Source organism: Magallana gigas, chromosome 6, assembly GCF_963853765.1.
Source record: "Magallana gigas chromosome 6, xbMagGiga1.1, whole genome shotgun sequence".
In the NCBI taxonomy this organism is placed as follows: domain Eukaryota; kingdom Metazoa; phylum Mollusca; class Bivalvia; order Ostreida; family Ostreidae; genus Magallana; species Magallana gigas.
Genome location: NC_088858.1, coordinates 42,162,001 through 42,234,089, shown reverse-complemented (window position 1 = coordinate 42,234,089; position 72,089 = coordinate 42,162,001). Strand labels below are relative to the sequence as shown.

At 32.4% G+C, this 72,089-nt stretch overlaps 2 protein-coding genes, 1 long non-coding RNA gene and 3 other non-coding genes across 7 annotated transcripts; 3 read left to right on the top strand and 3 right to left on the bottom strand.

The window, feature by feature from the left end:
* Positions 1-5,103: 5,103 nt before the first annotated feature.
* On the bottom strand, positions 5,104-19,386 carry LOC105337615 (von Willebrand factor A domain-containing protein 7). 2 transcript variants are annotated; one of them, XM_066087663.1, is made up of 20 exons: positions 19,116-19,386; positions 18,609-18,731; positions 17,226-17,396; positions 16,777-16,855; positions 14,524-14,795; positions 13,725-13,961; positions 13,144-13,263; positions 12,270-12,434; positions 11,963-12,078; positions 11,463-11,510; positions 10,972-11,125; positions 10,670-10,743; positions 10,389-10,542; positions 10,130-10,299; positions 9,919-10,030; positions 6,841-7,039; positions 6,663-6,732; positions 6,278-6,501; positions 6,046-6,187; positions 5,104-5,954 (listed from the first exon to the last, which is right to left on the bottom strand). In XM_066087663.1, exons 1-20 carry the CDS (start codon positions 19,351-19,353, stop codon positions 5,691-5,693), a joined length of 3,132 nt encoding a protein of 1,043 aa, XP_065943735.1. In that variant the 5' UTR covers positions 19,354-19,386; the 3' UTR covers positions 5,104-5,690. The 2 variants fall into 2 exon arrangements, with proteins under 2 accessions (XP_065943735.1, XP_065943737.1); XM_066087665.1 differs by lacking the exons at positions 5,104-5,954; positions 6,046-6,187; positions 6,663-6,732 and having other exon boundaries at positions 6,322-6,501.
* Trnas-aga (transfer RNA serine (anticodon AGA)) lies at positions 8,416-8,497 on the top strand. The gene has a single exon. It is a non-coding gene; the product is annotated as a tRNA-Ser (tRNA).
* On the top strand, positions 9,165-9,246 carry Trnas-aga (transfer RNA serine (anticodon AGA)). The gene has a single exon. It is a non-coding gene; the product is annotated as a tRNA-Ser (tRNA).
* Positions 19,387-29,086: 9,700 nt separating the features above from the next.
* On the bottom strand, positions 29,087-43,175 carry LOC105338508 (von Willebrand factor A domain-containing protein 7). The gene is made up of 20 exons (XM_066087666.1): positions 42,876-43,175; positions 42,377-42,499; positions 41,154-41,324; positions 40,493-40,571; positions 38,456-38,718; positions 37,558-37,785; positions 36,785-36,904; positions 36,394-36,558; positions 36,086-36,201; positions 34,188-34,235; positions 33,808-33,961; positions 33,523-33,596; positions 33,250-33,403; positions 32,989-33,158; positions 32,764-32,875; positions 31,429-31,627; positions 31,256-31,325; positions 30,940-31,163; positions 30,712-30,850; positions 29,087-30,590 (listed from the first exon to the last, which is right to left on the bottom strand). The coding sequence occupies exons 1-20, from the start codon at positions 43,111-43,113 to the stop codon at positions 30,327-30,329; spliced, it is 3,111 nt and encodes a 1,036-aa protein (XP_065943738.1). The 5' UTR covers positions 43,114-43,175; the 3' UTR covers positions 29,087-30,326.
* Trnas-aga (transfer RNA serine (anticodon AGA)) lies at positions 32,041-32,122 on the top strand. Its single transcript has one exon. It is a non-coding gene; the product is annotated as a tRNA-Ser (tRNA).
* A 1,509-nt stretch (positions 43,176-44,684) lies between the features above and the next one.
* LOC109620028 (uncharacterized) lies at positions 44,685-48,768 on the bottom strand. The gene is made up of 4 exons (XR_010714822.1): positions 48,589-48,768; positions 45,581-48,369; positions 45,266-45,342; positions 44,685-45,069 (listed from the first exon to the last, which is right to left on the bottom strand). It is a non-coding gene; the product is annotated as an uncharacterized lncRNA (long non-coding RNA).
* Positions 48,769-72,089: the final 23,321 nt, after the last annotated feature.

The following is a 72,089-nucleotide window of genomic DNA, read 5'->3' as shown; positions in this document are numbered from 1 at the left end:
AAGACACATTGAGTTTATTTAATTATTCGAAATCAATGAAACTTTTACTCAGCTTACTCAAAGTCTTCACCTGCCAATGTTACTCGTTGTTTCGATTCCTTTATATAGTTTAATTGTCAATATTCAATCTGGAATACGGCGGCCAGCATCGGCCAGTCGTCCGACTCACCCAGAGTCTGAGTTTGGAACCAATACCGGCCATATCCGTCTCGTTAGACACATGTCTGTTTAATTGTTAATATATTATAATTTGACCATCATTGAGACTTGTCGAATAAATTCCGAATACTGCATCAATTTGCTTTTATTTCTCTGGAGTTGTATTTTGATGGACCTTCTGGAATACGGCTTACCTACCCTTTGTTTTTACATTACGGCTCACAGGGCGCTTCAATCCTCATTGAACCCTCTACGCCAACATTCCTCAACCCGTTCGTACTGCACACGACGGGTACAGCTCCAGATTAATTCCCAAGCACCGTGGAAATCTACGCGGTCACACTACCAAGGAAATATTAATTACTTTCGGGTTTGACTAATTTACGCTTTATAAACCGCATAACGATTTATAAATTTGTGAAAGCTCTTTTAAACCAGTGAGTTTTATTTAGAAATAAACAGCAAGTTAAAAAGATTACCCGGATATGAACTTGGTTGGTCACGTGATTAAATCCTGTGAAGCCCGAGGTTCATATCCCGGTGAACTTTTTAATAGTGCTGTTTATTATTAATAATTTAATTCTGATTGGCACGCGGCATTTGATTGAATATAACAATTAAGTTAAATTTTTATAACCTGGTTTGCACGTTACCAGACGCGTCTCATTGCACCAACGTCAAAAACGTACTAATCCACTTGATGTTACGTATTAATTTTAAACTGATAAATATCATTTTTAAAACTAAAATGCATGAAAGAACTATATATGATATGAGTTAAATTTGGCCCCCATAATTCGCCATTTTTAAAAATGTTTCTGGTACAATAAAATGTTTTATTATATTTTAGAAGAGTTGATGTTAATGATATTTTTTGCCTATTTATTTGATTTCTTTGCACCCATTGGCAGTATATGACGTCAGAAGTGACGCTATTTCTACAATTTAATCAAAACCATTCAAAAATTGCCATTTTTCTTATCTTTTTATGAATGGGAAATATACAGCGCATGCTTGAACAAGGAAAACGTTTTTGTCACTTATTAGCCTTGGTTAGATGCATCTCTGATTAAAATAGTTTGTTTGTTCAATCATGCGCTCTATGTTTTTTGAAAGAAAAACTGCTAGAAAACAAGCTGTTTTATGCTAAAAATGCAAAAATGGCGGGAAAAGGTTGTCTTTACGTCTTTACGATGTCGTATTTCTAAATTGTTGGCAGTTGAATCAAAATGAACATTATGTTAAAACATCACATATATATCTGTACAAAGAAAAAAAGGAATTGCAGTTAAATGATGATGTTCATTTTAGGGGGCCATTTCAGGCCCACATCATATAAAGTCCTTTGTACAGTTGATTACAGAAAATCAAATCATGAGGAATGAACTCAATGTTAACACAAGTTATACTCGTATAACCTGGGTTGGAACAATATACGCTTTTCATTAAATCCGCCTCGCGGATTATAAAGCGTAAACAGCCCAAATCCAGGTATAACTCGTATGACCTGGGTAGCCATTAAGTTCATTTCCTAAACTTTTACGTATGAAAAAGGCAAATTCTTCAGAAGTGATTAACGAGATTTTATTTGTACAATAATCCAAGCGACAAGTGATAAGCGCGTGCTATGATCATTTTGACGCCATGAAAAAGTTCATTCAAGCATTGAACGTTTTCGCTATTCAAGTTCATATAAGGAAAGTTCATATAGGCTAAGGAAACATATTTGCAAATGTAAATATATATAAGAAGTGGTAGCTCTCCAGTTCAATTTTATTTTTTTAGAAATGAAGACAACTTCCCTTAACGACAAATGGTTGTAAAAAAATAATTTTCAAACAAAGTTCGCATCCAAATACATGTAAATTGTAATGCATGTTCACATTGCCTTATATACCGATAAAAGTACCAGTAACTAGACTTGTCAGTTCAAGTTCACCAAAAAAACCTTAGCCTTTTTAGAAAGATTTCTCATTTGCTATTTTTGGGTACGCTTGATGCGTTGCACATTCCATCACAGGGGGAGATGGCGGTTTTATTTTCGGTTTTCGTGGTGATGCTGGGGGTGTCTTTGGCTTGTTTTATGGTGGCGACGAATTTGTGGCATTGTTTTTACCTATACGCTGCTACGGTACACCAGAGGCCCTTGGTTCAAGTTCCGGTCGAGACTTTACTTTTCACCACCTGTTACATTTGGCGTGCCAATGGGCGCTATTGTGAAGATATATTATCCAGCATAGAAACAAATGGCAAAATCCATTGATGAAGGCTCACAAACATGTATTTTTATTGCCGATGATAAATAATCATTTTAGCTAAGGTGACCTAAAATAAAAACGAAACGCTTATACAAGTTCACTAACATAATAATTTCTTTTACTTACAATTATGAAAATGAATATTTAATGATCATTTGCCGACTGTTTCCAAAGATTCCGTAAGGAATACCTAGCTATGAATAACTGCAAAAAAAGAATACAAGTATGTCCCGCAGACGAACACACTCGTTGTCATTTGTATTGTCCTAGTTAAATGAAAAATGCGTGTCAAAGTAATTATACTAACATCCATACATGCGTACCGGTATTGTATAGCAATTTTCCCCCCATGGTAGACGAAATATACCTATAAATTGAGTTTTACCTACTGTTCATTACCTGATTTTCATATCAAGGGGGGGGGGGGGGGGTGTTGGGGTGTTCTCCATAATAGTTCACTTTTTTGTTTTTTAAATGTAGATTTCAGATAGTTTGCTGCGACGAAAAGTTGTTGGGAAGGGACAACCCCCTTCCCCTTGATACTACGTGCCTGACTGTTTGAAATAATTACTTGAAGTATACTGAAATTGATCTTATTCAAAACTTTTTTCATCTTCGCTAGCCAAGGGTTTCTGATCCGCACTGCTCCTCACGAACCATTCGCATATCGTGCTATCAAAAGTCGGAATTATTTTCCTCGATTCTGATTTGGGTTTACCAAAAACAGTTCGACCAATCAAAATTACAAAACATATCCGATTTAATCGTACTGTTTATTCACAAGTGTCTCTAACACGAATATAAAACCCTTATTTTCTAGTCTTTCTATTTGAGCCTTTATAATGCATGTATCATTCAATGGTAGATTGAGGATTTACCTCCCCCAGTCTTACACCCTTTGAATGAATTCGATCTTTATGTAGCATTTCATATTATTCCTATTTATTCAATACACTGTCTGGGTATTAAACGTTCTTCCAACTTGTCAATATCAATGTCTATTGAGTCTGCCATTACTGCACCAGGTACGTTAAAGTACACATCTTTCATTATTTGGCTGATTTGAAAATAAGATAGATCACGTGACGAACAAAATCCCGACTTTTGATAGCATGATATGCCAAGGGTTCGTGAAGAGCGGTGCGGATCAGAAACCCTTGGCTAGCTGTACTTATTGAAACATACCGCCATTTTGTCCAGTGTTCGTGTGACAGAATCAAGTGACTTTTCAACTAACATTGATTATCCCCAGGAAGTCACTGCAACTGATCATGAATGATAAAATTTTCTACTTACTGTCCTTGATTTTACAGCTCAAAATTAATTTGCGAAGAACTCCGTTAACTAATTGACAGCTTTTGGTTTAAATGGAAAAACCCACAAATCGTATTGTTTATGTGTTTTCGTTTTAAGATCTCTTGTATTATATTTATCGGAATTGATTCTGGTTTTAGTAATGACGATTTGCAAACAAGGAAGGTCAGAGGTTTCGATGAATATATTGTAGAATGCAGAATTAATGCATACATGTATATTAAGGTTCAATCTAAATATACTGTTTTTTAAAATGTGAATAGCAATGAAATACTATCAACTTACTTGAACATTTCCACTACGATGTGATTTTCATAAATTTACAATTCTTCTAATGATCATGCAGGAAATACTTATTACCGATAGTAATTTTTTATCATAGAATATTCCCTTTTCTGAGTTGCATACATTTCGGTTTATTTTCTCATAGTAACACACGCACAGCTATTCAGCAATTTATGCAAACAGGAGGACAGACTTCAAAGTCCCGACCTTTTTATGCCAACGAACTTATTTGTTCACGATCGTTTACAGGAATGTTATAATTTTTAAAGTTCAATTTTTCTTTCAAAGAGACAGTCAAAGAGTAGACAGGACTTTTGATACTATTTTTAGTTTGTGTTCTGACTGTAAAATGGGTGGTTTTAAATCAGTGGATGAACTCTGATTACTTGGCAGTTAAAGTTAAACACTGACAAAAGGCTGTGACCCTGACAGGCTTTTTGAGATCAAAAGAAAACCTTGATAGTTTTTTTTTGCTTTTTTGAACACATTAACATTAAGATGTCCCCTACAACATATATTATTTTCATTACTACTTATCTTGCAAGGGAGATATTTTGATAGAAATTGATCCCCATTTAGTTTTGGACATTATGATTCTTTTGACAATTTCAATTTTCTGCAATAATTATCTTATTTGACAAAATTTATTTGCAAATTGTATTCATTACCTTTAAGAACGGAAAAAAAAATTAAAATTATTTACACTATTGGCTTTTTTAGCATAGCCATATCATAACTTAATCAAAATATTGCTAAATTCAGCATTTCAAATTTTGAAATTTTGGAATCTTTTATTTTAAATTTGAACAAATGTCATGACATACAGAAAATTCTCAATGAAATTTAAAAAAAAATCATATACCAACCTTAGCAGATGCATCTGCTTTATAATTTATAAATTTTTCATGGCAACTTTCCACAAGATTGTTGCAATTTTCAGTTTTATTTCTCACATCAATTTGTTTAAATCAAGTTATGTTTGATGTCCTACATTTTTATGCAATATGAACCACATATGACCAACAGATTTACCACATAAATGCATTTTAATTAATTTACAAAACTGGATTTATCTATGTAAAAAAGCATTTAATGTCTTGGATGTATATTTGTGTTGTGTGAGTCAGCAATATATGCATTTGAAATTTTTTATATCAAGTTTATGTACACTTTTTAACGATGGCTATGCTATGAATGTGTATAATAATAGACCTTGCAGAAGTTGTTTTGGTCAATTAAGCCAGTTTCAAGGAAAATACATGTATGATTTACAAATTTTGTTAAAAAACAAGCGACATAAAATGATTTCGCGTTTGCTTCATTTACAATCGATTCATAACATGCGGGTTGAATAAACCCAATTATTCGGGGACGAATTTTCGACACATTCCCATGACGCACTTTTTTTGGTATTTCCACTCGGAAATTCTTTTCATTTGCTTAGAATATTTCAAACTTTGAAAGGAGATCGATTCTGCTGGTGTAAATAGGCAGAAGTTTATGATTTTCTCAGATAATTGGTTTGAATGGAAAATTGCAATACTTTAAAAGCCAAAAAATCAAACCATGAAGTTTTAATTAGCTTTGAATGATTTTTAGAAAGGAAATTCATTCAAAGTCGCACACGTTACTTAATTGAATGTTTTTGGACCCCGATTTCATTGATATAAATTGTTAATGAACGCGGCCAAAAAAGCTCTCTGCAGGTGCACTGGAAACAATGGGTTCTCGCAACATAAATGCTTGAAAATGAGCCGTTTTATTTTCATCCGGCTTTTCAACTCGTGAGATGTCAATTTGTGTATCTGTGTCATCTTTGACCTTTGAAGACTTCAGAGATGAGTGACGAATTTTCAGAAGCACGCCCGTTGTAAGAATAACAATTCCTGCTAAAACTCCTCCAATAGCTGCGCCCAAAACTGTCAACTTTAATACAGTCTGAAAGTAAGCAATTATAAAATGATTACATATCCATACTTCTTTTTATATGATGTAAATTCAAGTTAGTCATTTTTTATGAAGAAGCTACCTCCTTTTCGTCAATAGGCTCAGACGAATCGGTGATGATGTTATTAGATGAATCTTCAGGAAAAAGTTGAAACCTACACTGAGCAATGAAACCATCATTATCAGTTGCAGTGAGTACTATCGACCGAGTACAACAGTCCCCTCTGTAACAGAATTAACAAACAGAAATTATAAATTATGTTTTCTCATTTTTTCCTGAACTTAATGCTTAAATGCGAAAAAATATAACATACTGTAGTGTAACGTCCAAAGGACCGTAAAAACTCCAAAGTGGGCCATGTGTCAAATTCACAGAAGAAATTGACACATCTAAACTCGCAATTCTTATTCCAGAGAAATTTACTTGAGCACTTCCTTGCCAGGGAATGTCAAAACAGTTGCTGCCATTACCCCTCTGATTTTGACAAGTATCGCCCAATGATGTCAGGTTGCAAGTAGGTCGCATAGCGGATGACACCTTCAATATAAATATTTTAATTTTAGAAAAGTGTGTATTTCAGCAAATTTGGATATTAAAAATAACTTTGCAAGAATATATATATATATATATATATATATATATAGAGAGAGAGAGAGAGAGAGAGAGAGAGAGAGAGAGAGAGAGAGAGAGAGATTTACTGTAAGCTTTTGGGTTAACTTTTGAAGTACAATATGTGTCTCCTCGTCTTTCAGTGATGCTGTTACAGTTCTGAAAAAAACACAATAGAATGCATTACTGGGGCTGAAATATTTATTCCTTATCTTATCCTGCATCAACAGTTGTGATCATGATCTGCAAACATTTAGGTATATTTACACGATTGTTGATTGCTGAGTTCCCCGGATGAACACTAGTTTATTTTCGGACTCTCCTGGTGAAATATGGAAGTGTATAGATCGATTATCAACGATATAACCCTTGTCGTCGGAAACATCCAGAGTCAAAGATCTATTATTTCCTCCGTGGTTTGTAATGTTGTATTCAAGTTGTTCTATGTTTGAAAGTGACAGATCACCTGTAATATGAAAATGAAGTAAAAAGTCTGAGATTCACCATACCAGGGAATAAATTTATGTTAGCTCCCCTAAGACAAGCACTTATTTCAAACTTTTTGACTTTCGATGGTTTAATTTAGTAAGAAATAACCTCTTAAACCAACGATCATGAATTAACAAAGGACAAGTAATTTAAAGTGTTTTCTCTAAACTCAGATTTTGTTGTTTACAATACATTAATCAAGTGTTTATCAAGTCATTAATACCAGGTATCAGTTTTCATAATAATCACTTTCAAGAAAGACGACCTTTCAGGAAGTAGTAGCGAATAAAAAGGAATATGTTTGATGATGATACTCAATTCAGGGTTATTCAGCTTAATATCAAATCCACACTTATCAAAGCAGTGAATTTACTTAAGATCAATATCCGATGACAAAAGAGTCAATGTAGGTTGTAAAACTTTAAATAAAGGGACACTATGTTAGTAACACATCATGATCATTATGTTATCACCTTTTTACCCTGTTGCTCTTTAGGAAGATTAATAAAGGATAAAACAAATATTGAAAAAAACAACTTCGTAATCATCGACAAATTTATTTAATAAATAATTATTTTTCTCGTCAGAATCAGGCCTTTGTTAGGCAAAAACCTCCCCTCAAAAAATAAACTTAGTTACATTCGTTAACTAAGCCTGATTTAAATATATCTTATGCTATGTCATTGATTACATCTGTTATGTCAATATTTCTCAAAGGTTTGTTTTAAAGAATCTCAAATTCCCGATTATCTTTGTATTTCCTGCATTTGAAATATTTTCCTTCACCAAATAATTACTTATAGCGTTATAAAAACTTTAGGCTTGTTCTAATTGGCGATTTTAGGCCATCCAGCCTCTCAAAAATTAATATGTAGATGAGCATTGCACCGATTTCATTATCCTGTCATTTTTCCGCCATGTACATTCGTATCCATATACATACAAATCCCACAAATTCAATATAACCGCTGGCCTCGAATATAATGAAAATAAAAGTAACATGTTGATCCATCATTCTTTGGCCCACAAGGGACTTGTTTTTTGTTGTTGTTTTTTTTTTGATTAATGAAAGTCTAACAATGTAAACGAATTTCAATAAAATAACAAATAAAAAAATTAAAAATACCAAATTTCACTGAACTGAAAATCGACACACTTCGGCTTCTTTTTGGTAGTCATTACTTATTGTATAAATAGTCCGTTGTTTATCTAATTTTATTTGAGTAAAGTTAATTGCAGGTTAATTAATAACTGATCAAACCAATGCATTTAACTTAATGTGAAGGTCACTTCCTAAGATACTTAAGATATTATACATAATTTTTCTGTAGTGCGTTTATAATATGAAAAAAAGTTGTCGTGGCCGAGTGGTTAAGGCGATGGACTAGAAATCCATTGGGGTCTCCCCGCGCAGGTTCGAATCCTGCCGACAACGTAATTTTTTTGGAGGAGTGTAATAGTGCTCCATCAAAATCATTAGATACATATTTCTACAGTCTAATACCCAATTGCAAATATTTTACAATAAATCTGAAAAGGTCCTGAATTTATATTAGCCTGTTGTCAATTAAGCAAAATTGAAAAAAAAAACGTTAAAAAAAATAAATGCTCAGGATAAAATTACTTTCCTTAGATATTCTGAAAATCGACACACTTCGGCTGCTTTTTGGTAGTCATTACTTCTTGTATAGATAATCCGTTGTTTGTATAATTTTATTTGAGTAACGTTAATTGCAAGTTAATTAATAACTGATCAAACCAATGCATTTAACTTAATTTGAAGGTCACGTCCTAAGATTCTTAAGATATTTTACATAATTTTTCTGTCAGTTAATCTTATGAATGTACTGAAAATTAGATTAACATGTTAATTGCATGCGCGTAAATGCTAACGTATGACACACATGTTAACGTTGGATTCCATTTTTTCAGTATTTTTTTTTTATCGACGTTGACAAACGAAAACTGTTTTTCAAAAAATCGTCAGCATTGCAATGAGTTTATTCATTAATTATATTATTCCGACAGTAACGACCACTGGTTTATATTAATGTTAGAAATTTAAATATATTCAGACTAGTGCGTTTATATTCTGAATATAAGTTGTCGTGGCCGAGTGGTTAAGGCGATGGACTAGAAATCCATTGGGGTCTCCCCGCGCAGGTTCGAATCCTGCCGACAACGTAATTTTTTTGGGGAGAAAGTGTAATAGTGCTCCATCAAAATCATTAGATACATATTTCTACAGTCTAATACCCAAATTGCAAATATTTTACAATAAATCTGAAAAGGTCCTGAATTTTTTTTAGCCTGTTGCTATTCAAGTAAAATTGAAAAAAAAGTTAAAAAAATAAATGGTCAGGAAAAAATTACTTTCCTTAAATATTCTGATAATTAATCTGTCAGTCAGAATAAGCTACTCAGAAGTATTGGCCTTATTTAGGCAACCCCTTTCCAAGAAAAATATAAAAATTCAACTTTGGTAAAATTAACCTGTTTGCAATGTACAACTTGCAGTTCATGCCACTCCCAATGCAATCAACTTTACGGTGGAATCATTCAAAATCAACTTCCCAAAAGTGTTTAAAATATTCCCTTTAATCTACAAAGCCGATGTTTAGTAGTCCCTCTATAAAAATTATAATAGTTTAAAAAGTTTTTATTTCACAAAGCCCCTACCTAACGCCGCGTTTACCACGGAACTCGTCCATATTAGACACATGGGTACAAATTAACCTAAAAATACAGTTAAAAATACCACAGAACGACGACCCATCGCAATGGACGAAGGGCAATCATTTGAAACAGTGCATCAAATGAAATTTTAAAGGGTTTATACCAAAGAATAAAATTTACCAATAAAAAGCTTCATTTTAAGAGTAACATCAACTGGATTAATTGTATGTTTACAAGAACGAATAAATTGTTGACTTGTTGAGTCTTGTCCGTGTATTTGAACTCCAGCTATCTGAAATAAAAATCTCTATATTATTCTTCTTTCCATTATCAAAAACTTGTAATTCTCAGAAAAGTATTGTATAAATTTGATTTCTTGATTTGAAATAACCTGTTTAAATATTTTGGTTTTTGCAAAATACTGCAAGTTCGGGGTAACACTTAGAAGATTTGCTACAGTTGTAGTAACGGCATTTCCTTTCTCATCCACGAGCACAATAGAAGATATTGAAGAATTCGCTGGGAGATTCTCAAGAAGAACAACAATGACGTATTCTTCGCCTACAAATAATGTGTTTATAATCAGATATGAAATTTCATACCTGACGAAATAGGCACATGTACACGTGCGTGCAATTAGCAGAACTCACCTGAAACTGGATTACCATTAAGAGGGTAAAAGAAGCCTTCAAATGAAATCTCTCTTAAAGATGAGGAAATGTCAAAGGAACTATTGGCTGTTATGTTAATTGTCAATGGATTGCTTACAATATTTTCCAGAGTCCATAGGCCCTTTGAAGGAGACTTTACAAAAAACATCTTTATATCAGAAGCATTCCGAAAGTATGATAATTATAAAAGCATTACAATAGCATCAGTTTGAATGTTTGCATAAACACATGTACTCGCATAGAATTATCTTTGAACAAACCTCAATTAAAAATATGATCAAGTAGTCTGAATATTGTAAGGATACATCCTGCGCCCCTGAGTCAACCAGCGAACCTGTTATGTTTGCAAATTTTATGTAAACGAACATGACATGAAATAGTTCAATTCAGTAATATTTTAAAGATATCAAAATACCAGGTAAGAGAAATATCCTATAAACTGCTTGTATAATTTTATTTAAAGCAAGTTTTAATTAATATTCTAAAAATATGGTAAAATGTTGAAAATGCTATTATTAGATAATGTAGCACAGCATTTGTGGTGTATAAGAATAATCCATACCGTTTGGATTTCTTAAATGAATTTCACTGGAGTTCGATGTACCATTAATTTCAATTCGCATAGAATCTACCGAATTATCCACCTCAATATTCGTAAGCTGATTTGTGTTTGTAGAACTCCATTTGATGATAGAGATGGACGATGGCAGGTTATTCTATTTGATAAAAACAAATTCTAGCATTCGTAATCAATTTGAAAGCTTTTGATATTTAAAATAACCCTTTATTAATAATGAAGTTATTGCAAATTTTCTAACAAGTGCCTTTTTTTTCTTCATCCCCCGGAGCGATCTTATTTATATTTGTTAATAATCAGAAAATTATAAATTGATACGTAAATTTGATATGATTACATTAAAATTCATTAATTATTAGAAAGTCATAGCTAAATATATTAAATAATTTAGAATTATCATTTTGTAATACACTGTCTTTCAAAGATAAACTTCATGTTTCCTTCATTTTTTTTTTATTAAAAAACCAACATATTACCTGACTTATTGCTTGAGATGAATTGCTTTGGATGAATGATAATTCACTCTGAAACACGGTTAAAGTCATGATTAAACTTCGTTTGGTCGATAGAGACACTCAAACTACGACCTGTCACAGTGATAGTTTAAAGATATAAATAAAATTACTATAATTGAATCATTAAGGTAGAGATAATGAATTTGAGTGACAAAAAAGACAACACGATTTCATTTTTCAACTCTTTTATTCAGCTTGACGAAATCAATTTTTAATAAATTTTTAAAAATATTTATCTAATACATTTCATTTTAATTGTCCTATTTGCAGATATCAATTATCATAATTTTTGTAAAATAAATAATGGTTCTATATTAATTTTAATTTTGATATTATCCTAGTAATGAATTAAATACATTTAAATAATGCATCTGAAATTTAAGCTTCATTCTAAACTTCATTATAATAACGTAATCTATACTTATTATTTTCTAAAGGAGAAAAAAAGAAAATAAGATTACCATTAAGTCTTCTTGGACCTTATCTGCAAGGTCTTGAGATGATGAAAATCTTTCCACGTCCCCACCCGTGGCTTGAGCTATACTATCATAGACGCTTGACTGGCGTTTGTATCTACCTGTTTCAAATAATACACTAAAATTATATCCGTTGTTTGTTAAAAAGGCCACATCAAATTTATAGTTCTCTCTTGCTTTCTCTAATAAACAATTAAATAATTTAAATAGTTTAAACGCGTTATTTGCTTATATTCATATTGATAATTGTCATAATATATTTGGAATTTTATAAAATAAAGAAATGAGACACCTATTTCACGTTTTCGACGGCTTCCGCATTCGTTCCTCAGACGAAATTTTGGTGTAATAGTTTTTCTCTGTAGAATCTCGATGACTTCCGTCTCTCTAGATTCATCCTTAGCAGGTGCGTCCGTATAAATGTATATGGTCGAGTTGAAATTAGAGAGTGTTGCACCTAGACGTAGTGACAGAAATTGAATGAAAGATAATTTAAATATTTTGTTATTTCAAATTAGTTCATACATAGTTGATTGTTTTGGGGCAATAAATAGGTATTTTTTTTTTTAAAAGAAAAAACAAATTTTAAGTTGTAAACGGTCTGCATAAGATAAAATTCAATTTATCCACTCATCACCCAAGTTACAAAATGTACTTCTGTAATTAGCTACTCATTTACTAATTTGAATTGTAAAGTATTTTAAAAAATCTAACATCACGTTTTGTTGCGAGATTTTTTCTAGTTGTAAACAAGATACATATTTTAATATTCGCCATCCTGTTAGTGTGAGTATGTTCACATGCGCCAATCTACGACAAAATGCAATCAAAAGTTTATCTCTGTTTTTCTTTGCATTTCACTGCCTAGAATATTCGTTTATATCATCTAATAGTTCATATCATTTTTTTTTTTTACAACGCTTCCTTTTAAAAAGCATATTGTTAAGACAAAGTGTGAACTTTGAGCATCACAAAAATATGTTTATTACGATCAAAACAAATTAAACAGCAGGAGTGCAACCTAGTTCTATAAAACGTTTCTAAATATATACTGAGGTCTTATTTCTGGAATTGTTTTTAACCTGTAATTAGTCTAAACGGTTTTACTTTAAAACCTCTTAAAATATTAACAGAGGTATAATTTTATAAATGTTAGTTACGTGTACCTGTAATTAGTCCAGAGAGGCTGTACTCAGGGCAGTCACCACCACCGGATACTGTCAGGCCGTTTATCCAATTTATCATTTCGTCTGCGTCGTTTGTTACTCGGCTTTTTTCAAGATCGACTGAATTCATTAAGATAAATCTCAAAAAATACAATTGCATTAAATCACAGTTCAACAAAATATTTGTAATATGGTGTGCGATTTTATTTTTTGGTAAATTTGGACTCTATTTTTCAAATCGTGGCCCCTTTCTGACCAAAAAGAGTTATGGCGGATATATAAGCTTTAAGTTTTATTTTAGCTTTGTTTTCAAATCAAAATGAATTGAAATACAATGATACAAGTTTTTCTTAAGGTTTAGGAACGTTAATGCTACATATTCTTTTACCTTTTCTTAACTCTACTTTCTGAATATTATATTATATCTGTAATTTTAGTCTATGTTATTATATAAAGTTAATTTATTTTCGATAAAATGAAACCAAACCATGGTGTTTATATAAAATTGATACAGTCTTTAATAATATGTAACAGAAACAAGATGATGGTTTAATATTTCAACGGTGATTTAACAAACAAACCTGGGTCACTGAATGTTACGAGGATATATTTTTCAGGTATGCGCTTCGATTGTCTTATTTGGTCTACAAATGATGCCGCCCCTTGTATAACTTTAGCTATGTTGTCACTCATCGATCCCGTTACATCGATCACAAACGTAATCGAATAGTCCTTTACTTCCTTGTTTTCCTTTTTAGATTTTATCTGAAATACCTCTTTTGTTAGGTAAATTCCAAGGTGACTGAAAAGACCGTCATCTGAAATTTGGCAAAATACTGAATATAAAGTGTGTGTGTGTATCTATCTATCTATCTATCTATCTATCTATCTATCTATCTATCTATCTATCTATCTATCTACACACACGTCTCTGTGTGTGTGTGTGTGTGTGTGTGTGTGTGTGTGTGTGTGTGTGTGTTGATCATTCGAGAATAAACCAAATTAAGCTTATGTTTCGTAAAATGGAAAGGGTTTAAAAGATGAAATATGTAATTTTGTTTTGATCCTCTAGAAACTCTTCTAAATATTTGTTATCTAATTTTTTTTACATCCAGGTCATTTTTAACGTTTTGCACCAAGTTCCTTCTACTTTACTTATTAAATGATACAGCAAAATACTCAACATTAAAGATTAACAACGATTTAAGCACAGAAAAGTAGGTAGTTCAATTCATGCAATCAAACAAATGACATAGATTAAAAGTATGCTCAGTATTAAGTTAGTTAAAATTACATGTATACTTAAGGTTTTCTGATTTGTTTAACATGTACTAACTTCTTTCCCTGTACGTTAACGACATTTAGAGCACAATTTCTTACTTTCATCAGAAAGAAAGTAGACTGTAGCCAGTTTGGCAGCTTCAAAAGCCTCGTTATGGAGATAAAAATGAGGAGCATGCGCTGAGGATGACCTTCCTTTATATATTCCGCCAGTTGCTGATTTTAATCTGCTGGTGTCGTCTTGTGAGCCATGGCTACATTTGCCTATACCCTGATTATTGCTGGGAGGCTTGGATACATCTTGTTTAGACTTGTATCCACTGGTTAATTTAGTGGTTCTAGTATTGTTCTTACAAAGACCACTTTGTAAACTAAACAAAAAAAGTAAAGGATTAATATAAATCAAAGTGACAATTAACCACACTTATCAAGAGAAACAATGTTGGCAAGTATCCAGAACCATCATAATTTACATTATTATGTCTTTTGGATTGTGAAACTTATATCTAACTCAAATGCTAACAATTAATACATGAAGTAATAATTCAAAATGCTACCTTAGGGTTGCTAAATAGTGTTCCACTTAGCATCCCCTCCGTTTTATTTTGCTGTAAGACTTGAACATATTTATGTAGTTTAACGTATACTCTGTCCCAAGATATCCTGGATTCACCTTTTGCCTAATTACTCGATATTCATAAATACCTCAGGGTTTAAATGATGTTCATTCAAAAGTATGAAACCTTTCCAAGATTTCTCCGCTGAAACGCCCACTTTTGGTTATCAGGTTTCAATACACGGCTAATAAATGTGATGTCTGTGGGGATTCAGAATTGCAGCTGACCTGGATGATAAAGTTAAAAAATTGCGCGAGGTATTCCGAATGGAGAAAAGTTGTAATCCCCATTATAAATCTCCATAAGAAATCTGTTTTCCTTCCCGTGAACTTTTATGAGTGAAAAATGATAATGTGTCAATGACGATATCTTGGAAATTTTCCCTTTCATCGATTTCTATTGAACTTCTTTCACAGGTTATGTGTATTTTTATTAAAAATCTGCCAAATGTGCTGCATTAATATCTTGGGACAGACTATAGCACGACATGTTATTGAAATATCGGTTAAAGGGGAATGTTACACCTCAATTTGTGACCCAATGACCAATGACCCCCTCGCGCTAACATCCGTGCCAACGAGAGATATTAGTATAAGTTGTAGAACTTACTTATCAATCGTTGTAAAGTAAATAAAGTTCAGGTTCAGGATTTGTGACATAATCCCCAAAAAATAAAAAGTGAAATTGTTTTGTTAAACTGCGTAGCAAAGTTGTTAAAATTATAGCTTTAAGGGGGTGTGGTGGTAAACAAATTAACATCAGATCTACCTAAAATATAAAGATATGATTTGATAATATAGTTATAAATTTTTATTAAGCTATAAATCATTATTTAGTAAAGAAAAAGTCCATATATTTAAATTTGAGTTTCAAATATTTTATAGAGCTCTTCTTCTAAAGAAGTTCAACACAGTCTAATACTGGTCACATCCATCGGCTTTAAAAAAAAATGATTGTTTCATTTAAAGAGTTTCTTTAAAAAAAAAACTAAACTAAATCTTATGAACAACTAATACGAATACCACAAATAAAAATAGCATTTACATTTCAACTTAAACGCATGCAGAATCATGTCTTATAGTGTCTCATTCCACATTAAACTAACCACAAATACAAGATGACAGAGGAATTTAGCTACTAAGAAATAAACATTTAAATACAAGGTTTTATTGCACGTTTAGACTGCATGTAACAGGTTGTAAAACAAACCGATGCTCTTCTATTCCACCACTGATTCTATGGTTCTATATGTAATCAATACCTCTTATTATCGTTAGCACACAAAAGCGCAGGTAATAGAGATATGGGCATAATGGTGTTCTTAACAGGTACAATACCGGTGTTGCGTGGCTTTATTTTAAGTTGTAGGAGTTATAAACTGAAACTAAGTGATAAATTTGTATTTTATGGTTTACTTCAGTCATAAATTTAAAGTTTCTTTTATTTGATTTACGTTCAGAGGTAATATGATTAAAGCAAATGTGCATTAAATACCTATTTGAATTGCACGCTCCGGGCGTCAAGATTGTTATATTTCTGCATAATTATTTTCTAAATTCCGAGAAAAAAAAATGATCAGTCATCTTGCTTCGGTTGCAAGAACAAATCAATATTGATATATCAGATACTGCGACTCCAATGATTTACACTAAGTCTTCCTGGTGTTGGAAGGTATCTTATTTGATATACCATTTAAATATAAGCCTAATGAATTTTTAAAAATTTAATTACGAACCTTGTCAAGTCTGTCGGACAATCAGAGCATGGTTCATCGGACAAATTACTGATAGAAACCGGAAGTGTTGCAGAGATACCTTAAATATGAGAATGTATTTTTTATTTAATTAAAAAAATTGTTAAAACTAGCAATGATAAAATCCTGACGGATAAATAATTTAATGTACGTTAATATACATAACATTACTTTGTTTGTTTCTTTCATTAAAAATATAAAACACAACTCAAAACGGTGACCAAATAAGCTGCAGTAAAACAAAATAGATTGATGATTTATGTTAATTTATATTTTGCATGTTGAAAGACTGCGTATATATACTTGATGTGAAAGAATTATCATAATCAGAATTGTTTTTCACATCCATCTACTAGAACACAAAACAATAGCTTTCGTTATTTTAAGATGAAACATTTCATATAACTCAATTTAGCTAGTAAGAAACATACCAAACTCTTTTATGATTGTGTCTCCGTGTAGGTCTACCCAGTTGGTGTTGCTGTAGAATTGCTGGAGAGTGTACAGACACTGTCCTACCCTTTCTCTAAGAATGTCAATGTCTGCCCCAGACTCTGCTAAGTCAATCAAACTCTTCCGTAAAGATCGTACATAGTTGTGAGCTGAAAATAATATAGATATTTTATGAAAATAACGGTAGAAATTTCATTCCAAAACTTTGAAAGCAAGGGGTGTATTTCTAAAACTGAGAGCACTCATTTATCTTTCAAAGTGGTTCTTAATTCAAACAAAGCCATATATATTTATATTGGTATTTTCTTTATAAATCATGCATATATATTTCGGTGTTACACCCCCCTTTTCACGATAGTTAGGAACACAGTTAACATCTTTTTAAAATGATTACAAAGTCATATATTTACATTCTACTGTGTTTTTCCATTAAATTCCGTGATGTTTAAATGCCTCTAAATGCAACACCTATTCACTGCGTATGAATTTACGAGTAATTTACATAAGTAGTTCTCAAACAGTGATTCCTATGTTATCTGTTAAAAAAACATTGCATGAATGTTGTCAAAACACCATGTTTTATAATTATTCAACAAAAAAGTTGACTTTATTGTTAAAAACAACATTTCAAGAGTTATTTATCATGGATTATATTTTCATGCTCGTCGATCACATCTCAACAGTCTATGTGAAAACCAGTTTGAACCGGTTTTGCAAAACAGCTGTTCTTGCTGTTACTTACTCACTCCCTCCGTGATATGCACTTTATATCGATTTATTTAAGTAAACTATTGATTTCTTCAGTAAGGGAATGTAAATATAAGCATTAAATGATTTATTTTTGACGTCGTCGTGTCAATAACTGCCGTCAGGTGAGCAAACAAATTATCATTACGCGCTAACGCGCGTTATTCAATTTGTCTGCTCACCTGACGGCAGTTATTGACACGACGACGTCAAAAATAAATCATTCAATGCTATAATGAGTGAGGGGAAAATTACTGCTTAAAACTGACAATGACAGCACGATATAACGAATAGATTAACATGCGCGCTATTTATTTAACGATCGAACATATTTTACTTCCTTGTTGATTAGAAACAAACCCAGATCGAGATACAATGTGGTTTAAGAGCTCTAAAGAGTTTTCATAATTAGAGTGAATAAAGAATCACAAAAGACATATTTCTTGTCTATAAAGAGAGTATGTACATGTATGTATGATAGTCATTTCCAACGTTATACATTATAACTTCAGGAGGAAAAATTGCTCAGCATTGTTGGGAAAACTGTTTTTATACTTAATTTCATTTTAAAAATTAATACCAGTATAACCAAACTACACATACTTTGAGTTTACCTGTAAGTATTTGTTCCCCGTTAACATGGTAATGGGCGAAACCGGCCAATTCTTTCTGAACTATATTCTGGTGATCGGTTATTTTAAGAATGTTTAGGTAAAAGTTGGTTTGAGAGTCTCGATCTGAAATAATATTTATATTAAAACCTTAAATGTTGTTGAGATAATTGTTCCCAAAAAGTTGTAAAGCGATTAAAAACATTTACTTTCGTATTGCAAATATACTTACAAAACACACATTTTTAACATGGGTAACTTATTACAAAATCGCCAAGCTGAAATGTGCATTCCATTTGTTCATGACTTTGAAATAATTATGCTCACAAACCAAGGTAACGATTTTAAGGAAAGGAGTAAAAAATATATTTAAAAAGAAATGTTATTGCAATATACATAAAATAAAATTGTTCTGTTGCGAATCGTTCGTGTATTTGATAACATATATTAAAAAAGAAGAGATATTTAATAACATGAAATGATAAATAATAAAAAGTCATTTCTGCCTACCTGTTCCAAAAAACTCATCCAATACCTGACTCACAGGTTTACCAGTCCCATTGACAATATTATGTCTCAACAGAAATTGATGCGCTGAAAGATAAATCCCATAAAAGTTTATAGTGGAATGGGACTTTGTTGAAGATTCCTGAGGAATACTTTGTGGAGGAAAAGCAGACACTAAAGAGCGTTCAACAAGTGTAACTAAAATTATCAAGTACCCAATGAACAATTTCAGGTGCTTCATGATGACTAAACTCACCTACTGGTTAAAAGATTACTTGCGTATATATATAAAGCATTTTAACCGGGAAGTCCCGTATTATATTGTCTCTAAAAAAATCAATGCCATTTAAATGCATGACTTTACATACATACATGCATTGCATTTTTTAAAAACAATTATTTCTAACGCTACAAGGTTATCAACTGAAAAGAATTTGAAAGACAGCATTCCATTGTCTATATAGTGGTAATTATAACTTCAAAATGTAAGTTCGCAAAATAGATGGTATCGTTTAACAAGAGACTAACAAAGTAAAACAAGAACTTTTCTTATTTCATGGACCTTAAACTATGTATTTTCATTGTTACATAAAGGTTCCCTCTGTATTAATGAGTTTTGAGTGCCCGTGGCTCGTTGATAGTAAGGACGAGATATTTTTGGTTAGGCCTAAAAAAAAAAAGTTGTGTGTTTCGGGTAACCCGACATAACCTACAAAAATGGCCCGATCCTACCATTTTTAGACCAGTGTTTCCCCAGGCCGATTTTGCATGGCGGTACCGCCATGCATTGAAGATCCCCCGCCATGCATCACACAGGGCCGCCATGCTTCCAGCTATGCATCTTTATTTCAAAGCAAAATTCCCTTTCCAATTATTACACATCTTAACTGTAATTAGTAGATATAAAGTTTTCGTTTCTCCGCTCAAACTTCAGGAAAACACTTGCACCCGCAGTGAGCGCAGTTAATTTTGACATCGATCTCAGCAAGGGGGCACACGTGGTTTACGGTTTAAGGACTTAGCTTATAAATAAGATATATTAAAACTGAGTTAATTAATTGGTGATTAATGCATAAATAGAGACGTGATTACTTCTTGTTTTAATATAATGTGCTTTTTTCGACATCTCCGCCATTATCAAATGTTGTGGATTTCAAAGATCTAAAAATAGCACAATGTTCACTCGATGGTGTTAGCTTGGATTCGCTATGCTTGAACTCTTTATTTGCCGCAAGGATACTGGAAACTTGAAAAAGTGTACACAATAAAGAAAAAAAACTACAGTTATTTGCAGAAATGCACGGAAGCGATGTCACATGACTAGAAACATTGTATATTGTATGCCTATGAAAATCATTGACTGTGTAAATACATGTAAACGGGGAAGGGGACTGGTGTCAAGATATCACAGAAACTTTCATATGAATCCCCAATTTAAACAAGAAATATTAACTGCCCAGAATAAGTTGAATCAAGTTTGCTGTAATTGTATGGACTTGTTCTGCCTATTTCTTGTTCAACACCCCCCTAAAAAAATCTCTTCTATATAATATGTAGAAGAGAGAGTGGGACAGAAGCTGATGTTGAACTGCCATGTGAATCTATATTTCTTGTGTTTTGTGAAAACTTGTGAGGACCAACCTCTTAAAAACCTGATTTTGAAAAAAAATGTTATTAGTTTTGCCAGAAAAAAACCCAGAAAAATTGTATATTAAATATACACAGATATTAAAATATAATTATGAATTGAAATGATACTTGTTGATGTAGATTTCATGAAAATGCATCAATTATAGTACATATCATGTAGTACATTTCATCAAATGGTTCTATTACAGTGATTTCGCCGGCTTAGGCGCTTTAATGCCACACCGCGCACTTACTCTGACAAACTTCCCCCCAAGATTTTCTGGGGAAAACACTGTAAATAAATAAATAGATGTCTGATTTTATCCGATTGTGAATTTTATCTTATTTCCAATAAAAAATACATTTTTAAATATGAAACAAACAAACATTCTTAGGATTCATACAAAAAAATTATGATAAAATTAAAAAAAATCCCTACCTACCTAACCTAATTTTTTCATCAGTGTTACCCTAAACACACAATTGTTTTTTTAGGCCTTACATTACGAAGGCCTGGAAGGATATTTCGAGATTTGTAATATGAAATTCGAAAATTAATCAATGCCATCATACATATGAATTGTATGAATGCATGTTTTTGACATCAAACTTTTCTTAATAAAGATTATTCGTTCATACCGTTACCCTCTACTAAATGTTCAACAAATCTCCAATTCCTGTCATTTTCTCCGTGTGAAAAATAATGTGTCATAGAAGAAATCTTGGCTTTTCCCTCTTATATGAATTTGTTCTTAAAACTTGTCAAAAAGTGACAGAAACAATTATTTGGAACATACTACAGTGTGTGTGTGTGTGTGTGTGTGTGTGTGTGTGTGTGTGTGTGTGTGTGTGTGTGTGTGTGTGTGTGTGTGTGTATTTCTTTTGAAATTTGAGAGCAGCTAATTTTTCTGTGTGAGGACATCTAGTTATGGAAGTCGCCCAAGAAACTTTGTAAATGAGATTTTCCCAAACTGAAGACGCAAACTCAACAGCAATCTAATAAAAAATTGCGTCAAGGCACATCTAAAGTGATCGAATTGCAAATACGGAAACACACAAAAACTACCTCCTAACTAACCATGGGTTCTATGGTCATATTTTCACAATTTACATAGTCCCTCTTATCCCGGAGGTGCTTTAAAGTAAAAATGCTAACAATTGACCTTGTAATTTTCAAAACTTGTATAACAATTGGTGTTGTAGGTAAAACTGTTAACGGATGTCGATCGACCACGTCAAAGAATCAAGTGACCTAAACACAAGGCTTAAGCTTTGTTTTCAAAACAAGGACTTTGAATTTTCATTCTCACTAATTAATGGACACATGATAAAAAAAGTTTAGTTTTGCATCAAAAATGCCAGTGAAGACATTTTAAAATAGAAATATAAAAGTAACCTCTGATCCCTTTAAAAGTGTGACGTGTTACAAAGTAAACATTTTGATGATTTGTCGACTATGACGATTATCTTCTAGCATTTTGTTACCATATGGCGCATCGTTTAGCTCTTGTTTACAAATGTCCATAAAACAGAAAGTTATTTTTTATTGCTGTTATCATTTCTTTAAATAAATGTGCTCATTCTCGGCTATAACTTATACATAACAAAACAAAAATAACGATACAGCCTCTAATTTCTAGAGCATAGTTATTGTACATGTAATTCACTACTTGGAACCTATAGCATCAACTTCATTTTGTAATATCAACTTTTTTTTTTATGAAGTCCAAGTATTTAAAGTCAATCGTAAAACAAAACATAAAACAAAGGGAGTTAGTTATTTTTCTGAAAGTCACATAAATTCGATTTTCTTTTCCGTCTTCAATGCGACACTGCTGTTGTCAACCAAAGAATCCTCTGATTTTAGCCGATGGTCCCTTATGTTCGCATGATCCAGAGGGAGAAGCTGGTGGTTAAGGGGCTGGTCCACGCGGAGCTTGTGGGAGAGAAGGAATCCGTGTGGGTTTTGAACCACTAGCCTTTGGTTTCCAACCTATAGCGGGGTAAATAACTTATAACTTAATATTTCAAAAATTGTCTTAACATAGTAGTTTAAATGTAACAATAAGGTAAATATTTTGGACGCTGAGTAATTTGAAATTAAAGAATAACATGCTAAAAAATAAATATGTTCACACATCAATAAGAATATTATTTTACAGATAAAATATTTAAATGATCTGACTTGTGATCGAAAAATTTCTCTTTCCATCCATAATTTTCTTGAATTATTTGTCCACACGGAGTGTTTACCAAATCACTACCTCAAGCAACTCTCTGCTTTATCTGTAAAGGAAAAAACATGATGAATCGCTATAAAAGGTTCAGAATAACCAAATATGTATGATAAGCTATTATCTGCTAAGCTAAGCTGGATGTACTTTCGTTTTGTGAGGTGGAATTTAAAAATAAATACCTTACAGATCTATTTGAAAAACATATCACTATTGATATTCAATTTGGCTATGTCATTGATTTATCTGATCGTTACAAAACCATGCATTAATATGCATAGGATGCAATAGTTAAAGGCATATATGCCGTTTTAAATGAACATTTTTAAAGAAAGAAATGTTTGCGTTTTTCCATTAAGCTACAAAAGTTAAAAACTTTCTGCAAATTATACAGTTTAAATCAAACGCATTTAAAAATAATATTGAAAATAAATTCTGATTCATTTATTTACTGACAGGGTCGTTCAATAAACGCCCAACTTTGAAACATTTATAAGTGGTGCGACAGGTTAATTTTAGAATATACACAATTGTCTAGAAAGTATATAACCACTTTTGTTTTTAGTGTGTTCCACCTGACAGGTGAGATATTTACCTTCAAAAATTAAAATCCCATAGGAAAATTATAATCCCCATAGGAGAAATAATTTTCCTACACGAAATATTGACAATCCCATAGGGTTTTCTAAAAATCCTAGAGGAATTATATTTCCTTTAAGAGAGAATGGTTTTTCCTGTGGGAATTTGATTCAGACGGGCGGTTTTCCTACAGGAAACTAATATCTCATATCAAATTTTATCAAATCCTGTCGGAATTGAAATTCCTGTGTGAAGTTCTTGTATTCCAAAAGGAAATTTCAAATTTCCTGTAAGAATATTTTTTTTTCTATGGTAAAAATAATTTTCCTATAGGAAATTATTTGTGAAAGGTAAATATCTCACCTGACAGGTGAGTTACGATGATAAAAAAGGTGGTTGTAAATTCTTTAAGCAATGATCTATCGTGTGGCATATTTGAATTTTTTGATATATGCAGCTTAGACGAGTGCAAAAATGCCACCTTGGCACTGACATAATTATCCGGCACATTGTTAATTGTTCATTTCAATTTTGCTGTCATTATTTGTCCAGGTTTCATGTAGACATAGTATGTCAATATTATTTGATACCAAAAATTCACTAAATTCTTTGTTTTCCATTTTTTGTGGTGTCAGACCTTGAATGTTCCATGACATAACTTTGATACTGTCTCCAGCGTACCCCTAGTCATCACGAGTGACTCTATTATTTGTCTTCTGCTTTGTATGTGTTTTGTTTACCGGAGGTTTGTATTCCTTCCTGTCGATGATAAGTTTGTCATAACTCATAAACGCCGTTTTATCCTCCCGTTTAGCTCGAGCCATTATGGGTACTGTTGCGCTATTCCGTATGCTGTGTCCTTTAGCTTGAAACTGCTTTTTTGCACCATATCTTTTTCCTTTTGGAATTGAAATATAGCAATTATTCATCTCTTTTTCCCCACTACTCTCTCCTGTTCAGTATGCGTTTTCAATTTTGACGTTTTAGACTTCTAATTTATCCGCACAAAATGACTTCCGTATCAATGCAACCCCCTGTTCTTCCTAGTGGGACTTCATTATTTCCAAATAGAATTAAACTATTCTTATTAGGTGACTTTGTACATATAACATTTCTTCGTAGAAACCCTTGCTCGAATTTTCAATTTCCTTCATTTCTGAATACACATCTGCGCTATTTTCATCCATTTCACGTACTTCCATTTGTTTCGAAAGCACATTAAGACTTGATTCTAAGACCGCAACTGTTCCTTAAACTAACTTCACTTCCATGTCCAAAAAATTCAATTCTGTTTCAAAACTTGTAATTTGTGCTTTATTTTCTTGCAGTGTTTCTAATTTTTCATCCACCAGATTTAACTTTTCTAATTTTTCGTCTACTTCTTTTAATTTTTCAAGAATCTCCTCGATGAACTGAAACTATTAATACTGTTTGGCATACTTCTTTGGTCTGTTCTATTTATAGCACTGTTTACGGGAGATCTATTTAGGTAAGGGATACCCAGCATTTGCATTACATTTGCCATATTGTATCCTATTGGTGATATCGGGTATTTGTTTCTAGGACTTGGATATTTATATAACATTTGTGGGCTCGGTCCATATGCAACAGCCTGTCCTGGTTCATGTATGGATTCAAAACTGTGCGACTCGCTTGACCGGTTCGCCGTTTTGTCAGCGCGTTGTTTTTTATATGTTCCCTTCATTAAAGTCCAGGCAGCTTTTATTCCGTCTACGTTTCTTCTTCTATCTTGAATGCGGCATCTGCTTCAATCTTTCACACACTACATGTACTAATTTACGGCACTATATAGTCACTTATTTTTTATTCGAATATTTCCACCCATAAAGAAAAAACACAACCTGTCCCACCTGTTGACCTTCACCTTATTGGACTTCTATTTTAGGAAACCTATCGTTTAACGTAATATTACAGGAGCATATCGTTTCGGACATGAAATATACCGTATCAAATGAGAGACGTCCTATACTGTTATGGCAGTTTATTGTATGGTATAATATATTCGTGTCAGAAGCATGATAGATAAAAGAAAACACCGTAATTGTTTTGAATGGAAAGAGTAAGGGAATCATGTAAGTACTTTTTAACACCCATAGAGACAAGAATTTATTTTATTTCAACAATTTTAAATAAATTCAGTATTATAATTTTTACATATAGATATATCACAAAATTGTTGACAGTATCAACCTTAAACATGTTATCATTTGAGACTAAATGATATACCAATATTTTTTTGAAATTTGCTAAAAATGTGACATATTTCTTGAAAATTGGATAGAAAGACTCCGAAATTTAGACTCATATCGAAGCAATATCGGTATTGTTTTATAAGCATAATTTACACTCGTAGCAAGGCCGAAGACGGTAGAGATTTTTTGGTGCATTAATAATGTTAGATACAGAACAAAACTTGAAAGGAGATTTTGGTTCTTCGATATTGTTGTTGAAAATATTATTTTAAGTTAGTAACGGGGAAAAAAAATACTAATTTTGATTCGAAATGATGAATTCGAAATGAAAACAACCCCCATGAAAAACCGAACGACCCCTACCCCCCAAAACCTCGTATCTAAAACAATTATATGCCAATACAAGATTTTATGTGAAAATATATGTAACGTCCTCACAGGCTATATTTAATCAGATAGAAAACTCTTTCGTCATTTAAGACATTTATTTAAACCGTTAGTGGCGTCACATACAATACAGGGGTTACAACTCAACATGGGAAAATAGATGATGCTATAGAGTTATTTCTCTTTGAAAAGTAAACTGTATGATCACAATCACTAAAATAGCAGTATTTTTGCGTCAAATTAAATTGTTTCAAGAATAATTTCTCATATGATATTTTTTGGATGATTTGACGGCGTTGCGCATTCCTTCACAGGGGGCGGTGGTGCAGGTGTTTTTTTCTTAGCTTGTCGTGGTGATGCCGGTGATGTCTTTTGTTTTTCCGGTGCTACCGACGAACTTGTGGAACTATGAATCTTATCTATACAAAATGAAATTTGATAAAATAATTTGTTATTAACTCTTATACAGTGTTATAAAATTAAGTTTTAAGTTTTACTATTGGCGACCTAAATTTGAAAATGGCCAGATAACTTCAAATTAAGTCGCCAATAAGCCAACTGGTCCAAAAGTCTACTTTGGGTCCTAAACTTTTAATGATATCTAAGTGGAAACAAAGACATCGTTTCGTATAATTTTGCAGTCATTGGTTTTAACAAAATTGCGTTAGTAGTTATAAAAATTAATACTAGTATAAAGTCATTCAAACGCAATTCTCATATGATTACTAAGAATCTTACAATGCGTACAAAAACATAAAAATAATTAATTCTATTGATTTTTACCATCTACATGTTAACTATCCTAGTTGTAAACAAATCACTAGCTACGGTGATACATGTGGGTGTAATTTTTGTAAACGCATATTTGGATAGATTTGTTCTCTTCCATTTTTTGGGGATGTCAATACAATTACAAGATTATCATTATTTTAAAAAAATGTAAAATCATAGAGATCTTTTATAAAGCAAACATATTTAATACTATTCACTTCGTACAGTCATGTTGTAAATGTTGAATTACTGGATGAGTGTAAATACAAAATTTACAACATGACAGTACCCACTTTGTGCTTAGAATTATTTACTTATCTTAAATTTATACAAGTACATTTTTATTCCCTATATTATTGATTTTTTTTTCATTGCTAATTTAAACACAAAGACATTTTGTCAAGATTGGTGTACTTGTTCGTGTGATATCAATAAAATGTAATGATTTTTAAAATTTGTATTGATTGTTCGGAAAGAATCATATTATCAAACATATTTGGTGGTAAAATGCAACATACTGTCCATGATTTTCCAATCCAAAATAATCTTCAACTTCTTGCAAAAGAATTTCTGCAGTTCTATAAAGTGGAAAACCCCACGAGTCGTATTTTTATTTTCGTTTTGAAATCTATTAAAATATACTTCGGAATTAATTCCGTTGTTGGCAGTTGCGATTGTAAAACTAGGTCAGGGGTTAAAAAACCAAAATGTTCTTCCCCAACTGTAAAATACAGATATATGCAAGTACTAAGGTTCAATCTAAATATAACAGCATTTTAAATCTGTTATTAAATGAACAAATTTCTTGAGTGACCATTTTCATTACCATCTACAAGGAGACTTGCTATAAGTTGTTTTATAGTATTTTTTTTGTTCTCGTTGAAAATTTTTGTCATAAAAATGTCCCCAACTCTGAATTGCATTCATTTGCGTCATGTGGTTTTTTTAAATAGTTACACACGCAGAAATTCAGAGGTTCAAGTGATTTTATAAAGGCAAACATAAGTACAGGACAAACTGCAGATTTTTGTGCAGTCCCAACCTTTTATATGCCGACAAATTTCTTTGATCGCGATCGTTTACAGCGAAGAGTATTAAAAAATTTTAAGATTTAATTTCTCTTTCAAAAAAGTGTCGAAAACTAGGTAAAACATTAAATACTTTTTTTCAGTTTGTGATCTGATTGTACGAGGAGTGGTTTAATTTTGAATCAGTGGATGAACTCTGTTTACGAATAACTTAAGTACAAGCACTGTCAGGAGACTGTGGTTCGGTCAGGCTTTTTGTAAAAAAACAAGAGGCCCATGGGCCACAAATCGCTCACCTGAACAATAGTCCTTGTATCATTTTATTTCGAAAGGGTTTATTATGAAGTGCACTCTAAATAAATTTTGTAAAACTCATATATTTTAAGATTTTGCCATATATTAAACAATACATAAAAAGAAGAAACAATTTTATCTTTGACATGTTTTTATTCATAGTTATTTTACACATCAAATGAGACTGAATTTTAAGCTCTAAAATACCCATTTGCAGTAAAAGAAAATCCCATTCACTGAAAAAATTGAAAAATATTCGTTAAATAATTAAAATATGATATTGGCATCTGTTTTGTATTTCAATCATTAAAAGCTTCTTTATCGGTTCATCAAATAAAAATATTGCATGTGTGATGAGGACATTAGGCATGTTAGATTTTGCATTCTCATCGATCATCTGTCTTATAGACTAAACTCAAAAAACATGGAAAGTCTATATAGTTGATAAAGTCTATCAATGATTCCTACTTTTTTTTCCATAACCATTTTTATCTTTTGTTCCTTTATCTTTCCTAACTGAGTGTTTGTGAATCAAAACTTCGTAAAAACTAAGTTCCACACCTTTTTGAAGTTGTTTGAATTTATGATCTTTGATCCCGATCACTTGGATCCCTATATGTGAGTAATTGATGTCGGGATCGAAATTCCAAAATAAAAAACTAGTCGATAAACATACACATGTAAACTATGATAAAATTATCATGAAATTTTTTTTTTAATACTTCTCTAATAAAAAATGATTTAAACAATTTAGAATCTGCACTATCTTAGAATGATTGCATAGTAATCTCACAAACTGTAGCATTGAATACTTAAAAAGAAGAGTTTAAAAACATTTTCCCATTATATAAGTCTATGTTAAACTTTGAGCCGTACGTAGTATAAGTCCGGGGATCACGGTTTTTACAATTTACAATCTACACTATCTTAGGGTACTTGTATAATAATCTCACTAATTTTAGCACTGTAGTCCTTGAGAATACATTTTTAAAAACATTTTCCCCCATATATTTCAATGTTAAATTTGTTTTTTTAATCAACTTTGAACCCCTCTTTTGACACTAGTATTAACCCGGGGATCGCATTTTTTACAATTTAGAATCTTCACTATATATACAAGCTTTGGTGTAAATATTGGCATATCAGGTGCTGTGGTTCTTAAGAAGAAGATTTTTTAAGACACCCACCCAATTTTCGCAGTTTCGTAATAATCTCCCTTTTAAAAAGGGTTGTGCCCTTTATTTTTACAATTTAGAATCCCCTTTCCATAAGGATGCTTTGTACCAAGTTTGGTTAAATTTGGCTAAGTGGTTCTAGAGAAGAAGTCAAAAATGTGAAAAGTTTACAGACGGACGGACGGACGACGGACAACAGGTGATCAGATAAGCTCACTTTAACCTTCGGTTCAGGTGAGCTAAAAAGTGTATAATCCAGTATTAATGGTCAAAAGCACATATTTAAGTTACCTGCACTCAATGTTAGATGAAATTTTTTGAAATATGACGGAAATAGACAAAGAACCAAACACCATGTTCACAGAGACATTTATAATTGAACAAAGCTAAACTCAAACATTTTATCTAATCTCTAATAGGTTTATAAATATTAGTTACATGTATTTTGAAGATGGGTATTTGAATGCAACTTACTTCTTGTTACGTTACTCCTTCATATACAATATAACGATTAGATAAAAATACATGATAGTTGCAATGTTGAGTTATGATTCACACATCGAAAAATTTATTTAAAATTAAGTTATGTTTGATTTCTTGTTGATTTGAATTTGTTTTCATACAATATGAAGCAGCTGTAAGCAACAGATGTACCACAAAAAATGCGTTTATAATTGATTTACAAAACTGGATTTAAAAAATGACATCTATGTACCAAAAGCATAAAAGCATTTAGTGTCTTTGATGTTTATTTGTTTTGAGTGAATCCACAATAAATGCATTTTATGATTAAATTTAAATGACGTGTAGAAGGAAATTCCTCCAGAGTCGCACGCGTTACTAAAAAGAAATTCGGTGTTTTCCGAACTCCAATTTCAGAATCAAAGTAAATGATAATAAATTGTTAGTGAACGCGGCCAAAAAAGCTCTCTGCAGGTGTACTGGAAACAATGGGTTCTCGCAACATAAACGTCCGAAAATGTGCTGTTTTATTTTGATCCCACTTTTCAACTCGTGAGATGTCAATTTGTATATCTGTGTCATCTTTGACCTTTGAAGACTTCAAAGATGAGTGACGAATTTTCAGAAACACACCAGTTGTAAGAATAACAATTCCTGCTAAAGCTCCTCCAATAGCTGCTCCAAGAATCGTCAGGTTTAACACAGTCTGAAAGAACGCAATTATAAAATGATTTTCATATCCATATTTCGTTTTATCAAGCACATTTTTGCAAATTCAATTAAGTAATTTTATATGATGAAAGGCAATTTTATTATGAAGAAACTACCTCCTTTTTGTCAATAGGCTCAAACGAATCAGTAATGATGTTAGACGAATCTTCAGAAAAAAGATTAAATCTACACTGAGCAATGAAACCATCATTATCAGTTGCAGTAAGTACTATCGACCGAGTACAACAGTCCCCTCTGTAACACAATTAACAAAAAGAAATTATAAATTATATTTCTTCTTTTTTAATGAATTTAATGATTAAATGCGAAAAAATATAACATACTGTAGTGTAACGTCCAAAGGACCGTATGAACTCCAAAGTGGACTATATGTCAAATTCACAGAAGAACTTGACACATCTAAACTCGCAATTCCCACTCCAAAGTAATTTACTCGAGCACTTCCTTGCCAGATGACATCATAACAGTTGCTGTCATTCCCCCTATGATTTTGACAAGTATCGCCCAATGACGTCAAGTTGCAAGTAGGTCGCATAGCGGATGACACCTTCAATATAAATCTTTCTGTTTTGGAAAAAATATCATTTTTTGGATTTAAAAATGACTTTGCAAGAAAAAGAATTATATTTATAAATTTACTGTAAGCTTTTTGGTCAACTTTTGTAGTACAATCTGTGTCTCCTCGTCTTTGAGTGATGTTGTTACAGTTCTGAAACACAATAAACCCATAAGAGAGGTCGATGCATCAATTTATTTAATTTCCCTACATTTACTGTTGTGATCATGATCTGGAAACATTTAGGTATATTTACACGATTGTTAATGGATGAGTTCCCCGGATGAACACTTGTTTATTTTCGGACTCTCCTGGTGGAATGTGGAGCTGTATAGATCGATTTTCAACGATATAACCTTTGTCGTCGGAAACATCGAGAGACAACGACTTATTATTTCCTCCGTGGTTTGTAATGGTATATTCAAGTTGTTCTAAGTTTGAAAGTGACAAATCACCTGTAATATGAAAATGAAGTAAACATTTGTCAGTCTGAGATTCACCAAAGCAGGGAATAAATTATGTTTGCCCTACTTAGACAAACACTCATGATATCAAACCTTTTGACTTTTACTGGTTCAATTTAGTAAATTTTAAACTATAATCAAAGAATAAAATCAATAATAATAAAAAAAGCCAATCATATAAAGCACGTGCAGTAAAATATCAATATTATGTTTTGACGTTTCGGCACTGGTGAATGATTAAATCAGTTTTTTTTTTATTTTATCTGTGCTATCAATGAGAAGACATGTCAGTTACAAAATGTTGAAAATTTCACAACGTTTTATTTTGTAATTTCAAAATTATTCTATTTATTATGGTAAACAGTTAAAAGGTTTGTATTCAAACAAGTGCATTTAAGATATCAGTTGTAGTGGCCGAGTGGTTAAGGCGATGGACTAGAAATCCATTGGGGTCTCCCCGCGCAGGTTCGAATCCTGCCGACAACGTTATTTTAGCACGAAGTGTTAAAATGCTCCATCTATTTTTAATGTCTAATACCCATTTGTAGACATTTTACAATGAATGTAGATGGTCCCGAATTGGTTTTTAGCCTGCTGTTTATTGATTTGAAAAAAGTTAAAGATATATATTAAGGAACAAATTAATTACAAACTTATTTGAATAAATTACCCTTCAGTCAGGAGGATTAGCCTTATCTCGGCTTCCTCTCTCCAAGAATAAATTTTACAATTCAACATTGGAAAAAATAAATTGCTTGCAATTTACAATTTGCAATTTACAATTTGCAATTACATGCTACATACATTTCCCTTGTGGTTGACTGCCTGCAGGGGGTTATTTTAAAATCAACTCCCAGGAAATGATTAATATTTCCCTTGAATATACTTCAAAGCCAATTATTACAGAGGAATTTCTATAAAAGACATAAAATGTTTAACAGTATTTAGTTGACACGTCCCCTACCTATCGCCCCGTTTACCATGAATCTCTTCCATATTGGGCACATGGGTACATTTTACGAATAAACCAAATTGTGGAGATAAAATAACCCACAGAACGACCCATCGCGATGAAACATTGCATCAGAGGACATGTTAAAGCGTTTATATCAAAGAATGAAATTTACCAATAAATGGTTTCATTGTAAGTGTAACATCGACTGGATTAATCGTGTGTTTACTGGTACGAATAAATTGTTGACTTGCCGAGTCTTGTCCGTGTATTTGAACTCCAGCTATCTAAAATACGAAACTCTATAATATTATATATAAAATTTGCTATTATACATTTGACCGTTATCAAAAACACTAATTCTAACAAAAGTATTGTATAAATTTGATCTCCAAATTACCTGTTTATAAAATTTGGTTTTTGCAAAATACTGCAAGTTCGGGGTAACGCTTAGGAGATTTGCAACAATTGTAGTAACGACATTTCCTTTGTCATCCACGAGAACAATTGAAGATATTGAAGAATTTGCTGGGATATTCTCGAGTAGAACAACAATGGCGTATTCCTTGTCTACAATATAATGTGGTTACTAACAATCATGGTTACATACCTGAAGAAATATGTACATCTACAGGTGGGTGCAATTATTAACAGAACTGACCTAATACCGGATTACAACTTATGGGATAAAAGAAGCCTTCAGATGAAATCTCCCGTAAATATGAGGAAATGTCAAAGGAACTACTGGCTGTTACGTTAATTGTCAGTGGGTTGGATCCAATATATTCCAGAGTCCATTGGCCCTTTGGAGGGGACTTTATAAAAAAAATTGCATTTTAAAAAACATCAAACAGAATACATTTTGGGAATAGATAATTATAGCATTAATATGAATGTTTACACAAAAACTCATTTTCGATGATCAACAACAGACCTTGATTGAAAGTATGGTCAGGAAGTCCGAATTTTGCACGATTATATCCTGTGACCCCAAGTCAACCAGCGAACCTGTCATATTTACAAAAAGTAGTATGTAGTAACAAAAAATTTCTTTAAGATATTAAAATGCCAGGTAAGTTAATTGTCTAAAACTTCTTTTATACAAGCAAATTTTAAAATATTGTTTTTAACTTACATGCATGGTAAAGCTTTGTGGAAAATACAATACTAGAGATATTTAGCAACGAACTAGTGGTGTACGTATAAATATAGTTCATACCGTTTGGGTGTCTTAAAAGAATTCCACTCGAGTTCGATGTTCCATTTATTTCAATTCGTAAAAAATCTATTGAATTATCCACCTCAATATTTGTTAATTGATCTGTGATTGTAGAAGTCCATTTAATGATAGACATCGAGGATGGCTGGTTATTCTTTTTGGGTAAAAGCCATAATGTTATTAGACCTTATTAAACATTATAAAACATTCTTTTTGATAATCAGAAATTATAAATTGATCGTTAATTTGTTGCTATTATTTTCTTAAATACATTTATCACATTCTTAAGATCCTTCAATGATAATTATAAAAATGAAAATGCCAGATTGTTTGTTCATTGTTCTTTATATTTTCCAGATTATTTAAGATTAACATATTACCTGATATATTGCTTGAGAGGAATTGCTTTGGATGATGGATAATTCATTCTAAAAATTCAATTTAAGATTATAAAATATAATATCGTTTGGTAATTTTTCACACCCAAAATATAATCTAAAATAATTTAAAATCATTTTCATTAAATAAGACCTTTATATATTTTATAGTATAATACCCTTTACTTCCAGTAAATAAAGTTAAATGTTTAACATGAATAAACTTGAATAATACTCATTGATTTTTTGCACATATCTTTATTTCATGCATAAATTCTTTTATTGAAGCACGCATTGGAATCTCTTTTTTATGTTATTTTCACTAATTACAGTTCTGATATTTTCCCTATTAGTGTTCAAATAATGCATATGGTGTTTAATATGTACTGAAAGCTATGTAAAACATGTAAGTATGTTTTATATAAGGAATAAGGAATCATTCTTTGAGTATTATGAGGTGATAATTTTAGTCAGGGCGTGATCAAATCCAATAAAGCCCGAAGGGCTTTATGATAGATTTGATCACGCCCCGACCGAAATTATCACCTCATAATATTCAAAGAATGATTCCTTATTACTTATATTTATATAATTTTAGGCCATCGTACGATTAAATCTTTAAATATAAATAAGCAAACCCCGCTGGCGCCTCAATTTGGCGTCATTTGTATTATGGGTTATATAGAACAAAATCGATACGTAGTGTTATCACAGACAGAGACACTGGATAATGTAAATATAATATAATCATGTCGCCCACATAAGCAACAATTGCCATAAAAAAATCAGAGTTATGGAGTCAATATATAAAATATCTGGACAATGTAGTTGAACATATTCTGTTTTAAAAAGTTCAAATCCCCCCCCCCCTGAATATTCGTATTTCATGTGTATTATTAAGCCCCGTTTGTAACAGGGTACTTTTAAAGTCATATCACATATTGAGCAATTGAGCAATACAGTTTTCGAGAAGATCTTGAACAACTGTTATAAGATATAAACCTTTAAATCAAACGTTAAGTCACTTATGAGGCCAAGAAATTGTCCAGGGCCCCAGTCTAAAAATTTTTAAAGAACTATCAATTTGTCAAAGGGCAGGCATATAAGTAAAACCGTATATTAAAACTTTTGAGGTTTTTTTTTATGAATTTAAAATGTTTTCCCTTGTAAAATTGTCACGAAAGGGCTACACTATACTCCTGAAGATTTTGACGAATTTGATTCTACACTATCTAAGATTGCTTTGACTAAAGTTATAGCTTCTCTAAGAAAATGGTTTTTTAGAAGAAAATTTGTTAAGATTTTATTCTATACATTTTTATGTAAAAATTGGACCCCCATTGAAGCTACATACTATCCCCGAAGATCGTGATTTTAACAAAATTTTATCTACAATACAACAGAATGCTTCCACACAAATTTCAACTTTCTGTGGCCGATCAGTTTCTGAGAAGAAGATTTTGATGGATTTTATTCTATATATTCCTATATAAAATTTGGAACCCAATTGTGGTCCAACACTGACTGTCCCCAGGGATATGAACTGAACAAACTTGAATATACATAACTGAGGATACTTCCACATAAGTTTCAACTTTTCTGGTCAAATGGTATCTGAAAAGAAGATTTTCTGTAAATATTACTTTGTAAAAATTAGACCCATAACTGTGGCCCCATTCTACCCAAAGGATCATAAATGGAACAAAGATGAAACTACACTACCTGAGGGCGCTTCCACACAAGAAGTCAAAAATGTAAGAAATTGACAGACAGACGGACGGACGGACAGACAGACAGACACACGGATTCCTGACAAAAAGTGAGTAGAAAAGTGCACTTGAGCTTTTAGCTCAGTTGACCTAAAAAGGAGAGATATCGATATATTTAGAACATCAGATTACCATTAAGTCTTCTTCGACTTTATCAGCAAGTTCTTGAGATGATGAAAATCTTTCCACATCCCCACCCGTGGCTTGGGCTATACTATCATAGACGCTGGACTGGCGTTTGTATCTATCTAAGTATTTAAAATAAACGTTGATTAGATAGGCCATATGACATGTATTTGCTAATTAATTTTTAAAATATAGTTCTCTAATAATTTTAAAACTTCAATTCAATTGTTCCTGGAATTATATTGTTTATTTTGATTATCTTTATCAGTTGATAAAATATATTAGGAATTTTACAAAATAAAAGGATGACATACAAGTGTCACGTTTTCGACGTCCTGCACACTCGTTCACCACACGAAATTTTGGGGTTAAATTTTTTCTTTGCATTATCTCGGTGACTTCCGTCTGTCTTAATTCATCCTTAGCAGGTGCGTCCGTATAAAGGAATATGCTTGAGTTGTGATTAGAGAGTGTTGCACCTATAGTGACAGAATTCGAATGATTTCTTAAAAATTTCAAATAATCAGTGGATTTGGCAAATCCAAAAAATTATAAATCGGTAGTACAATCTTGTTCTTAAAACGTGTTTAATATATACTAGGGTTTAATTTCTGAAATTGTTGATACTTTTAATAAGTTCAGAGGTTTTTACTTTGAAACGTTTTAAAATATATACAGAGGTACAGTTTTATTAATTTATGTTACCTGTTATTAGTCCGGAGAGACTGTATTCAGGACAATCATCACCACCGGAAACAGTTAGGCCGTTTATCCAACTTATCATCTCATCTGCGTCGTTAGTGACTCGGTTTTCTTCAAGATCGACTGAAGGCATAGAAATTGATCTCATAAATTTTGCGTTTTACCACAGTTCTGCCAGATATTTCCTAATGTACAAAATTTTGTTTATGTAAATTTGGACCCCCATCTTAAATCGATCATGGTCCCGTTTTAACCAAAATGGGTTATGACGGAAATATAAACTAAATAAACTATTTTCACAATCAAAAGACTCCGGGATTTTATAAACCTCAAATATCAAAGAAATTCACTAAAATACTATGTTTGGGATTCCTTAAGATTTTGAAAGTTTATGTCACATGTAGGTTCTATTTAATGGGACGATCCTCAGTTTTATACAATTTTTCTTGATAAATTATTTCTTCTTTATTTGCATTAGAACCTGTTGTTAATGACCAAAAATTCAGGGTGCAGTACCAGGCTAATTTTAGAGTTAGAATAATTTTGAATTTTTCTTTTAATAGCATGCAAAACGCAATTGAACGCTTATGAATAAAGTCAGTGTAAATTTTCAGTTGAAACTATCTATCCACATACCAAAAAAAATAATAATATAACATGAGAATATAATTTTGATTTTTACGAAGTGGAATTCTTCACATTAAAGAGATACGGAAAAAAAACCATGTTTACGTAAAAAGAAAACGTTATATTCAATGAACATTCAAAAAGCAAACCTGGGTCACTAAATGTTACGAGGATATATTTTTCAGGTATGCGCTCCGATTGTCTAATTTGTTCTACAAAAGTTGTCGCCCCTTGTATAACACTGGCTATGTTGTCACTCATCGATCCCGTTACATCGATTACAAACGTAATTGAATAGTCCATTATTTCTTTTTTAGATTTTATTTGAAAGACCTCTTTTGTAAGGTAAATTCCAAGGTGGCTGAATAGACCATCATCTAAAATAGGAAAGTATTCAAAGATCTTTCATATACTCATCTTATCATTCATCAAAAGGAAACCTTTTGAAATTAAACAATGCCAATTTGTTTTTATTCTTTTGAAATTCTTTTAGATATATGTTATCTATTTTACATCCCAATGAATTTTGATACTTTCCTATATCGGCTAATTAAATGATGCAATAAAATTATAAACCTTATGATAAACTCACTACAAAAGCTTTGTTGACATAGTTAAGAATTGAAAGCTCTGTAACTTGCTTGTAACTCAGCAAATGACACTCATGATCAAATTTTGTTTGCCTATTAAAAACGCCTTACTAAAGCATTGTAAACACTAAAATCGGAAAAAATAATTTTTTGACCAAAATCGTGACCATGCCCCTTTAATAAACATGATCACTCAATAGTTTATTGTTGTTTTTTTTTTACCACGATGTAAAATAATGTTGTTGTAGTTGAATAGAAAAAGCCTTATTATGCGAAGTTTAAGGTTGAAATGGAAATTGATCCGCTGGGATTAGTTTTACAAGCTATCAAACAAAAGATCTTAATAAAACGCATGATCAGTATTAAGTTAGTGAAACAATAATTACATTTTTTTAAATTTCTCGTTAATGTATCTTTTTTCTTGAAAGTTAAGGACATTAAAAACCCCATTTCTTACTTTCGTCAGAAAGGAAGTAGATTGTAGCCAGTTTAGCAGCTTCGAAAGCCTCGTTGTGCAGATAAAAATGAGGAGCATTTGCCGATGATGACCTTCCTTTATAAATCCCACCTGTCGCTGATTTTAGTCTGCTAGTGTCGTCTTGGGAGCCGTGGCTACATTTGCCTATGCCCTGATTATTGCTGAGAGGCTTGGGTACATCTTGTTCAGACTTGTATCCACTGGTTAATTTAGTGGTTATAGTATTGTTCTTACAAAGACCACTAAAAGTAAAGGATCAAATTAAACCAAAGTGTCAACCAACCAAACTTATCGAGAGAAACAATGCAAACAAGTACCTTGAGTCGAAAAAATTTGCATAATTATATCTTTCGAGATTATGAAACCTTCATTCAACTCCAATGAAATTCCTCAGTAATTTTAATCGCTACGCTTCGCGTTTCTCTTGAGAGTTTCACTTAGCGTTTCCCACGTATTATGTTGATGTACGTAGCAATCATGTGTATATGATTATTCTAACATCGTGTGGCCTTCAAATGAATTAACAGTTAACAGAAAATTCAAAACCTCAATTTTGTAAATTTGTTTCGAAAATAAGAGGTGAAATATATCTAATTCTATGTTACCCTATTAAGGATCTTGCTAAACTGCGTAGCAAAGATGTTGTAATTATAGCTTAAAGGGACATAGTCACGATTTTAGTTAAATTTTGTTTTTCTGATTTTATTATTTGCAATGCTTTAGGAATGCATTTCTAATGATCAAATGAAATTAGGGTGTCAGTCGTTGAGTTTAAAGGAAGAAACAGGGCCAACAATTCTTCGTCATGTAAACAAGGCTCGTGACCTGTTTTTGGTTACATGGGTTAAATATACCAGTAAAAAATCTGTTTAAAGCTTGTTTGTCTATCTTATTATTCATTTAAAGCATAAATAAACAGTTCCTAACGATTTACACATTTATTTTAGTTCTAAAACTGGAATTTTCACTTCAACATTCGAATTGTAAACAAACGCTTTGTTTACATAGCGAAGAATTGTAAGCTCTGTAACTTGCTTATAACTCATCAAATGGCACTCTAATTTTGGTTGCCTATTAAAAAGGTCTTATTGAAGCATTGTAAACAATAAAATCGAAAATATAATTTTTGACCAAAAATCGTGACCATGCACCTTTAAAGGAAGCTGGATAGTCGACTCATTAAACATCTGATCTTCCGAAATCTATAAGGTACGGTGTTTAGCTATATACTATTATTTAAAAAAAACCAATAATCCATATATTTTATTTTATACTTTCGTTTTGAGAATTTTCCTACATTTTTAAATAGAGCTCATCTTCTAAAAGAGATAAATACAGTCTTAAAAATGCTATGATCATCAAACCCTCTTGAATTACGATTCAAAGAAAAGACATTTTTTGTTATTTACATAATCGTGTCTAAATATGTCTCATTCCACAACCTCGCAATTAATTTTACTACAAAAACAAAACATTTAAAACCAATTTAAACCACATTCTATTACACGTTAAGACTGCATGTTACTGGTTTATAACAGATCTAATTCTCCACTAAGTTTTAGGTTCTATTTTAATTATTGCAATCACACAAATTAAAGCTTGGTCAATTTAGATAAGAACAGAATCGTGTTCTTAACAGGAATAATTCCAACAACATATTGCGTGTCTTATTTAAAGTTCTAGAAATTATACGTTTTGAAACTAAATGATTTTTCGTAATTAATGTTTTACTCAAGTCATACACATTCTAAACTTGTTATGTGTGATTTTCGTACAGAATTAATATGTTTATACAACATTTGCTTTAAGCTGTAAAATATCTATTATATTATATATCTATATTGATTTTCTAAATTCCGATAAAATGATCGGTCACCGTGCTTTGGTTTTGCAAGCACAAATCAATATTGAAATAGTAGATACTGCCACTCCAATGATATACACTTCCGGGTCTTTAAATGTACCTTATTTGAAATGTAAATAAATTGAATATATATATTTTTTAAAATTACGAACCTTGTCAAGTCTGTCGGACAATCAGAGCATGGTTCATCGGACAAATTACTGATAGAAACAGGAAGTGTTGCAGAGATACCTAAAATTGAGAAAGTGTATTGGATTTCATTTTTGTAACTAGAAATAGTAAAACATAGTGGAAAAATCTTTTATTGTACCTAAATAAATCCAACAATACTGTCTTTGTTTCTTCTTTAATATTATCAAACAAAACTCGAAACGGTGACCAAATGAAACCTATGTCATACTTCGACCAAGCAAAATAGATTTAGGTTTGACTGATTTTGTTAATTCATTTTGTGTTTAAAGACTACTTGATAAAAAAGGCTTAAATTAATATGCTGTAATCAATTTTTAAATGAGGATTGGGTGAATATCAATGTAGAACTTTGAATTGTCATAGCCATATTTTATTAAATCCATTTACAAATGTTCTAAAATATCTATTTAAAAACTACAATGCTTGCTAGTTTAGGACGAATAAACAGAAAAAACATTTAAGTGTAAAAAGGTAAGACAAATCATCATACCTGTTCTAAATAAATCTTTTGAAAACATATATATATACTTAAAATAGTGATAGGTTGGCAGATCAACTAAAATATAAAAATTCATATAATTATAACATTTCATATACCTCATTTTCTCGTTATAAACATACCAAACTCTTTAATGATAGTGTCTCCGTGTAGTTCTACCCAGTTAGTGTTGCTGTAGAACTGCTGGAGAGTGTACAGACACTGTCCTACTCTTTCTCGAAGTATGTCGATATCTGGCCTGGACTGTGCCAAGTCAATCAAACTCTTCCGTAAAGATCGTACATAATTGTGAGCTGAAAATGAATAAATATAATTATATAAATATTTCATGAAAACAATGGAAGATATTTAAATTCGTAAATTTTGAATTCTTGGTATTCAAAACTTTTAAATTTCTAATCTAATTGCAACCATTCAATAAATTTAAGTGCAAAAAGGTCAAATAAAATTTAAGCAGCTTCTTACATATTTTTTTAATGTAATTTCTCTATTCAATCTAATCATCATGCATAATTTGATGAAATAATTTTGCTTTATTCGAAGTACTAGAAACAAATGACAATCGGTATGAATTTGTACTTCAGGTGCAAAAAGGTCAAATTAAATGCGCTGTAACTCAGTGATATGAAAGCTGAACCACCCTTTCTTTGTATTCTTTAAGTATCTTTGGTCTACAGATTTCAAAGATATACTTCTCAAGAAATTCTTGATACAACGGCATTGAGGAGTGAGATACCTTTATTTACACAATGCTATAGTTATATTGGTATTTACTTTATAAATCGTGCATAGTTATTTCGGTGTTACATTCTTTATTTTCACTTTAAATTAGAAACAAAGACACAGTAAACACCTGGTTAATAGGGACATCCTCATATATTCTTAGTAATGTCATGATTACTGAAGTAATATGGACTGGTGACCAATTGTGTGCAACTTCTAGATTTTTAAAATAATTGCTGCTTCAATTGCAACACTTAATCCAACAGCACAATACACGTATAATGAATAGAGTGGCAAGCGTGCTGGTTATTTAACGATCAAACTTATTTTACTTCCCTGTTGATTAGAAACAAGTAAAGCCATACCGAGATACATGTAGTTCAAAAGCGTTAAAGAGTTTTCATATTTGGAATGAATGACAGAATCACAAAAGACCTTTTACTTGTTTGTAAAGGGAGATGTTTGTCGATTGAACTTCAGTCATTTCCAAAGTTAAATTTTTAAATTGAGGAGAACAAAATGCTCAACTTTACAGTTTCAAAGAAAAGGGTGCAAACTCAGTTTGATTGAAACAGTTTTTATAAGTACTGGAATGAATAAACTACACAAACTTAGGTTTTACCTGTAAGTATTTGTTCGCCGTTGACATGGTAATGAGCGAAACTGGCCAATTCCTTCTGAACTATATTCTGGTGATCCGTTATTTTTAATATGTTTTGGTAAAAGATGGACTGATAATATCCGTCTGAAATGGTTTTTTATATTGGAAGTTTATTTGTTGTTTCTTGTAAGATATTTGTTCCCAAAAAGTTGTTGGACAAATAAAACAACAAAACATTTACCTTACAAAAAAATATTTTTAAACATTAGCATCTATTACAAAATCGACAAGCTGATATGTTCTCTCGATCATGACTTTGAATTATGTTTTCACGAATCAAGTTTTTAGGGAAAGGAGTCATACAATATCACATTTTGAAAAGAAATTCGCATTGCAAAATATTCACATTTTAAGTTTTCTGTTAAAAATGCTATTTTTCATGTATTTAATGGTATACATTTTTTTTAAAATCAGGACATATATGAACAAAATAAAATAACAGAAAGTCATGTCTGCTTACCATTTCCAAAAAACTCACTCAGTACCTCGCTCACAGGTTTACCAGTCCCATTGACAAAACTATGTCTCAACAGAAATTGATGCGTTGAAAGATAAATCCCATAAACGTTGATGGTGTTATGGGACTTGGTCAACCTTTCTTGTGGAATATTTTGTGGAGGAAAAGCAGACACTGAGGAGCGTTCAACAAGTGAAACTAAAAACATCAAGTACCCAATGAAGCAGTCGGGGTGCTTCATGATGAGTAAACTTACCTACTGATTAAACTATTACTTGTGTGTATATTTACAGACTTTAACCGGGAAGTCCCGTATTATATTCTCTCACCCAAAATAAATCAATGTCTTTTAAATGCACGAATTTACATTCACGCATTCTAATTTTTTTCTTTTCAAACAATTATTTCCTACGCTACAAGGTTATAAACTGAAAAGAATTCGAAAGACAGTATTCAATTGCTATATAGCGTTAATGATCACCTCAAACTTTAGGTTTGCAAGTAGATGCTATTGTTGAACAAGAGACGAATAGAAGTGACACGAGAAATATTCTTTTTTATGGACCTTGAGTATTGTATCTTAATTGCTACATAAAGGTTCCTTCTGTATTAATGAATTTTGAGTCTCCATGGCTCGTTGATAGTGAAGACGAGATATTTTTGTGTTATATGACGAAATCTCGGAAGGCTAATTCGAGATTCGTAATATGAAATTCGAAAATTAATAAATGCAATTATGAATATGAATTGTATGAACAGTATGATAGTGACATCAAACTTTACTTAATAAAGATTATCCGTTAATACCCTTACCTTCTACTAAATGTTTAACTAAACACCAGTTCCTGTGATTTTTTTTCGGGTAAAAAATGATGTGTCAAAGAGGAAGTCTTGATTTTTCCCTCTTAAATGAATTTGTTCTTAAAACTTGTCAAAAAGTTACAGAAACAATTACTTCGAACATAGAGTATAGTGTATTTTTATGTGTGTGTATTTCTTTTGCAAATTAGAGTGGAGCTAATTTTTCTGTGTGAAGAACTCTTTTTATGGAAAGCCGCCCAAGAAACTTAGTAAATGGTTCTATCCCAAATTGAAGACGCAAACCCAACAGCAATCTAATTAAAAATTGCGTCATGGCACATCCAAAGTAAATAGCAAATACGGAAACACACACAAACTAGCTCCTAACTAACCAGCGGTTCTATGGCCATATTATCACAATTTACATCCCTCTTATCATGGAGGTGCTTTAAAGCAAAACTGATAACAATTGACCTTGTAATTTTAAAGAATCTAAAAATGTAAAATTGTTACGGAACGACGCAGAGCGCACGACACCGGATGAAAACCATTCGCATTAGGACACCTGAGTGACTCAGGTGACCTAAAACTTGTATTACAATTGGTGTTGTAGTTTTGAAAAAGGGGGGCAAAACGGTTAACGGACGTCGATCGACCACGTCAAAAAATCAGGTGACCTATACAAGTCTTAAGCTTTGTTTTCAAAGCATGAAATTTGAATTTTGGTTCTCCCTAATATATGGACAAATGACAATAAGTTTTTTCATTAGAAATGCCAATGAAGACATTCTTAAATAGAAATACTAGTATCAAATTGACCTCAGGTCCCTTTAAAAGTATGACGTGTTACAAAGTAAACATTTTGTTGATTTGTTGTCAATGACGATTATCTAGCATTTTATTACAATATGGCGCTTCGGTTAGCTCTTGTTTACAAATGTCCATAAAACAGAAGGCTATTTTTTGTCGTCATCAATTTTTAGTTATAACCTAGAAATAACAAAACAATAATAACGATACAGCCTCTAATTTCTAGAGCTTATTTATTGTACATGTATTTCATTACTTGGAGCCTATAGCATTAACTACATTTTGTAATATCATTTTTTTTTATTGAAGTCCAAGTACTTGAAGTCAATCGTTAAATCAAATTTAGAAAACATAAAACAAAGAGAGGTAGTAATTTTTCTGAGAGTCACATAAAATCAATTTTCTTTTCCGTCTTTAATGCGACTTTGCTGTTGTCAACCAAAGAATCCTCTCATTTTAGCCGGTGGTCCCTTATGTTCGCATGGTGCAGAGGGAGGGGCTGTTGGTTTAGGGGCTGGTATACGCGGCCGTTGTGGGATAGAAGGTATCCGTTTGGGTTTTGGAAAACTAACCTTTGGATTCCAACCTATACAGATGTAAATAACTTGTATTTCCAAAATTGTCATGAAAGTTGTTTAAATTTTACAATAAGGTTAATATTTTCGATGTTGAGCAATTCAAAGTTAAAGATAAATGTGCAATTATTCATTTATCGATACGAATAGTATTATCCCTATAAAATATAGAAATTATCTGACTTGTGATCAAAAAATTCATCTTACCATCCATTATTTTCCTGAATTTTTTGTCCACACAAAGTGTTTATCAAATCACTACCTCAAACAACTGTCTGCTTTAACTGTAAAGGAAAAACATGGTGAATCGCTATAAAAGGTTTGGAATAACCCTTGATGATAAGCTATATTTATTGGCTGTACTTTCGTTTTGTGAGGTGCAATTTGAAATAAATACATTACAGATCTATTCGTAAAACACATCACTATAATTGATGTTGTTTATTTCATTGATTAATCTGATTTTTTTTCAAAATCATACATTAATATGCACAGCATGCGACAGTTAAAAATTGGCAATACCGGTGTTATATAGTGCCTTTTCCCCCTAGCCATCTTCCCCCCGGAAAAATGGCTATATAGCAGTTCTTCCCCCACGAAAAGCTGACTATATAGTGGGTTTTCCTCCTTTTTATAGCCAGATTACCCCGACAGAAAGCCTACTACATGTATATGGGTATAGTCCACTAATGCATTTTCCATAGGCGGTAATGTTAACGTTAGGGTTCATAGCTCCGGCTCTTATTTTCGTTCAGCAACGAGGGACCTCTTGAATGAAAGCTCATCAAATTGTCTCTTTCCTCCTAAAATTTCGTGGTTTGAAGTCAGATTCGTTTTCCGGCAAAATGCGTCTGTATTGAAAAACTCTGAAAATGAAAGTAAAAGTAGGGAATTTCTCAGTATTGGAAAGGGTGTACATCAAACAATTTCAATCCTTTTCTTCAAATGATAATTCAATTTTGACACTTGTTTTTAAAATTGAAAATCCTCTTTTCTGACATGTGTCAAGCATTCTGATTTAAAATGTCCCAATAAATGTATATACCCTCTGCAAGTATAGGGACTATTTTGCTTAAAGGCACTACTTTGTTGTCCTACCGATTCTAAAAATAGTTAGAGGGATATACCCATATAGTAGATTTCTCCCCTTTTTTACACTCATGTTAATGGCGGACCATTCGTGGCAATAATTTGCAATAATTGACATGATATTAATTTCTCATAATACAACACCGATATTTGGGGCCACAACATCGCTTGCAAAATTAATTTGGATTACCTCGCTTTATCCTTATTATAAACTTGGGAAATTTCTTGTGACAAGAATTGAGTTTAGCAATTTTTAGTTAAGACAAGTCAACATAATTGAATTTCGCAACTATCATACTAGATACCTAAATGACTACCTTATTTTAAAAATATTCTGTTTAAAATGTAAACCGGTGTTGAAATTTTTCCCACCCATGATTTTTTAATCATTTACGTAGAATCGTTCTCAAGCTGTGTGGTGTCAAACGACCGTTTCGCAATCATGAGTACGGTTTTACTTTGTAACACAAATACTTTTCATTTGCTAGACGGTGACCCAAATCATATGAAGAGCGCAATAATTTGCTTATCATTAAAGACTTCTTTAGATTTTCTCGACCTTTATTTCACCAACGGACATCGCATTGAACGATCAAGGATTTTCTGTGGGGTGTATAGACCTATATGTTGTAAGTGTCATATAAGTACGCATGATGAGCTCCCGATGGTAATATTTCCATAAGATCAAATCGCCCGCTTTTAGAATGATTGCATTTCGAATTACGGAACGGAGACATTGAAAACCACCAACACACGGACAGTGACACAGTTCCATATCGAATTCCTACAAATTCGTTCTATTCACCTAAACACCGTTTTACCTAGATGAAATAATTAAGAAAATTAATAATAAAGTTATTAGCCTGTGTAAAATTAAAATTCATTCCAACATTTTCGTGCATGTTTATCCTACCTGATATGTACCTAAAACCATATTCATAATGGGAAAAATATATATAATAAATTCTTTAAATAACATAAAGTTACAAAGTTTTTTTTTAACTGAAGGATAGGATAACTTCCTTTCTATTCTAGGATAAACATGCCATATTTATTAAATATCATGGTTTTAAAATTGATGTTATTATTATATACAGTGTACGTGATTGTGAACTCAAGAAAGATAATCTACATTATTTTTAAATGTTTACTCTAAGTTTTAAATCCCCCTTTATCTTGGACAGAGCATCAGTAACTATTTCTAAATTTTTCTACGCCAGAAAACTCATCGGATATCAATACATAATAAAAAAAACAAAGAACGATTGCAAAAAAAAAAAATTCATAAATATGCAAGATGTATTATTTTACTTATGATTAAAGTCACAGATTTACACTCATAGTAAAGTTTAACAATTTCTGCCAGTTGTTCACATGAGGGTTCCATCTTGATAAGTGTGATGACATTATGACGTCATAATTACCTGATGGTTTAGCAGAATGTCCCGAACTTTTCTCAAATAAAATTAATACTTATACACTAGATGTTTACCAAAAAATATTATAATTGCTTTTAATCTAATAAAGTTATTGATGATTAAAAGTGTAACATATGTTTTGGGACACCCTGTATTACACGTGTTATACTTTTTATTGAAAATGAAGGCGGGATTAAGAGTGCTAAATGGCTGTGATCATTTGAAGACTATATAAATTTCATTTGAAAGGAGAGCTTTCAAATTGAATACATAAAAGCAAAATATTTGATAATATTCAAATTTTTAAGTTAAAATATTTGCAACTTTTCTTGACAAAATAATAGTTGATGCTTAACAAATGTAACTCTTATTGTACATATAGATATGATAGGTAACCTGTTGATCATCCAGCGTCTTAAAAAGGAATCTGTAATCAATTTCATAGAATCTATAGCATCAACTACATTTCTTCTGTCAAATATTGTTTTAATTAAAATCAAAGTAACAGAAGTCAATTGCAATTTATTAAATTAAAATTAGATTACAAGATGTAAATGACGAAAAACAAAGCGCTTTTAATTGTTAGAGTTAGATTTAGTCACACATTTTGACGTATATTCTTCTCTGTTCTTGAAATGCGACATTGCTTGTGTCAGCATAAGAATACTCTTGGTTTTGGCAATGATCGCTTGTCACCGCATGGTTCCGCAGGAGGGGGTGGTGGAGGCGGGGCTGGTTCCTGCGGGCGTTGCGGGGGAGGGGGCCCCTGTGGGGGTCTTGGAACATTTACTTTTGTAACCCAACCTACATCGATGCAAATGAAAACGTAAGTTAAATATAACTTATTACGATTTCCAAACCTGTCCTTCATACATTAGGTTAAATTTTTCGACGAAAATATTTTCGACATAAAGAAATATAAAATGAAAACATGTGCAACACAAGACACAACATTTTTATCTATCAGAATAATTTTACTGATTTCAAAGTGTTCTGACAAATCGATAAAACAATGCATCTTACCGTCCATTGTTTTTTCTGAACTATTTGTCCGCACAAAGTTAAGATCTTAGTCAAAACACTACCTCAAATAACTCTGTGCTTTATCTTTTTAGGAAAAACGATGTCGAATGGATGACTAAAACGTATCGGAAAATCCAACTCTGATAAGTCATATGTACTGATTGTACTTTCGCTTTGTAAAACGAAATTTTCACGAATAGCGGTTTGTTGGTATATGATAGTTTGATTAGGTAAAAACTGTCAGAGATGTAAATGTATGAATCTGTGCGTCTTTATTTCATTATATGATGTACAATAAAATTTCAATGGCAACCCAAATCATGAAAAATTGTAATTTTGTATTTTCCTATAAAATGGACCGACGTGGCAAGTATTTTTAAAATTCTGATATCTTTTGCTTTAATATTGGTACACCTAATGTTTAAAAGATCATGTATTCACATGTATTAGCATAAAATGTTTCAATTATTAACCTCACTCTTCCTATCATTACAGCCATAAAATCTTTCGAAGACATAATTTGGCTACTTTTATTCGTTATGTATCGCTTGAAAACATACACACCGGTCTTTTTCATCTTTTATACAAATGTTTTATCTTCCATTCTAAGTGTTTAACAGATACCCAATAGTACAGTTATATGTTGTAAGAGAATACCGGTGTTATACATTTGTGGATTTCTCAGTATTTTCTTTTCGTAGATCTTTTTATCATTTCAGAATCTTGAGTTGAACTTCAAACAGCCATTTTTAATACAGGGTACACTCTCACAACATCATACAAATATTTTCTCTGTCAGACAGCGATCCCAATCATTCTAGGAGTAACTGTCATGAAAAACATTTCTACATATTCTTGATATCTCTTTGTCTGTCAGACTTTGCAATAAAGGGTCTCGATTTTTATAGAGGGTATCGACCTGAATTGTAAGAGCCGTGTGATCGCAAGAACTCCCAGTGGATATATTTCCAAAGGATCTTAACGTCCACTCATGGAAGTCAGTGACACTTTTTAAATTGAAATTCCGACAAACTCTGTCACTTTGCTAAATCAATGTTTTAACTTAGCACAGTAAAAATACGTGTTTAATTAAGGGATTAGTATATCTAGTATATATTGAATGTGATGACAATCTGAACAAGAATATGTACTTCTATGCATTTTCTGTATTTTGAAAATACATGTAGCCCTTTCGTCTTTCTTGGACAGAAAATATCTGGAACTTTTCACTATTTTCCTACGCCAGAAAAACCTTGGATTTCAATACAAAACTAGACATCATTGGAATAGTGAAAAGCATTTTTCAGAATGCTTGCTTTTACCTTAACATAAGACTTAAAAATTATCCAGTTATCCAGTTTGCATGCACTTAAATTCAAAATCATAATAAACCTCTTAACCATCCGTTTTAGTTTCATCTGAGTAATCTGGATGGGATATTATTGGTCCTTTTTTCGATTTTAAAAATGTAAGCCATGATCTTCACATTTGACCTAGAAATAATAAGGTTCAAGGTCATAACAAACCTTTTATCTTAAACCTTTGTTTGTGTGAAATATGCGCCATATAGGGCTTAAAGGAGAGACTATATTTGATTTGGAAATCTTTATTTAATATAGTTTTATATGACCTTGACCTAGAAGCATTGTTTAAGGTCACTGCACACCTTTTACCGTAAGGCACTCTGTAGGTTAATTATAAACTATACTGGACCTAGGGGAGAGAATGTATGATCCGGACAAAGAGTTTGCTTCGACTTTAAGCACTTGATTCCAAGTCACAGTACACTATTCACCGAAAGGTATTCTGGGGGTTAAGTGTGAGTCTAATTGGGTCAAGGAAAGAGAAAATATGCCCTAGACAAGTTATCTCTGATGGACAGACGGATGGAGAGACTGATCACTATAGGGTATCCGCAGACTGACGCCCTAGTGAAAGAAAAAAGACAGAAAACTGCAATTTAAATCATTGGATCAATTTTTTAGTACTTTTGGTAAATTACTTAAAATGTCAATGAATTCGAATGTGTATATTTCTAGGCGGACAAATTGATCTGAAATAGTTTGATCACGATTCGGTTTATAAGTAGCTACATGAACAGGATCAGATTTCTTGAGATATGAGCTAAAAAGTAATAAATTGATAACCATGCTAGGGCAATGCTCTGATCGACATAAATATACATCGTCTGAATATATGAACATTACACACTGATATAAACTAAGAATAGTCATTAATTAAATCTAATAGTTGTTTGCGTAGCAAAAATATCTGACTGAAGTCAGTCATCATATTATAGCCCCTCCTTTTCGAGGACATATTTATTGTATTTTATTAAATAGAGACTACTGCATTAACTACGTTTCTTATATCAAATATTGTTTTAAAATCCAAGTACATGTATTAAAAGGCGATTGCTTATTCAATCAAAGAATACAAATTGTAAATGTCAAGCAATTTGTTTATTTTGTCAAAAAGTTATATCCTGTAAATTAAAATTCTTTTTGTACATTAATGCGGTATTGCTATGTTAAAAATAGAATACTCTTGGTTTTTGACTGTGATCTTCAGTCACCATGAGGTGTCGTTAGAGGAGGTTGTGGAGGCAGGGGTGGTTCGTGGGGGCGTGGAGCCTCCCGTGGGGGTCTTGAAAGATTAACTTTGTCAAACCAACCTTAATCGGTGCAAATCAAAATATTGGTCAATAGTAGCTTACTATTATTTCTAAAAAGAATTGTCTTGCATACATAAGGGGTTGAATCTGTCGACGATGATGGAACATATGTACGACATCGAGAAATATTAAACCAAACGTGTGCAACAACAGAAGCCACATTATGATCCACTATATCAATTGCACATATCTTATAAATGTCCAACTGATCGTAAAAAATGCACCTTACCATCCATTGCTTTCTTATAGTACTTGTCCGCACACAATATTGAGATGAGCAAAACTCTCTGCTTTATACAATGTAAAAAAATCATTAAAACATTTTGAAATATTCAACTACGATAAGGTATAGTATCAGCCAAAGTAGATTACGCTATTGCCTAAGATCTAACAAATACAATTGTAAAGACTTTTCATTGCAAGAGAAGTTAATCAGAAACAAACTTCAACAACTCGGATGGGAAAAAATGAGACTGTCGAAAAACAATTTTCAACGAGGCGGGTAACTTTGACTAATAAAGAGAAAACTCAGTAAAGCTGACATTAGTTCATAAAAGAATGCATTACCATAATTATCATTTTTAAATGTTTTCTAATTGCTACTCAAGGCACCTGACGTATCTTATTTTCCTCAAAAATTTATACCCTCTACCTAATATACAAGGTACACATATGGCATTCAGAAGTTGAGTTCTATTCATTTTTTGATATTCACTATTCCAATAGCGAATAGAATTTTGTGGTCGGTTCACAATTCAAATTACCGTAAACATGCTTTTAAAAACGTAAACGTCACAATTCCATATCATCTTCCTTTTTGATCGCAAGAAACTATGAGTTGGTAAACTTTATTACTTGTTGAACAGACCTGGACATTGACATAAGCTAGACTGGCAAAAAGGTACGAGAACCATCATATTCTGTTGCATTGAGAACAGTATTTAAGGGACTGGCTAACATTCTGTATCCCATACTTGGGCCTTCATATTTGATGAGGATTGGGCCCTGGGAACGTCCAGTCGACCCGCTAAAGGAGTTAGATTTACACGACCAATTTACAGGCTAAGCTAGCCTACTGAAAATAGGAAATTTCCTATAATACAGTTAAAATGGGAATATCTTTCAAGGGGCTGCCTCACACGCTGTTTCCCATATTTGGCCCTTCATATTTGGTGAGGATGGGGCCCCAGGAACGTCCAGTCGACCCTAAAAAAGAATGAGCCTTACAAGACCATTAACAGACGTAGCTAGCCTGGTAAAAATAGGAAATTTCGTATAATACTGTTAATGGTCATGTGAACCCGATTCCCTCTAAGGGTCAACTGGACATTACCGGGGCCAAATCCCTACCAAACATAGGATCAGGATGATTTTCAGCCCCTTAATAGACATTCCCTTAAAACTGTATTATACAAAATTTCCTATATTCGCCAGGCTAGCTTAGCCTGTTAATTGTCATGTAAACCTAATTCCTTTTGAGGGTCGATTCCGGGGCCCCCTTCCCGTCGAATATGAACGCCCAAATTTTGGGGTACAGGGTGTTAGCCAGCCCCTTAATAGATAGTCCCATTATAACTGCATTATACAAAATTCCCTATGATGAATGTAATAATTATTACATAGTGGTAGTAAAATCTTTAATTCTTCTCCAATTTGATTTTCTTTAAATATTGACAAATAACTCTTTAAATGGGCTTTACATGGTTGTTTTAATGAAATTATTAGAAATTAACAGACACACATAAAATATTTACAATATTAATTATTCTTGTCTTCGGGACAAATAACACATATCTACTCTATTCATTTGTCTTTAGATGTAGAAGGAGAGAAATACTAAGAGAGGTGGGCGCGCCGCGCGTCTTGTTCATCCATGTTACGACTAAACAAAAAAGTTCTGCATGTATTAAGTTTATAATGTTTTCAAGAATTACTTCATAGTGTACCAGTAGAGCAGATATCTCAATTGCAATTAACTATTATCAAAACGTATTTAGGTATATTACAGGTATAGTCAATTCAAGCATATCTTTTACAGCTTACGCCATAGCATAACATACAATCTAAATCCAATACTATAGCATACATATCTCATAGCATACATTTACAGTTGATTCGTATGATTCATCATAGCATACCATACCTTAGCATAGCATACAACATAATATCTTCTTGGTTTTATTCTTTTACGAGATTGAATTTATTATAATGAAAATTATTTTCTATCATTTTTATTCAATATTTCTGAGCATTCACTGAAATAAATTTTTCATTTCTTTTTAAAATCAGTTCTATTAAATTTATGTTTCTTACAGATCTTATAGCATTGCATATAATATCATAGCATGTTATTAAAATTGCATATCGTATCAAAACGTATGCATTAAATTACTGTAGAATTTTACTAAACAATGTCTATTCGGATCTGCACTGTTCCCGGTGTAGACACGCATTTGTAACAATGAGAGAGAGAGAGAGAGAGAGAGAGAGAGAGAGAGAGAGAGAGAGAGAGAGAGAGAGAGACCTAGTTTCCCTGACAGAGTTAAATTATAAAATGTCGCGATAGCATCTTAATGTATCAATAACTGTTTCAAATATAAATGCCAACTGTTTACTTGGAAATTGTTGTAACGCAATTGCAAAAGAAGTAACCTTGAGATCGAAGATATTCATGAATGACTTTAATCATAGATGATTTCGATAACGGATAACCGCTAAAACCAGATAAATTAAAGATTTTATAGCTGATAAAATTATTTTGACATTAGACTGATGTGTTTCTGCAGGTGTACAAGATGAAGTGTCAACTTCGGAAATGCGTGATGAAGCATTTACTATAATCCTGGAATAATTTTCAAATAATTATTCTTTGCAAAGTCAGCTCTCGCGCCTATCCCACAAATGGCAACAATTATATATGCCATCATGAGACAACAGTTTATCTGGAGAACCTGAGCACTGGAAAACTTAACTTTGCGTAAACGAACATTCTGATGATGATAAACATCAATTAATCAGCAGTATTATACCTTGCAGATGCAGGTCAAAATATTCCACCATTTTTTATTCAAACGTGACAAGTTAAAATCTTTTACAAGGTGGTTTCCGTTGAAATTCCCTCCCACAGAACTAATGTCAATTCCTTGAGATATTTTGCGTTTATATCATATTAAAAGCATAGCGCAACGGCGTCATATTTTTGGAGTGAAGGCTTTCTCATCCTGAATTTTTTCTCCATTCTGTTCAATGACTCTCTAGGTACGAAGCATCGGTAGAAGGCGGGATGCGGGTGGGGGGGGGGGGGGGGGGGGGCTGGACCTGCATCCCCCCCCCCCTCGGCACTTTTTCCCACAGCAAACTTTTTTTTAATTCACACATAAATGAAAAATCGCATTATCATGGAGACCCCTTATTTAGGAGTATGTAAAAATTGAAATGAAAATATGGAAATTAAGAGAGAAATTGAAGGTATACGTGTAGGTATACTACGTAACTCCCTACCCGGATTAGGATTTTCATGAGTTCGGGAAGCTGGTTTTTTTTTTCTTTTTGCTGCATGTCAAGATTTTTTTTTATGAGTCTTTCAAAAACGATGCTACGTGCCAGCTCTTTTTACAAATTAATTTTGAAATATACATATATACAGCACGGTTAAAAGTGATCATAAATAGTAGCATTGATATCTAAATTAATAATCGTTTTAAAAAGGCTTTGGAAATTGCGAAAAAATCATGTGAATTATTATGTTTTATTAGAATCAGGAAATAAAAAATTATACCTGAGACGAACTTACAAATCAACTTATCTTTGAGTGTAGACTTTCCGCTCTTTATTATTTTAAAGATTATTTAAATTAGGTCGCAAGGCAGTCACAAGTATTTTTGTTTCACGCTTAAAATTAGCTAGCATTATATTGCCCTTTTTGGCATATAATTATTCTAATACATAAAATGCTAGTTGTAAACATGATTATATCAGCAATATATAAATTCATGGTATTAATCAGACTGTTCAATCTTTACTCAGTTATTTGTTGTCAAATCTTTAGTTCTAAGCACAATGATTGTTAAAGGTTAAGAAGGTGATTCTTGTATTGTTATAAAAGACCACCTATAAAGTGTGCATAAATCGCAAAAAACTACATTTTTAACTCGTCCAGATACAGCTACCAGTTTCTCTATGCTTTTGTTTTAACTGAAGGTTTTCCAATATCATCCGGATCAATGCTTATTATAATTAAAAATATCACGTTATTATTTTCATAAAAATTTATTTTTTCCCTTGCATAACATCGATCTATTCAGGTACGTAACCCTACTAATCTCCGTGGTTAGATGCGATTAATGTTTTTATTCGTACAAGTTTTATTAATCCGCCCATGGGTTTTAAAACTGAATGAACACTTTCCTAATACACGAACACGTACAGTTCGGTAAAAAAAAAAATGGCGTCTCGTGCACCCACGGGCTGGTCAACATCACGCCGTGCAATGCACTATAAAGCGGTTGTTCCCGACAGAGATGATGGACTTTTTCTCAATCTTCATAAAAAGGTAAAAAAGAGTTTATTACCGAAAGGAAGTCGCGACGAAGAGGAAAATGTGCGAATAGCCAAGAGAATTTTAGCAAGACAAAGGAGACTGCACGAGAAACAGCGACAATCCCGCTGGAATAATACGGATTCTTCCGACTTGGATTTAGTGTCTTATAAACCGAATTATGATTCCTCCGTATCGACTGCTGCGGCCACGACAAACCAGCTGATGCACAAACGACAGCTTTATCTGCCACCTGTCGGCAGAACCACGTGTATCACGACCGACTCCAGCTATACTTCGGATGATATTGACCGCATCGTACTTCGATTGACAATGTGTGATTTTGCAAGAATACCAGGATCCAAAGGATATGCCAAAATCACCCCACAAAACAAACAGCGCGGAAAGTTATACACGCACCGGGAAGTGAGCAGCATCGTAGATCGGCTCTCGGACTTCGACCAACAAAAGCATCCGCCAGAATCCCGAGGGGACTCTTCCGCCGTCAGACGTATAAAAGACTGGAAAAAACAAGCTCTGACTTGAAGGATATCGAATATATAATACGAAAATTTATGGATATTGCAGTAAGATCGTTTGCATCGCTGTGTGTTCGGACTGGGAGTTTGTGATACTTGACCTTTTGTATGATGTACGCGATATTGACGGACAGTGTTATGAATAAAAAAATTTCTCTCAGCTCAGACGTTTGAAAACTGCTTCAGGCTTTATCATCAACATATTTATACGCTGTAATGACTTCAAATTGCAATAAAATGGCTACAAACTTCAGTTTCGTTTATTGCAGCCTGGAAGACTAGACTGTTTCTTTATATAGCCATGTCGTCGAACTATGCAGACACATAACCGACTTATAAAATTAAAGAGGGGTGTACCATCTTGATCAAACATAATATAATAAATATCTGTCCCATAGAACACATACAAAGCAACAGATATTCTACAGACACCAGTTTGAAACATTCTTTACTGTAATTCAATACTGAAACTTTTGAGCTGCCATTGAAAAAACTAAATGATTCTTCAAATTTGAAGTTTGTACTTTATATTTTGTTCAAGTTTTTTTTTTTTTTTTTGTATTTTCTTTGCCAGTTGAATAAATGTTTTAAAGTTTTTTTCCCGATAAATTAAAGGAATAACTTAACTTAGTATCAGATTTTGATTTTTTGTTTTTGTATAAGATTACAAATATTATAATAGGATCCTTAAAATTGTAATGTTTACTCTTAAGAAATATAGAGTTTTTATATCGGCAATTTAATTTTTTTAAAAGTAAAACGTTTGACTTATTTAATGAAATAACGGTACAACCGACTCAGGGCTTAACAGCTCTTAAGATTTATCCAATACGATTAGTGATAATCTGGTGACGCTTGTTCCTGTGAATAATCTATAGAGATCTAATTCGAATTAAATAAAAAAGAAATAATGAACACAAACTGAATGTGTATGTGTAATAGCACTTTAATTTACTAATTTATTTGATATCTTATTTATTTTTTAAACCTCCAACAAAAATAGGATATAAGATCAGATTCACGTTAAACACTGTAGCATAAAAAACTATTTGAATGTCTACCTTACCAGGTCATTGTACAAAGATGAGCATTGGAAAGTATTTTTGAAACTGTAATTTAAGTATAGATGTCTACATATGTTCATGTACAATTCAAACAAACTTAAGAACAGCAATATTTCTATATAGAAACACCATTTATTGACCAGGCCCATGCTTAAAAAAAATTAACATGATTCTAATAAACGTCAGTGATAAACGTGGGTTATGATTTTTCGATATATCTTATAGCAACCAAATTAAGATTAATAACACAATATCATCTATTCTTTGGGATAGCACAATCAAGTAATGGGTTGCAGTGCTGTACAGAGAATAAATCATTCATCGTGGCGGGATTGTTCCGAACCATGCGTTTGATTTCTTTCGGATTTATCTTCATTGTTGACCCTCAGAATTGGCGTTTTATTTCTTTTTCTATTAAATGGGTCATTCAGTCGTGGTGTTTCACAACGCAAAAAAGTTTAACGATTTCGTTCACTTCAAAAACATATACATGTATACGAAGAAAAATGTAAATAAAGTAACTGAACAGAATACTTGAAGCGAAGCGAAAAAAGTCTTAAATCAGAGAGAGAGAGAGAGAGAGAGAGAGAGAGAGAGAGAGAGAGAGAGAGAGAATGTAACTCTTTTAGACAATGCTGCCAAATCCGTTGGTTCATGTAAATGTTAAACCCGGCTAAACACTTCTAACGTGTATACTTCGGTGGCAATTTAATATGACTGCGTGCGTAATTGGTCCTACCGCAATTCAAGGTTTAACGAGGATTACTGTTAATTAATTGTTGCACAGTCACGGAATTTACTGTTCTGATAACGAAAGATCTTGTGATTTTATATTTTTTCTTGGCGAATTTTAATTCTTTTTGAGAAAAATTTGGGAATCATGGTGACATCTGCTCCAATTGGGTGGTCCAGTTATGCTCAGTTATGTCATTACAAAAAGGTTACGCCTTGCAAAAGCGAAGTAGGGATGTACAATACAATATACGAAAATGTCTCCAAAAAGTTTCTGCCAAAGTATGTTTACGACAACTCTCAAAGGAAGCTCGCCAAAAAAGTTCTAAAGAAACAGAAATTGATTCATGAAACGCAAAGACCGAAAGCAGATTTACGCATCCGTCGCCATGTTCGGAACCCTTCCAACGATCCAACGTATGCTGCCAGATCTGAAAACGTGTTTCATGAGAGACCATATTTTCCTCCCATAAAGAAGAACCTTCCTATTACATCATATCTTCCTTATTCCCCTAAAGAGGTAAGCACGATCGTCAAAAGACTGTCTACATACGATAAGTACCGCGTCCCAGAATCACGAGGCTACCCTGTACCATCCCCTGAACCAAGCTGGATGAAGGAAGATAAAAAGTACAGCGAGAGTGATATCCAGGTAGTCGTTAACCGTTTGTCACAATATGACCCCGAGTCGTATCCTCCGGAATCTCGTGGATCAACGAGAACGCATCTACAGTCACGTGGTACTACAGCAGCAACCTCAACTAGAGGAGTATCACGAGGGAAAAGTTTTAGAGAGAAGGCTGGAGACGAGGCACCCCCTGCTATTACTACATAATAGATTAAAAAAACAAAATCACTGTGTGTTTTTACTTTTAGGTTGTTGTTATGTATTGTGGTGCTTTTTTCAATCTTTTGTGACGCAAAGTATTGATATTTGTGTTTATTGTTTTGTTACATTACTAGTACTGCTCTTTTGCATTCTGTTAATATACTTGTCATAATATCTGTGTGAAATATGAAATTTTCATTGTACCTGGTATTCCTTATCGTTTCTTTGTCATACAATGCTAAACAAATGTACGGCGTGCATTTAAACAATCGGCTTACTGAAGTACAGTCATGCACAAGTTCCAATAGCTTATCTAGCATTCTATATTTGATTCTTTATTTGATGAAACTCCGAAGATGCAATGTATGTTATACATGTTGTATGATGTTGTGCAATGTTGCCAACATATGGATATTCATCAGCGCTTTTGGATAGAACACGTTACCCAACTGATAACAGAGTATCTAAATTAGTATAGAGCACACTGTGACCTCATTGACATTCATCGTATCATTTCGTTTCAGATACGACTTTTTAACATCATTCTTCCTACAATGCAAACAGCAGACTAAACTTTGTCAACGTTATACTGTGACTTTAGTAACTCACGTTCAGTCTAGCATCTGTTTGATGACACATGGTTAATTTTTTTCTTTTTATGTAAATATTAGTATTTATATATCCACCTATGAATGGCAAAAATCTTTATTTTTGAAAGTTTGGAAGAAAAACCATACAAGGTAATAGTAGTTTCATGCAAAGCATTTATGTATTTAATAATGATGACCTTCTTGAATGAGTGATGGAGCCAACTAAAAATGATGACAAAATAAAAAGAAAAAAATCAGCATTTGCCATTGTCAATGACCGTACGCATGACTGGTCTTGGGATTTCTGCAATAGACTTTGATTTGCAATGATGTTATTTTTCGGGAGATTCAGGAGCTCGCATAAAATCGACTAGTATGGTTAGCCAGTCTCAACACAACAGTCTTGACAAACAAAGTTGACAAGCAACAATAAGTTCTTTGACGACTTCAATACTTTCGTTATGAATATAATTACAGAGACTATTGCCTTATAGTTGCAATCCTTCATCAGATATCTTCGTAGAATAGAAACGCATTTTTCTATACATATTAATTTCTTATTAAATGTACATGAATAACAAGTCTGTACAATGAATTCCAATAAATGTTTTACTTACTACACGGTCTTGTCTTGTTGGTAAATTGGGGCAAGGAAAAGACCATAAAGTTGAATGCTTAAGTAGCATTTAATAATGGAACCTCGAGCTTAACGAGTCAATTTAGCTGAGTTTGATGGATGGCAGGATCTTATTCCTTCAGCGATACCAAGATAAGGGCGATACTAGAATTTAAAACTTCTGTGCTGTTGACCGAACGACAATCAACCTCTGCAATCATAAGTACTTCTTTGCAAGCTAATGAATAGATGACTTTTGTGTTTGACACGTTACAATTGACGGTAATCAAACTGAAAACAGCAGGGTTTCTTTGTTATAAACTCTTGACTGTGACAGTTTATGTATTATTTTTAAAAAGCTAAAAGCACTTGTACTGAAGTTTCGTCATATGTTTCTGATAGTCATACGTTTCCGTTATTGTCGCGTGAGTTAATTAACCCCAAAATGACGTTATTTTTAGATTACTGACAACACTGGACGTACGCAGTTCACCCAAGTAACGCTGCGAACAAAGGTTTAAATCACACAACTGCTCAAGAGAGTTATAAAAATATTTGGCTATTATATTCTTAGAAGTCTTTAACATTGCATAAAATATCACAATATCGTAACTTGCACATCGTGGAAAAGTATACTTCTGACAATCAAAACAAATCACTATAGGGAGCCTTTAGAGTTACATGTAATGTATCGGAAACTCATGACACCAGGATACACTTATGCGTTGCTTTAGAAAATACATCTTCCTAAAAATTTACAACTTTATAAAAAATTATGTTGGAATTTTTGCTGTTTTATAGATATTTCCTTACATAATGTAAGGGGGACTTCACAGCTATTCCACATTAAGAAATTGAACTTGTCAAGACATCAAAAGATGTTTCAGATTCGTTCATAAACAAATATTAATAAGTTTGTTCACGCATAGTATTCAATCGCTGCTTAAGAGTTTAGGAATTAAAGGTTTAACTTAATTGAAATCCAGCGAAGTCATTGCCATTGTGTGTTAACAATTGATAATCGTGAAGTGATAGTTACATGTACTTGAGCGTGATGTTGCATAAACAATCCCATGCCTATTTTTTCCAGATCAACGTAAATTCTGAAGTAAACAATTAATTCAAAATTGATCATTTCATCGAGATATTGCCAAAATAATTTTCAAGCTAGGGTCATTAAATTAGCAATTATTTAACAAGTCAATACTTTTTCTTGATTTTTTTAATAAATACACTTCCCTGTCAGTGACAAACAATGGTAAAAATTCTATTTCTTTTTTCACTCGCTCCACCTTTATACACGCAGATATCAACACAGAACACAAAATATTTCCTGCGAATCTAAAATGGGAAAATTTGAAGTCATTTTTTCGGAAAATCTAGGGACTCGTCGCTCAATTTTTCAACATTATCACCAGGGTACTTGTTGTGCGCATTGTAAAATCCTCTTCAACTTATTTTTAACTTTGTATTAAAACTTGAAGGGATAAAGGAGAGTTTAAAACAAAAACTGGATTTTTCATACTACATGTAGTGAATGAATATAATTAAATAGCTAGTTTGGACGCAATAATGGTGGAAATAAATGCGTTCCTATGTTAATTTTTTAATCCCCATTGTGCCGCACCATTTGTCCAGGTGAATTGTGAATATAACGTACTTGACTATACTTTAAACGAATGCATGCGCAGCAATGCAATGAATTGAAAACTGTAGACTTGGAGTACTTAACCTATTTTTCTACGACTTTTTTTGTTAACTATGCTTTCTATCTGGGTCAAGTTATTGTTTCAGCAGATATGGTACATGTACAAAGGCACTTCACTTAATCCTGCAATCTGCGCTGTGAGTGGTTTGTAATCTTTTTTAAACGTTTTTTCTACGTCTTGAGGAATATTATGAAATCAAAAATGTGCTTTTAAGATGACAAGAACTAAAAACAAAGTAAAGCAGTATATACTTAGCAAAAACATGAGATATATCATTATTTAAAGTCGACTTTGATTGATTTGGGCCAAAACTGACATTATAATCATTTATAGTCCTCTATAACAAAAAAACAACAACTTCGAACGCATCATGAAATGATTCAGAAAAAAATATCATTTAAAAAGTCAAGAGGTAAAACCAATAGGAAGTTAACTCATTCCCCGTGGCTAATTGTCATTTATTATGTATGTATAACCACCTATGCACATTGTCCATGTGTTCATCAATCTTGCCTCCAAAATTTCACTCTGTGTTTATAATTGATCATCAACTCTAAGCATGAGAGAGAGAGAGAGAGAGAGAGAGAGAGAGAGAGTTGATCATTAGTTCTTGTATACTATTCCAAAATGTAGACTAGAACAACTCTAAGCATGAGAGAGAGAGAGAGAGAGAGAGAGAGAGTCACTTGATCATTAGCTCTTGTAGATGACTATACCAAATGTAGACTAGAACTATATCTTAAAAATCGTTTTTTTTCCTGACACCATCAATCAATGGAATATTTGAAAACTAGTCACCAGAAATATTACCCCGTCCATAAGTATAAAAAGCAGTATTCAAATAAACAACAAAAAACCTCCGTCCTAATTTTTTTTTTTGGCAAAAGACAACTTAATATTATACTCACAAAACCTCGACATAACTGCACTTTGAACTTGGATCTCTTCAGAAGAAATATCATTAAAAGCCCTAACTGCCAATGTGGATTACCAGAGGATTCTTATCATTTGTATTTCGGATTAAAAAATATACCAATGCAAAAAATGAAACCTTTCAAATTTAAGGACGTTATTTACTCAGGGTTTGAGTTCTCAAATCCGGATGGTTAAAAAGTTCAAATTCATGAGTAAAATTTGTTTTAAATACCAAAAGTATTTATGAAATGAATTATTATTAATATAACAATCGATATTTTTGCTAAATTATGGAATTAGGCTCTGACAAAGTTTGACTTTTAGCAAAACAGAGGAAATTCGGACTAAATTTTTCAGATTTTGTTTTCCACTGAAATATTTTTGGTAGTACTATAATATTTAAAGTTAATATTTTATTTGTTAGTCAACATAATTTTGCACATTTTCTGTTGGTTTTATCTTGCTTTTTCGTTTAGATAATCGTATGGCACACACTACAAAAATATTGAAAAATGCTCAAAAATGATAAAAAGACACCATATCTCAAAATTTTGATCATTGACCTCATATAAATTTTATACCAGCAGAGAAAGGACAATATACTTAGTTTAATACTATAAATGTTTTAGCATTATCATCATTCAGTTTTTTGTTATATTGAATCAAAAATGGGTAGTAATTTGAAAACTGATAGAGGAAATTCGGACTAGAATATCTATAAAAATTGTGAATGAAAACTTAATGCTTTGTATTTATTTAATGTCACTACCATTCATAAACTGTGTTTCATTTGTTAAAGAGTTAAGCAATTTGTATTATTTTCACAATTAAAAAAATCTGAATCATAGTGTAAAATTTTTATGGATTTTTCTTGAATTTCCAAAAAATATTCAATGGTCATTAACTCAAAAAGTAGGTCATTGACCTACTTTTTTGAAAGTGAAGAATAACACTACCATGTAAGTTCTATAACAAACAATAGTTGGTTTTTCATAATCATCAGTGGAATTTTTTTTCATTCTGAGTAAACGTCATCCTTAAATCAAAGTAACATTAATTTTATTAATTGTCTTTATTTTTGTGGAGAGATGAATCTCAATCTGTAAAACTTTGGACTATGTGCTGTGTTATGCATTTTTTGCCCCCAAAATTAAGGTTTTATAGAGAGCTTTAAAAATAAGGTGAAAGAAAGTTAAAATCATATTGAAAATAAGGGTGTAAAGTTATTCAATGGTGACGTCATAATGTAGAAATGACCTCATGAAGATTGCCTTACTTGATAAATTGATGTTTTGTAGCAAAATATGGGTGTTTTCCGACGGTTTTTCGACTGGGAAACATCGAGCGCAGGCTTGCTCAGGTACCATTTTTAAGTAAAATGTAGATATTAACTATCTGAAGAAAAACATATGTTAAAATCGTACTTGAGCAGACCTGCGCTCGATACTTCCGAATGCAAAATATAAAGCAAAAATCAGAATTTTTTCATTTGTTTGCAAATTTGCGGGAAATAGGTCATTTAGGTGACGTCACAGATAAACAGTGAATGAACAATGATGACTAAAATCAAGATAAAAGTGATATGTATCCTCTGTACAATGATTTATGAAGATTTGATTTTTATACGATACTATTTAAAAATTGGTTGAAACCGGGGGCAGATATTTGACCATACCGCACATAGCCCCTTAAATTAACGTATTTTACAGCTGTTTTAAGATTTATCAGAGATTGTGGTAGATTCCCTTGATTTCAGTGTTTTAATACATAAACCAAATTCCAAAAGAACTGTTTATATTATATCGCGTTTGTTCAATAATTTTACCATTTTAATAATATGCAATTCTATAGTTGAACTTCGATATCTCGAAGACTGGTTCTAGTATATCGAAAATAATGGATATGTGTGAGTGATTTGAAAGTCCAAACCACTTTTTTTTAAAGTATTTTACCCTCTATATCTCGTATACTCGGATATAATTGTGTGAGTGATTTGAAAGTCCAAACCACTTTTTTTAAAGTATTTTACCCTCTATATCTCGTATACTCGGATATCTCGAACTTTTTAAACAGCCCCATCTAGTAAGAGATAACGAAGATTGACTTTTATTCCATAATGATTACATAGACAACTTTAAATTGGTATACATGGTACGAATCTTGTAGGTTTTAAGAACAGATACTTCTGTTTGAATCATTTGTATAATTTTATGCAATAAAATATGTTCAACCCATCTTTTTTATCTCTTATTCATGGAAACAGAATAATTATTTATTGGTACCATAAGTATATATTTTTTGCATTTTATGTTCTGATGGATTAATGAAAAACAAGACATGTGTTAATTATGCAATGTAATTGGTATTTACCCTTGTTTAGAATAGGACTTTGAGACTAATTATCCTACGATAACGTAGATACCATCTAATTCATCGATTCTCGTTGCATTATATTGCATTATATCAGCCATTACAGGTTACTATAATTGATGTCAAAAACCATCCCTCTCCATTTACAAATGAACACGGCATCGAACAAAAATGAGTTCGCCTCGCTATCTCTTAGCTTCGACTAGAAATAAACCAATGTTACACAAGACGATAAATTGACAGCAAATGTGTATGCGGAGAGAGAGAGAGAGAGAGAGAGAGAGAGAGAGAGAGAGAGAGAGAGAGAGAGAGAGAGAGAGAGAGAGAGATTTAAGTGCTTTAATTTGCTAAGCTTTGTAAAACGAAACTAGTATTTTTCTGTGACATGCCAAAACGTCTTTAAAAAATAATTTCATACCACGAAATTTGCCGCAAATTGACAATTATGATATTTTAGCACGAAACCATAAATGGTTTAATATGGCGTATGTCAGAAGCTGGAATTTGACAGTCTTCGTAAAATCACAAATCGGCTCAAAATGCATACCACCGATTGATTGAAGTTAGTATTTTGCACGCTATCAGTATCCTATCACCAAGCAGTTGTAGCAAACAGAGTTTAATAACAAAAGACCAATTCATAGTATCTGCGGTACTGCTATTTTGCCGGACCAAATGACATAATTTACATTAATAAACGGTTATCGTTTCAATTATCTAAATATAAATAGCAAACCCTTCGACAATGTGTATCACTTTGTGTATCACAAGAGAACAGTACCGCCGTAATCTTGAAGGGGGCTATTAATACACGTACAAAACAAAATATAAGGATAGCATTTCCCCTTTTCTTAAAACAAATGTATGAAAGCGCACCTACATGTACTAGAAAAATACATAACAAAGTCGGTATCACGTCTCATAACAAGCCGAGGCTTATATCGGCTCAGAAAAAGCCATTTTTAAACATTAAGTACAGATGCGACGTTCGTAATTTTTAGATACTAGTAATTTTCCTTAATAGATTATTTCTTATTTATTTCCATTAAAACCTGTTATTGCCCAAAATCTCAGGGTGCATTACCAGGCTAATTTCAGAGTTAAAATATTCTAAGGTCTTCTTGGTGTTCGTGGATTGTCGTCTACCTCCTCACTGTAGTCAGGTACGAACTTTCCTAGTGTCATTGAGGAAGAGCGCACTACCTCAGTCATGTTCCATCTCCTGATTCGCTTCTTGTTAAATTTGTTCAGTAAAGTTCACTTTATCATAATAGATTTTCTCTTATAGCCCGTATTTTTGTACATATGTAGCTGCTGTCTGATCATAAAGTGAAATAGTTTCAGATGACATTAGGTGTACATCGACACCCAAAAAGTTTGATCTTTTTCCACCTTAAGCTTAAAGGGACTTGGACCGGAATAGAGCTCTAAATTTTCAATTTTATTTTTCCATTTTCTATTGTCTAAAATGGTTAATATGGGTAAATTTAATGCTTCCTCAAATTAAAAGTCAAATATCGAGTTACAAGAAAGATACAGGGTTTGAAGTTCTTCTGTTTATAAACAAAGCTGGAATCTTTTTATTGTTTACATATATTGTACGCCTTGTATTGGTATAAGTTTCAATCAAATTTTGCTTTCCTTTGTTCATAACATAATTGAACGCATTGAATAAGTTAACCTGTTTGCCATGGGTCATTTTTATCAAAGAGATATAGAAACTTCTTTACTTTATATCATTTACAAATAAACAAAGAAAAGACTTGATCTTTGTTTACAAAACAATTAATTCTTACCTCTGTATCTCGCATGTATCTTGACTTATAACATTCAAAATTTGGATAATCATTCAAAATGCACAAGTAAATCATTTTAAATATAAAATCTTGATCTCAAACCGTGTCCAAGTCCCTTTTAATATGGTAAACAAAGACGGGTTAAATGTCGCTAAATAAGTCTGGCATTTTATTGCGTTCCGTCTCGGAGACATTTTTCAAGACTGCATTTTATATAGGTATCTTAATATATATATATATATATATATATATATATATATATATATATATATATATATATATATATATATATATATATATATATATATATATATATATATATATACGAGGGTTGTTCGGAAATTATTGAGACATTTACTCTTATTTCCTTAGGGAAAAAGATAAACCCTTCAAATTTCCCCAAAACGTAAACCAGGATAGGGTTCATCACTGTGAAAAGTTTCGTGTCCACAGAATGATTAGATCATTCCTGGTTAATCTGACCAACTTGCCTTCGTCCAGTGGACCGGCGCAACTGCAAACTTACCGCAACGGCATTTTAACGCAGCTCATTGATCCTATGTTTTAAACACCTTACAAACAAAATAAAATAGAATTAATTTTTCATTTCTCATCTTTTGTTTACATTTTTAGATGTCAACATTCGCACATTCTCTCCATTCTAGATTTTTGTGGAAAAAAATCGGGTTATTTCTAACCAAAAGTCAAATTACTGTAAAATGTCTCCTACAGTCATTCTGTGTACATATTTTAGAACTGTTGACATTTGTAAGTGTGTAAAAAGTACTTGATATTTAGTGCCTTTGTCTTAATACTAGTTAAACAATCAGTGAAAAAAGACGATAAACTGAAGCTCTTTATCCCTTGCCATCGTATATATTTTGTTAAAGCAGATGGGTGCCCTGAAAAAGGTTTTTTCCTAAATTTCCACCAATTTGATGATATTCGCTGCGCCGCATTGACGTCAAAATTAAATATACCGTCATTGTCAGGTTTCTATTGCTTGGTAAATATATCTGTACCATATCCGTATTTCAACTCGAACAGTAGTGAAACTTGATCAAAAGTTAGTCACAAAAAATAGCAAAATGAAAATATATTTATCAAAACCGATTTGGTTTGACTTTTCCTATAGCGTCACGATCATTTCTGTCAGCTACGTCATGCATAAATTATACACGCCGCCGGTGTGAAAACTATATGATTGGTTAACTCCTATTTTTAGGCCGAGTTATCAGTATACGCTTATGCAATGCCAGAGCTGAAGGATTTCTCAGAACAGTTTATTTCCCCCCAATATTATTCATTCAAAATCGACTATCCCGTATGTTTAAACTCTGTGCTAAACTCTCTCTCTCTCTCTCTCTCTCTCTCTCTCTCTCTCTCTCTCTCTCTCTCTCTGTAAACTGGCGTTAAACCATAGCCTCAAGCTACGGTCCAGAGTACGGCGTTATAAAAAATATAATATTTCAAAGTTGCATGTGCTAAGCGTTCATTTCATGTAAATACCGTAAATGTATAATGCACATGTATTACCTACTAACTTGCCAGTCAAAGTGATAGGTATGAATTCCTCGATTTCTACACCTTTCGATCGGCAATCGACAGTCAATAAAAGTATTGAACGACGGTGTGAAAGAACGAGACGGAAGTGGAGAGTGCAAGGAGGTTTGTACATGTGCGTCTTCATTAGGCAAGTGTCCGATTCGTTTCTCTTCTGTTGCCCTATCACTTTCGGTGTAATATATATACTAAAATATCCACAAACCATTTACTGCAGATTTCTTTATTTTACCTGTCTCTGAACCCCCGATCACCCGCTCCATACATGAACACTGGTTTGTTTACATATTACATAAAAAATACAGTTCTTGATCCGCTTTCCGAGTACGGTTAAAGGTTGTTTAATAGGAGAAAGTTTGGGGCGGGTAAAGCTACAATTATTAACAGTACTCTAAATGAAGAATTATTTAAATGGATTATTTGCACAAAATGTGGTATGGTATGATGTAAATATTTTTTAAAAAATAGTGTTATTTTTATACGCGGCAAATTGCCGTAAAGTTTTTTTTGTACATGTAAGTATTGTATGCACTGTAGCTTTATATTTTCTAACCCAAAATTTATACACAGAGCTACAGCTTTATATGTTATGTACCGTATGTATTGTTTTATCACAAGTGTACACTTTCGAAAAATAGCCCAATTTCGACAGTCACGAGTACCCATGTGAATTTTTCATTCTCTGATATGTTGTTGTTCTGTCCGTGCATAATTTAGTCTTAGTTAACCAGCAGCCAATCAGCGGTAAGCTGAATCCACCAATAAAAAAACTGTGGTTAAGGTGCGGGTATTGTTTATGTATGACGTAGCTGAAAAAGTTGAACGTGACGCGATCGGAAAAGTCAAACCAAATCGGTTTTAGTAATATAATCTGATTTCTTTTATTATAAACGGTAAGTTTGCGGACAGTTGATGAAGTTTTAGTTTTATTATTCTCCGAGTTTATGATTGCGCCGGGTACCCCGACCACAGATTTGTTATCTACCGTTGAAAACAAAATATTAAATTTTTTTTAAATATTACTTTCTTTAATTATTTATTAAGGTTTATTCAAAGTCCATGCCAATGTTCACCCTATTTCGTCACTTAGAAAGGGAAATATCCGTGGTGTCTCAATAATTTCCGAACAACCCTCGTATATTAAAGCTTAAACATTTACAGGGCCTATTGAAGATCTAAAATTTTAATTTGGGGAAAATTATTGTTTTAAATATAGTATTAATGCGTGTCATTCAATAAATACATATGTATGTTTTAAACGGCATACAACATGCCAACAGGTCTTTTTATTTTTTAAATGAAAAGCAGTAAGCTGAAAGTATGCATGCTTGGTTCCAACAAACGATGGGTTTAAACGATTCTAATTAATTAGGTTTTTTTATATTTGTTTTTCGTTAAAAGGATTAAGTTGGATGGTTGAATAAAAATGGTGAAATTGTGTTGTACTTGTTAACAATAAATAATGCTTACGGATTTTTAAAATTTTCCATCAATCTACGGGCTTGTCTACGGTGTCATTTTTTTGGTAGACACGTCGTCGAATTTATTTCATTTGTATAGGGCTGCCATTCAGATACATGTAATAGGCTACAGGAAACACCAGCGCGAGATTTTCATACTGATTTTTCTCCATTGACTATCACGTTTTATACATAACACGAACATTGAGATTCGTTATCAAATTTATTTATTTTGTAATGGTACATGTATATCCACCTTTTTTCGTGATGTTAAATTGTTCAAAGTCTGTATATTTGTAGAGTCAATAGGGGCAATTTATTGACTACTGATCTTAGCAGAAGATGTGTTAAAAATCTTATACTTATAATGTTATTTTAGGAAATAATGTCAAGCTGGAATCACTATTTAGACAATTTACATATTGAAGACATTCGCTTGTGGTACTGGTTCGCCTGAGAAGCCTTTAAATTATATTTAAAATACCGGAAAATCATTACATAATTACATTTGAATAGGTTTTCAATAGCTTGAATATGTTTCTTTATTGGTAGAATCTGATGTTTATCTCATAGAAAACATCAATGAAAATCCTATATATGTGGAGATTTTACTAAATATAATAGGAATGAGTTACTTTTCCGTTATACCATAGTAGTGAATTTACTCTTTATGACAATTTCTATACATTGGCAGTGCAATTATTGATTTGAAAGAATGCTCTGAGATGCTTTGTGACATTCTTGCGAATCTCCTGTTCTGTCTTCACATGTTGACCAAATAATACAATCATTGTGGACTTGTAAATCGGTAATTCATCTCAAAACATGTCTTACATAAAACAATGACTAATTCCTCTTTGATATAGATCAATTTGTATGATGAATAACAATGGAAAAAGCAACAACAAAAACTCCCCAATTTTATCTTAGATTTTGAGAATCATACTTAAAACTGTTTATAGACTTAAATTATTATTTCAAATGCACATTGCAGCTTCAGACCATTTCATCTCGCAACATTTTTTATCAAATGTAAACTTTTAATTTATAAGCAAATTAACTCGATCCAACTGCAGCAATTAGTACTGAAATCAATAACAAATGATCTGATAAATTGCCAAAAAATCATTGGGGTTGGCGAAGGCAGTGAATGTATTCTCATTTATTTCGTGCTCGTAAAGTCCGATACATGTCGGATACATGTTAATAAACATTTTATTTGATTCTCTAGAAAAGTTTGAAAAGTAGAGGTTTATCAAAATATTTAAAAAAAAAATAACTGTAGAATTTTCTTTATCGTCTGAGATCTCAAGTGAAACCTGTCAGATAATCTTGGTCTTCACAGTTTCGCAAAACTACTTAATGTATTTTTAACAGTTAATTGTCCTGATTCTACTAAATTGACTCTATTACGACCCTTTTGCTTAATATTTCAGTTGCATTATCCGATGTTTTAGCAATTACAGTATCAAATAATTTTCCATAGAGACCAATTATCTTAGAACGGTATATACTTTCGCCCATTTACACCAGCAGAATCGGTCTCCTTTCAAAATTGGAAATATCTGTACATGTAAATTAAAAATTTAATACTTTCGTTACAATAAAAGCAAACCAAAATGCATCCTGGGAATATTTAGGAAATGGAAGGGTTTGGTTTCGTCACCCAAATGTTGGGGTTTATTCAACCCGCATTTTACGCATCTAGTGTAGACAAAACAACACTTAGAATCTATTAAAAGCGATGTAAAAGTCGTACTACAATCATACCTGCCTCGACGTCAGGGGCGAATTTCAATATGAGGCGGAATAACGCCATATCCTTTTAATGTTGTTTGTTTTGTACAAAAAACATTTTTTTTGTAAAACAAATTTTACGTCATTTCTTCTTTGAAATATAGCTGAATTGACCGGGAAAGCTACTGCAATGTCTACACTTGGCTATACGGACATTGAAATTGTTAACGACCGTTATTTCAAACAATTATTTAAAAAAAAAGCCAATGGGCTTAAATGGTCATCTAAGTGGTATGTAATCGTGTTCAGATCAGTATAACAACAATCCATCCATATCTTAATAAAGCAAATGAGCTTTGGCAATTGATTT

Coding starts and splice junctions, on each gene's coding strand:
- LOC105337615 (XM_066087663.1), bottom strand. CDS start 19,353: ATGAAGCACCTGAAATTGTTCATTGGGTACTTGATAATTTTAGTTACA. Junction 11,126..11,462: donor CATCTCAAGCAATAAGTCAG/GTAATATGTTGG, acceptor TTTATCAAATAG/AATAACCTGCCATCGTCCAT. Junction 10,300..10,388: donor TAATGGTAATCCAGTTTCAG/GTGAGTTCTGCT, acceptor CATTATTTGTAG/GCGAAGAATACGTCATTGTT.
- LOC105338508 (XM_066087666.1), bottom strand. CDS start 43,113: ATGAAGCACCCCGACTGCTTCATTGGGTACTTGATGTTTTTAGTTTCA. Junction 33,404..33,522: donor TGACCATACTTTCAATCAAG/GTCTGTTGTTGA, acceptor TTTTTTATAAAG/TCCCCTCCAAAGGGCCAATG. Junction 31,628..32,763: donor TACAATGAAACCATTTATTG/GTAAATTTCATT, acceptor TTCATATTACAG/GTGATTTGTCACTTTCAAAC.